At 38.3% G+C, this 72,089-nt stretch overlaps 3 protein-coding genes across 3 annotated transcripts; all 3 read right to left on the reverse strand.

Moving 5' to 3' along the window:
* Window positions 1-32,344: 32,344 nt before the first annotated feature.
* Window positions 32,345-33,321, reverse strand: LOC141591166 (transcription repressor OFP15-like). Its single transcript, XM_074411563.1, has one exon. The coding sequence runs from the start codon at window positions 33,203-33,205 to the stop codon at window positions 32,483-32,485; it is 723 nt and encodes a 240-aa protein (XP_074267664.1). The 5' UTR covers window positions 33,206-33,321; the 3' UTR covers window positions 32,345-32,482.
* Window positions 33,322-33,934: 613 nt separating this feature from the next.
* On the reverse strand, window positions 33,935-34,666 carry LOC141590317 (secreted RxLR effector protein 161-like). The gene has a single exon (XM_074410915.1). The coding sequence runs from the start codon at window positions 34,664-34,666 to the stop codon at window positions 33,935-33,937; it is 732 nt and encodes a 243-aa protein (XP_074267016.1).
* A 6,777-nt stretch (window positions 34,667-41,443) lies between these two features.
* Window positions 41,444-43,308, reverse strand: LOC141590318 (uncharacterized). Its single transcript, XM_074410916.1, has 3 exons — window positions 42,736-43,308; window positions 42,443-42,640; window positions 41,444-42,220 (listed from the first exon to the last, which is right to left on the reverse strand). The coding sequence occupies exons 1-3, from the start codon at window positions 43,306-43,308 to the stop codon at window positions 41,444-41,446; spliced, it is 1,548 nt and encodes a 515-aa protein (XP_074267017.1).
* Between the last annotated feature and the right edge of the window lie 28,781 nt (window positions 43,309-72,089).

Below are 72,089 nucleotides of genomic sequence, written 5' to 3' on the forward strand. Positions count from 1 at the left end.
CTTTCAGTAACCTTCAGATAACCCCTTTTCGGTAAATTCCAGAAGTTCTTTTCAATTACGTCCTCATGTTCAGTCCTTCAGAGAGTTATCCTTCTACCTTTCCTTTTTGAGATACTCTTCAGAGTTAGCCTTCAAAAGTGTTAAGAAGTTTCTTCAGAATCCCTGTAACCCCTAACGCCTTCAGACACCAAGTTATCTTCAGAACCAAGAGTTTTACCGAAGCGCCTTCAATCTCGTTTCACCCAGGGGTGTCTCAGGTATAGTTTATTCTTATGGTTGGCGAGCCTCCTTACGTAGTCTAATAGACTTTAAATGACCCTCCCCGATAGTCGACAGACTCTAAAATGTTCCCGACGACAGGTCTTTGGTTCAGACCCCTTGAGCTGCCTCGCGTCGCCATAGTCGTCAGGTTATAATCTTCGATTGACCTGATGGCTATACTTTAACTTTCTCCTTGTCCAAGCCTCAGTCAAAGTGGGGGCTCTGTAGATACCTCATTTCTACACCTCCCGCCAACCACCCAGTGATGATTGGGCCGCATATTTGATACGCGGAATGATTTATGATAGTCCATAAGTTCATCGATAAGTGATAGCTTAAACACTCAATTCAACCCCTGGGTCATCATATACGCACCGATACGGTCGTTTTGACAGTAATTAGAGTTCATTTGGAGTCCGGGTAAAAAACTGCTTCATTTTCTAAAAATCGTTTAATTGCTGAGTCAGAATATTCCGGAATGTTCTAGAATTATCTGGATATTTATTCCTAATTAAAATTAATATTTTAAGTAAATATCTACCGTAATATTATGTTTTATGGAATACGGAAGTGTATATCTACCGAAATTCCATAATAAAACGCGGAAATCTTTCTTGCTGAGAAGGAAACCTATGGGAAAATGACGCAGCAAGTGCTGCGCCTCTTCCAACGATCGCAGTGGCTGCTGCACCTCTTCTGCAGTCCTCTTTTTACACTTTTCAGAATATTTCCGTGATTTGTTTCTAAATCCGTGTCATTCCTAAACTCTTCCATATGGTTAGTATAAATAGAGGCCTTCGGCCTCCATATTTGGCACGCGAGTGTTCCGCCCCTTCTCTCTCTCTTTGCATTCTTGACTACGCTATTGCTTTTGATGCCTACATGCTTGATCAATCAACCACGTAAGCTCAGATCATTCTAGATCCCAGTCACGTTGCATAGACCGACCAATTTGACCAACTCCACCTTTAATCAACCTAATCAATTTACTAAATCCTATAACGAAGGCACTTTCCACGCATATTCGAGTCGGGCAATCACTAAACGATAACTTTAGTCAATCTCGTTTCATCAAACATGTAAGTCTGAGGGTGTAAATCCTATTTTATTATTGTACCTTTTATTTTGTATCAATTATTGTAGATATATATCAAGAGCACGTTCGAAAACCGATTTAAAATCTATCTTTAAAACCGTTTTTACGAAACAGCAGAGGTCAGACGTCGAGAAGAAATGCTGCTTTGCTGCGCCTCTTCTAGAGGTTGCTTGCTGCTCCTGCTCTTCTTCTTCTTCTTCCTCGACATCCTGTAAATTTCTTCTTTTCTTATTCTTTCCTTTTCTCTCGTTCGTTTAGTTATTTCAGTACATAAATCACATTTTAATAACTCTTTTTTTATTTACAATGTTTAATTCATCCTTAATCCCGAGTAATTCAATACTTGCGGGTTTTCGCCGTTTTAATTCAAATCAATTCTTCGGGGTTTTGACTTGTTCATGTCGAGGTTCTGGAATCCTAATTTGATACATAAGTTTTATTTCGGATTTTATTTGTCCAGCTTCATGTTTTCGCCTTTTATGTTTTCGACACGAGTTCATCGTATAATCATAATCATGTAAACCGCTGTAATTTCTCGTTTTTATTCGTTTTATGGCTTGTCCAGATGCATATAATTGGTTAAAGCACTTCAATTCGAGTCTAATATCGATAATTCATCCTATATCTACCAACGAACGATAACAATGTTGCGGTTCTGACTTCACAGCCAGAACCCAGCTCTAGAACAGACGCATGAAGTGTTGCGGCTCTTCCAGAAGATGCAGCAGATGTTGCGCCTGTTCTGGGTTGGTTTCTGTCTCTGAAATCTTTCTCGCTTTGACGTAGCTCCTAATTACGATTCAAATCAACTATTAGTCATATTACCACCTATAATCTGACATATTCTCATATTTTAATTCATATTTTCATTTTCCTTTTATTTTCTTCTTCGAAATCCCGTCTTTGAGCGTGCTTTTGACGTAGATCAAATGAACCTTGTAATTCGTTTATCGTCATTATTATTATGTATGATTTAATTTTATGGCATTCACATGTATTGAATCTAACATCTATTTAGACCAAATTATTTGCTAAAACACATGTTAACCGACATAGTCTAATTTCACATGCTAGGATTAATCTACGTTTGTTGCATTGCATGCATTACATCGACGACATGTCAAATATGAACAATTTCCCTAATCATTAGTAGAGGCCGCTATCGAGGCGGGCGGGATTAGGTGTTCTGATGTAGCTCTTAATTGCGCATATTTAGTCCCCTAATTGAACCTAATTTTGTATACTAATATAGCATTTTATGGCCATTTCATCCGTCAAATCCTTTCTATTTTGCTGTCCTAGTGCATTTTATATGTTTTATAGGAAAAAAGATAATGAGGCGGAATTCCCATCTCTCGTGCATATTCGGAAGCTTGTTGACGATCTTGGATGGACTTGTATGGAGAGGAGGCAAGAATGATGGCCAAGGATGTAGGAATAAAGGTTATATGAAGGATCATAGGCTTAAAAGCAAGAAAAAGAGAAACTGCAGCTCAACCTGCTCGAGTCAAGCTCAAGTAGAGCGAGTTACAGCTCAACCCGCTCGGGTCGTTCTCAACCCGCTCGAGTTGAAGCTCAGGACACGCGTTTTTTACTCGGGACGAGCGGATTATTATGCAGCAAGCTTTTCTTTGTAAGCCAGGACGCGCGTGTCCCTGGGGAGTTGCTACTCCATCAGCGTGTGTCCCTCGGGACTTAAAACACACCAATCCTCTCTTAAGGACTTAATCGTCATTTGAGGCCCTTTGTAACCCTAATTTTTGTACATAATTTTTAGTATAAATACCCCATTGTATTACCTAGCTAATTATAAATTCTCTCCTAGATAAAAACCTCTCTTAGATTAGATTAGGAGTAGATTAGAATAGATTATCCTTTAATCATTCCACAAAATTACACATTAATCTTTCCTTAATTATTATTCAAGTTTATTATTGGGTAATTGAAGGTTATTGGGTTATTATTGGAGAATTGACAACTCTTCATCAATCAATCAAGTTTTCTTCTATTATTCTTTCCTTTTCAATTGTTCATCTTAAGTTTGGTATAATCTCTTTACTCTTTACTCCTTATGGTTTATTTTCTCACTCTTTAATCATGTTTATACTTGTTGTGTTGATTGACACCATTGATAACATGTCTTCCATGATAATGAGTAAGTAGTTACTTAACTAGGACTAGTGTGGGATTAGGAGAGTTAATCATGGGATAGATTTATGCTTAATAAGTTCATATGAATGCTTGCTTATTGTTCGTCAACTTGTGCATATATCATGTTAGATGAAACGCTTGGTTGACAACCTAGCATGTTTCTCTTATCCTTTCAACAAGTCTTGTAAGATATAAACTAACTCAAGCCTTGTTAGACCTTGCATATTGTTAAATAGGGAAAACCCAAGTCGACTTGTAGGTGTTGTAAAGTCTTAACCTACTTGGCTCTGAGACGTAAGTTTCCCTAGGAATTGGTTTATCATGCATGTATTTTAATAGGAAGAATTAAGTCGACTTCTAGGTGTTGTAAAGTCACAAATGACTCGGCTCCGGGACCTAAATCTTCTTATAAATTATATGACATGAACTAACTTAATTCCAACAACAATAAATTGCTTGCATCTATATAACTCATTTATGCTATCTAACCATGATTCCCTTATGATCCCATGACATCCTAGTATCTTTTATTATTTGTTTACATCTTTATTTGCTTTATTGCTCGTTTTACTTTATTGCTTTCATTAGTTTAGAATCAATCAATTCCAATCAATTGTGACAACACTTAGCACAACTACGATTAGATTGAACAATAAAAATACCCCCGTCCTTTGGGCTTGACCCCGACTTGCTTGCTATGCTAGTAGTTGGGTATAAATGTGTTTGATAGCGGACAACAACACACTCATCATGTTCGAATTAAAGAGCTTCCTAATACGTACCCCACCCCTTACTCCAGTTATCTCTTGACATCCGTGTCCATTGGCATCTCGAGAATCATTCTAGACATAGAATGCTAAGGGTAACGAGTTCTTAGTGTTTATATCATTACTTCGTGTCTTGACGTGGCATGAGTATTCGAACGGTTTCCAATTTCTCCACAATAAATTGGTGACGACTCCACAAATGCAGGCTTATTCAACCTTTCACCGGTTTCAATGCCTCACCAATCGGTAACAGCCCATGACATGCTTTGGCAAACCAAGGTTCCGTGGGAGAAGTGCAGCCGTCTCAAAACCAGACGAACGCACGGGTGCGCGCGGCGTAGGTGGCCCATATCCATAGGATCCGGTTGGCTTCCGGATCCGGTACGTCTGGGCGTGTCCCGATACTTGTTTGTAGTTGTTGGTATGTCTGGGCGTGTCCCGGTACTAGTGTAGTTGTCGGTATGTCTGGGCGTGTCCCGGCACCGTGGTGGTATTCATTTGATAGTATGTCATCCATATCATAGTCATGTTCTATATTCACACACACGAGTTGTGTCACACTTTATTTATTAAAACTGACGTTTGTGTGTCCGTGTAATTGTTACCTATTTTCGATGTAGCCTGTGTCGATCCATATGATATTTCCGATCATATGGGGAGCAGGTTAAATACAGGTTGTTTGGATAGCACACGGGAGACGGGTCGAGCTTGATGAGTCACGAGACGAGTATAGTTGGCTAGAAGAGTACGGTTGTCATGAGTTGTACTTTTATTCATTTCTTTACGTCTATTTAATTCATTAAACATTAAATTAATAAAATGTTTTTTGGTTGAAGTTTTGAAACACTATCTCAGGAAACCGAGATAGTAATGCTTCAATTATCTTGGCCGGATAATTGGGGTGTTATAATTAGGGGATATCTTTTATCATCTTTTACATCCTTCATATATTCTTAAGCACACAATTCTCTTAGTTTTCATATTAGTTCACGTTTTGTTAGCATTTCCTTTGTTATAAACAAGTTACTTCAAACATTTGTTCTTCATAATTCAAGCTTTCTATACAACTTATTTCGGCTTGTTATTTGAGTTATTTTTATTCAAGTTCCATGTTCTCTTGTTGCGGTAATTTCATTTCTTGTTCATTTCGTTAATTTGTTCATCATTATCGTTATTTAGTAGTTTTTATTATTGTTATAAGCATTGTCATTCTAGTTTGCTTTTACATTTAATTATCTAGTAATGTCACCATAGTTTATTTCTAGCATTTTCATTTACATTTATTATCATTATCAATTTCATTATTTTATATGTTATCATTATTTAGTTTATTCATAATTCATAATATTTTATTTCGTTATATTTCCATTATAATCATGTTTATTAATTCATACATCTTTAGTTTAATTTCTAATATGAATGAGTAGTTTCATATGTCTAGGGATTAGGGAAGCCATACATAATTAGTATTTGTAAATGTTAAATTAGGATGATATAATATTGTTTGATAAGTTTCTATCACATGCTTGTTTTGTTTGCTAATCTTTGGTAATTGATCACTATCTTAGATTAATTTGTTAATTAACTTTTATAAGTCGAGAGGCACAAAAATGAATTAGACTAAGCATGTTATAGTAGACCGACCTAGTCATAGCGAGAGCTCGTTAGGACCCGTTCTATGGTTGACAATAAGGCCGAGAGGTGGTTGTCATAAGACCTAAACAAATTGACAATTTTATCTATCTCTAGTTTAACATGAACATTTACATATTTGCATGTGTGACCCGATTCTCCTAAACTCTTTTATCATATATAATTTACATCACTTTATTTACAAGTGATACAATGAAACCAACCAACCAACTGAATCGACCTAGATAGAATTTTACTCATAGCATTTCATAACGCAATTCCCATCTCCTTGTGTTCGACCCCTACTTTACTACATTAATTTGTTAGCCAAGTTTAGGGTATTTTTGTTAGGTGTGCGATAGCCAATCAAGTACTCTTGTGAAGACTCTAGTTGATGTTGTGTTATTGGAATCTTCTTGATATATAAGTATCGTTGGGAATTCTTGTGTTTAAGTTTGAGAATTATATCATTCATTGTTGAGCGCTAAATTATTATAAGTAATTTAACGCTGTTTATTAGATTACGCATCTACAACCGTGGCTTGAATCCTTGCATTAAAGGGTAAATCACAAAATGTAGGAGGGTAGTTACGACCTCCAAGGTACTAATCTTGTTTTCACACAAACAGATATCGATATAAATACAATATATTATTTGAATTCTTACAAGTCAAATGCTACCCTTATTTACATATAGACCTATTTTTTTGGAGGGAATATAGACCTGATTTTTATGTTTCTGCAGAGAGCGTGTACTTAAGTATAACTAATTTTTATCTCTAATATTTCTAAACTCGCTATCAAATGTTTTTTCTCATCAGATTGTTGTTAATTGACTTAAAGCACCCCAAAGTACCTCATGAATTCACGATAAAAAGAAGTTATTACTTGTGTATCAGAACATCTTGAATGGTAATCCAAAGGGACTTGCTTGCAAATAAAAAAGATTTTAAGCTATTTGCTTGACCATTGGAGCACTACACATGAACTAGCTTAAATTGAGCTAGTTGCTGCATGGAGCTAGTAGCTCAAATAGACCCACCAGAAGAATGTAACCAATACAAAAATATTGGTCATATTAATAAAGTGTTAATTTTATGTTCGAAATTTGGAAATTGAATAAATAGATAGAGAAGTGTGTCAAGTGGGTCTAACTAAGCTACTAGTAAATTAACTTAACCATTGAAGTAAATTGTATCTTGAAATTATTGCAGCTTAAAAAATTGATGTGGCAAAGGTAAGCTAGTAGCAACTAGCTTAGTATTGCAGATGCTTTTACAATAACTGTATTGATTAATTCAAAGATAAGACAAATATAGCAAGTACTTGGTTGGCAAAATAAAGTAGCTTTGATCACATTCTAGCAAAAAACAATTATTACAAAAACAAAACCATCAATTTATAGAGTCCAACTTTTCTCCGGTTCTCACAAGGAATTGGAGGGTCCAGTGCCTATTTAATCTTCAGCCCCATGAATGATGAAAAAAGTAAGGGTTAAGATGACTTCTTCCTGTTATTTGCTCAATTCTGTATATTACCCATCTTCCTCCATTTTTTTCCCCATTTTAATTTCTTAAGCTTTTATTTTCATTGCCAACCATCATTCTATAATCTATCATTATAATCTTTCTCTTATCACCAAAAAAATAAATCATAATCATCACTTATCATACCACGTCACTACGAATCAGGTTCTAATTTTTTAATCTCTCTTTTCATTGTTACTTCACTTTCATCATAATAGTACCCTCGATTTTATTTTGGCTAGTATGCCCTTGTTATGTATTAAGACACTTTCAACTATTATTTTTATATTATATATTCGCTTCTTCCGGAAAAAAAATAGCAAAATTGCTTCTCCTGTTGCTCAAAGTGAGGAAGAGTGGCCAAGAAGAATAAATGTTGTGTAATTTGCCTTCGGGCTAATGTGTCATTAAGGGATCCTTTCTTTGATGATTTTTTGTGTATCATGATAGTGAAGAACAAGGGTGGAAAATACATTTCCAACTGACAAAGAGAGGTGACAACGAGGTTTTGCAAAGACTCCGCGTTAGCAAGATAAATGACTTTCTCGCAAATAGACTGGAAGAAGACACAAAATCTAGTTAAAGCATGTCGTACCTTGTCGGGCAAAATAGACCAAATAGCCACAGGTAATAACTGTTGCATCAAAGTGTGATACTCATGTGCCTTTAACCCGATGAGTTTTAGGTTATGTATCGACATAAGGCTTCTGATATTCAACGAATAACCCTGTGGCATCTTAATTCCATTCAAGCATTCACAGAACTGTTTTTTCTCATACCGTGAAAGGGTAAAAGCTTCTGGAGGCAAAAATGTACGATTACCTCTCTTCTCTGGTGCCAACTCTGGCCTAATATCCATCACTGTCATATCTTGTAATACTCCATATTTAATAATTATATAATAATATTTTATTATATTTAGCGAGTTGTGTTGAGACGGAATAATATAATAATATAATAATAATAATAATAATAAGATATATGTATTATACTACTCCCACCTATATATACCCCTTATACCTTATCCACTCAAACTTATCCATTTGCAATCTCATAAAATCCACAAAAGACAAGGGAGAAGAGAGAGAGAGGAAAAAGGAGATTCTGTCACCTCGCCTCAGGATCGTAAGGTAAACCGTCTTATACAAGCCTTTATATTATTATTTTTATACCGTTGACTCACCCGCGACTTGGACCCGCTGTGTGACCACCATGACTGACCAGGCAACCACCGTTGACCACCATAGGGGCGTTTGACCGAGAGATTTTAAGGGTTTTTGTGGGTGGGTGAACCGGTTTAGGGCATGACATTTACCCCTTGTTTGTGGGCTGACTTGGACCGATGGTGGGTTAGTTTAGTCGAGGGTTGAGGGGCGAGTCTTGTGGTGGTCAGGGGTAGTGGAAATGGTGGTTGTAGGTGGCAGGAATGGGAAGAGAAAGGGGGATGTCGAGTGGTTGTTGTTTGTTGTTGTTGTTGCTTGTTATTGTTGTTGTGGTCCGGTGTGAGTAAGAGAGGGCTCGGAACTGGTGGTGGCGAGGGAGTCGACCACCGTGGTGGTGGTGGCCCATGGTTGTGCCGTATGTGGTGTTGTTGTTGTTTGTTGGGGTTGTTGTTAGTGGTGCTGTTACTTGTGCCGGTGTGGGGTACGGCTGCCGTAGGTGGGCGGCTAGGGGTGACCTGGGCAAGCCGGACCCACCTTGGATGGGTGGTGGCCCACGGTGGGGAGGTGTGGTGGTGGTGGTCGAGGTTGAGTCGGGTTTTGGGATATGAGTATAAGACGGGTTTAATGTAGTCGTATGCGTATTTGATTAAATATATTAGTATATTTATACGTATTTGTATAAATATATTAGTATATTTATATGTCTTTGTATACGCATTAGATTAGTATATTTATACGTATTTGTATGATTAGATGAGTATATTTATATGTATTTTGTATCGGAAATTTCCCATGGTACCCTCGAACTTTGGCAGATTACACATGGTACCCCTCATTTTAAGTTTCTACATATGGTACCCCTGTATTTACGTTTTTCTTTCCTTTAATACCCTTGGCAGGCTTCCGTCATAACACCGTTAGTATTATTGACTTAGGATGCCCTTTTTTTTATTATTTTTTTGTTATTAAATACACCAATCCTTATGTTATCTAACAAATAAATAAACCTCAACCATAATCTCACTCATCTCCCTACCAGTCTACCACCACATCGGCCATCACCATAAGACTCCGACAGAGATCGTGCGCGCATCCTTATATTCCGCCCAGCACCATATCAGCCACCATTATCATCTTACTTTTCTCCCACCATAATAATCCCTCCACCTCCCCCAAAAGACACCATTAAATTCGACCACCTCAACACAAATCCGGCCACTGCTTCCCTTTCTCGTCAAGTCACTCTAGCGTATTGTCGCCGTCCACCTCAGACCGCATATCCCTTCTCCGAGTTAGTTATTTATGCTCTAAAAAATATGATTTTAATTTTAGATCTACAAAATATGCAGTACAATTTTGAAGAAGTAATCGTGATAATGGCTTAGACAGATGATTGTCTTTGTCGGCCAAATTTGAGTCTAGTGGCGGTCGGGGAAGTATGAACAACGATGCTGACATGGTGTTTGTCGATGGTTGGGAATGGTGACAGAAGGGCTCAAATGGTATGTTTGGTTGGGTATCTCAAATGGGTTGATGTGGATGTGGTTGTGATAAGAATTTTGAGTGGTAGGGGTGAATTGGGGTTGACTTGTGCGTGGCTAGTTTGAGGTGTTCGGTGGCACGCGTGGTGGTCGTCGGAGTCTGGTAGTGATGGTGTGGTGGTAGTGAAGGATGAGTGAGTTTAGGATTGATGTGTATTTATTTGTTTGATAAAATAAGGATTAAAGTATTATATAACAAAAAAATAACAAAAAAAAGCATCACAAGTCAATAATACTAACGGTGTTATGACGGAAGGCTGCCAAGGGTATTATGGGAAAGAAAAACGTAAATACAAGGGTACCATATGTAGAAACATAAAATGAGGGGTACCATGTGTAATCTGCCAAAGTTCGTGGGTACCATGGGAAATTTCCGTATTTGTATTATTATCGTATTTTAGGAAATGGGTTTTGTGAGACGGTTTTACGAGACGGGCCTAGCTTGTGTGACGGATAGCTTATGCGGATATGTTGTGAGGTAGGTTTATCCTTCTCAGTTTCATTGTCGTATTTATTTACAAAATGAGTCTTTTATCATTCATTTTCATTGAGTGAGTCGATAATTGGCATGTTATATGGCATATCGTATTTGTTGTGTTCTCTTGTATGTCGGAGGATATGGTGGTTTGACTGGTTACTTGTTTTGGAGACGTAAGACGGTTGGGAGACCGTCTTGCGCTGAAGTCGCCTCTTGGAGCTTCCCACTCCAAGAGGGATGTGCACATTAATTGTTAGGTTTATTTACCTATTATTAGACCCCTCTAATAGTGAACTAATTAACTTCTTAATTATTTGTTCTTTAGATCTAGTGCATGCATAACAAAATAAGAGATTTATGAGGAAAAACAATGTTCCTTACATTGTATGATGGTTCGAAATATGGGGCACAAGTAAGGTCACCTTCCTTCACTTGTTCTTGAGCTTAATGTGTTGGATGATCCTCCAAAATCCCAAAGTAGAGATCCTCCTTAGATTGCACCCAAGATTTAACCCTTATCACTACTAAATGATATTTGCTAGATATTAATTTAGTAGTCTACCTTAAAATTGATTACTAAAACTCATATATTACACTAATATTATTAGTAATCTCATTGAACAATTTGAATCAAAATTTCTCAAGTTTTGATACAAAGAAAAATATGAACAAGAGAGAGGTTTTTCTTTTGCATGTGAGATTTATTGGAGAAACTGAGAAGAACAAAAAATTTCCTCTTCCAAGGCATCACACATCCAAAATGCCTATTGTAGAGCATTTTATGGTCTTGCCTTGTCTCACATGCAATAGTCTAATTATATGTAGGTAGTAGGCTTTTAGAAAAGTATTGTCATAAGTTGTTGGAGTATCTTTCCAACAACTAAATGACAAAACCAAAAATTCCACCATCTTCACATGTTGGACGGTACTCATGTACCTATATGGGTCCATTTTTGTCTTATAATATTTGTCCCACAAATGCTTATAAGTCTTAGGATTAATTATCTTACATAATTAAGTATTAATTTGTTCATACAACAATTATGTGACAAATTAATAAACATATATTCACTCAACTTATTGAGTAATATTTTACCATTATATCAACATATAATGGGTCCCCATAATAGCTAGTTAGTTAAATTTACAACCTCTTGTAAATGTAAATAACTAATTACCTCTACCTCGAAACAATTATAAAACCTCAACATAATTTAGTGAATTAACATATTAATTCACTAAATCGAATCTTATTTAATCACATTACAATAAGATACATATTTTCTCTCATAAATATAAATTGTTCTCATTTAAGGAGTTAATTAACTTGTATCGACATACAACTAATTAACTTTACTGATAAGGGCATCATCCTTTAGGTGTGACCTTAAGGGATCAACTGACCACCACCGTCCTACGACAGTAACGTCAAAATCTAGCAAGCCAATCGTTACCGATTAATGTTGATCAGTTGACTATATTAAATGAATCATCCCTTATCTATTCTTAACATGAGATTTAATTGTGATATTAAATCATGTGATCGCACTATTGTTGAGGACACATATTCCAACAATCTCCCACTTGTCTGAGACAAGTGTGCGTCACCAATTCTCTTGTCCTATTACAATCTCCCACTCAATGCAAGGTGTCTCGCAGGTCGTACTTGCACTTGATCATATCTTGAGTGGTTTCCTCGATCTGGAGAGTAACTGTCTGACCGGAACTATCTACCGTAGATACCTTCCGAGCGTGGCCACGCATTTCCAATTCACTACTCCTCGAGTAGCCTTGAGATTTCAAACAACCCTGACAAGGGGTTGATAATTCCTATCGCACTATTCCCTTTCTTTAGCCACAGTTCATCATAACCCAAAATATACCCATTTGACCTCATTTACGACAGTCGTAGAGCATAAATCAAAGCCAATCAGAAATTTGTGCCAACTTGGGTGAATAGTCTCTAGTCAAAAGAATTGGCTCACAAGAATACTATAGCAGCTCTTGCCACGACCAGGCTTTATGAATTACCAGAACTCTATAAGCGGTCACTTCCCGACAGAGTGTCCTATACAGTCTGCCTATGTGATCGACTAGTCATCCCATATGACTCTATGGCACTTGAACTTGCCATCAATCACATCACACTCTAGTCACTTCGAGACGTCGCCTCATATAAGTAACCAGGGGCGAATACCATGTCAATCCAATTCACTTTAATGGGGTTCAATTTGTGTCTACAACCCATTTGGATATAACAAGGTAACGGGTGAGTTTAATAAAACTCAAACGATAAATGCGATTATCATATATGAATAGTCAATACACTATTACTACTTCATATCTTATAATCTTTAGTGTACCTTTTACACTAGTCGAAATGCAATAAAAGCTTGGCAAGTGGATATACCCTATATCCATATATTCCAACTTTATCAATTGCTATTTCCTTCTATTCAATGTTATTTCTAATAACTTGAATTTATTACTAAGTATATGTCTAGTCTTCTCACTAGACTTGGGCTCTTTAACTTGAAAGATGCTCCCACTGTTATCTCATAACTTGTAATAAAGTCATTTGTAGATGGATTCACTCTTAATCCTTATCTTGACCAGCTTATCACAATTTACTTAGATTCTTTTTGTAGAATTTGCAATGGACGAAACTAAAATACTTCTCTAGTTTCTTACTCCTTAGTCAATAAAATTAGCCTAGGATTTCGACAAATCCTTTTCAGTTTGGAAACTAAAGTTTGTGCAACCCTTCAACACATAACTTAGTACATCATCCAGACATATGAACAAATCCTCAATTGTTCTTTAAGGCTTTCACAAGACCATCTTATGAATTAACTTGTTATTGACTTATTATTCTCCTAGCATATACTTCATCACGACGTGTGCGTCTGTTGGCATACATGATCATTCTAATGGTGGAAACATTAGCAAATGATTTCATGTGATCAACAACTTAATAGGTTCGGCGAATGACTATGACTCCATCATAGTAATTCCACTTCCATCAACATGAACAGCCTATTCAACCTTGTTGATGTACAACAGATACGAAAGATCTTATCCTCATAAGACTCTCAACTCTATGCCAATATTCTCTCTCATAGATTCAGAAATCTAGAATATATATCACACCTTTTCCTAGTCTCCCAATCACTCTTTCACAGAAGAGAGCATTGGTACATTATTCTCAATAAGTAATATGTTATCAACATATAAGACATGGGAAAATGATTCTGACTCCCACTTAACTTCATGTGTAATCATGATTTTTCAATCATGTGAATGAAACCATTCACTATTATCACATGAACGAAAAGTATAATCATTTAATGCTTGCTTAAGACCATTCTAGGATCACTTAAGAAAGCTACGCATAATATGTTAGGATTCTTATATCTTTATCTAAGGTTTTGTGTTCCAAACACATCCTTCTCTAAATTCCCATTTTAGAAAAGTGAATTTTAATTATCATTTGCCATTCTTCATTGAAATGCGGCAATTCCTAACATAATTTATCTTAATCAACATCTTCATGTCAATCTTATGCATTTGAGTACTCTAAAGCTCTATTTACCTTTAAAGAGACCCTCACTTTAAAGTAAATCTACTCTTGAGTAACAATTTTTGGATTGTAATACTATGGCTCGTTTGTAACAAGGTCGATTTGGGACAAGGTCATAATACTATCACTTTCACAAAGCAATATTTTAACCAATAAGACATGTGCGATAAACTCCCATTGAACTATGCTCCCAATCTATCTTTATAGATTATAGTTTAACTATACTCCCACTCTATAGTTCCATTACTTTCACAAAGTAACACTATAAGACATGTTTGTAACGATCCAATCTACTCCCACTCTATCTCTCAGAAATACATCTATCTTCTTGAGAGATAGCTTTGTGAGATACAAACATATATAAGGTGGAGTATTAGGAGTTTATCTAGACTATGCATTAGCTTTCAAAAGGCCATCCCTATCATGGCAGTTTGATTCATGTAATATACCAGTCTGATCCATGTCATTTGTTAAATAGACTCTCTATTTCAGGTATTTCCTGATTGACCATCCGCTTAGAATTACTTGTCCGTTTTGGATTGCAAATTCCCAAAATTGAGTTCAACAACTCAAACCGACTCATATTACTTTGATCTTATGGGTTGTGATACTAGGTCATAATCCATATTTAATAAAAAAAATTCATTACTTAGATCTTTGCCACTACGATCGGATCGTAATGCTTTATTACTTTGTTCAATTGGTTCTCTACGTCATTTAGAAATTTCTCAAATTTTTCAAATGCTTCACTTTATATTAGATTAAGTAAATATACCCATATCTACTTAAATCATCGGTAAAAGTGACGAAGTAGTCATAAATTCCCTTTGCGGTGATGCTCATTAGAACACATACATCGGCATGTATTAGTCCCAATAAATTACTTGCTCATGTCCCTTTAGCACTAAAGAGAGTACAAATCATATTGCAAAGGAGACAAGATTCGCATATTCCATATGATTGAAAATCAAATGGTCTAATAATTCTAGTCGACACTAGTTTTCAATGCGTTTCTTATTTTTGTGACCTAATCGAAAAAGCCAAATGTACAAATCATTTGGATTACTTTGTTTGAGTCTTTTGGATCGTATTATGAAGATATCTTTGCTTGAGTTGGAAGTGTCTAAAACTTGTATATCATAAAGATAAGTGACATGGCTCACAGCCATGTCTATTTTTAACAAAATACAATAATTGTCTTTGATGCAAAATATAAATCCTTTCATATCTCACATAGAAATGGAAATAATGTTTTAGACAAAATGGGTACATAATCACCATTATGTAGATGCAACTTAAAACTATTAGCAAAAACAAGTACATAAGTCCCTCTTGAAGTGGTGGCTACCCTAGCTCCATTTCCTTGTCGGAGATATATATCACTCTTGTTTAGCTTTTCCACATTTCCAAGTCCCACTTGGAGTAATAAGTCCAACTTTGATATCTCCCAAATACTTGGGGCAATTTCGCTTCCAATGGCCCATTACATTACAATAATGACATTCCTCATATGATTGGGCACCCTTCTTGGTCTTGGTTTTGGTAGTCCCACTATCCATTTCCAATTATTTATCAGGTTTGGGTTTCTCACCCATCTTTGCCTTCCCTTTAATAATACCAATACTCCTTTCATTTGCAAGGACACTCTTGCTAGAACTCCCACTGAATTTAATATTTCTCCTTGTTTCTTCAAACAAGGATGCCTTGGGTTTAGCGAGATTTTCTTCACAAGATTTTCTTACCAAGGTGGTGGGCATTAATATTGCAGTGGGAGGTGTGAAAGTGGTAAAGAAGCAAAAATTTCCATCCTGACCAATGCCAATGCGTAATTCTCTAATTGTATCACTGTCATACTCGGAGCATTTTTCATCGAATGATTGGAGCCATGAATCAATGGTGATTGGTGTAGGAGTATTAGATGAATTCATTGCGTATAATTAACTACAAAAACGGAAATGAAGGAAATAATTAACATCTATCGTTTTAATAATACTTGTAAACAAGTATTGCATTTATATAGTGACCTCTACCCAACTATTATAAATGATTCCGAGATCCAAATTCATATTAATACGGGTACGGTGAGCCGAGTCATCCCTTATTAATATAACTCGGTGGATTAACCTCTTAATCGATTTTACTTTTAGAACTCTCGGTCGATAAAAAATTACTTTAATATTTATCTTTAGCCCGGAACACATGCGACTATGGTCACGAATACTTCCGTTGAGCTCAATCCAAATTTCGATGTAATAACATTTTATTACCCACGTACCCAACGTAACAAGTTTAGCACCCCGGTGAGCCGAGCCTCCTTCCTTATGAAATTGGGACTCATGGTTTCTACTATTTGGTAAGGTAATTCTCAATTATTATAAGCGAGAGGTCATGTCAATTTATTATCTATCACGTTTTAAGTGAACTAAAGCGGTGAACTACGATAATTATAATTGACACGGTCGATGACTCAATATGATATGCATGTGTTGTTATGGCGATTTGGCAATGCATGCAACATATTAAAAGAAATGCAAAGCAATAATAAAATTCCTAGTATGGCCTTCCTAAAATAGAAAATCAAATAATCTATTACATATTCGGAAACCAAATCCTTTGGTCCCTTGAATCTTCAAGTGGCACGCCTCCCAAGAACACCGTCTTTGTCGGAACGCCTTTCCGAATGGCACCGTCTTGAAGAAGCTCCATAATTACAAATAATAATAAAAATACAAAACTATTCCTATTATACATATGTAATATGAAAAACTAGTAAAAATAAAAGTGATACGAGATCACATTAAATTACAACCGAATCAATATTCCCTATCATTACGGGTAATATCGATTAAAACTAAGGCCATACTAAGATAAAATTACATAATTCAAAATTATATAAATAAAAGACATTCAACAATTGAAATATGAAGCATTATAATATGTATATCATGCCAAATATGTGCCAAATCGCCCTATTTAACTTATATCGTATATATAACCCGGTTTTATGGAAATGCGTGATAATAACTTCTTAAAATCACAAATCAATGCTTAAAATCAATTTAAGCTCAAGTTAATTATTCTAACACTCTTAGGACTCAAACATTAGTCATCACTCAATTTTTGACAATAATTCAACTTGATTTAATTTTATGCTCATTTTTTACCTTAAAATCATAACATTTATGAAATAAATCCAAATTAAATTACAATAAGTTCAAATTTCAAATGTTAAATTTTTGAACATTTTGGAATAATTCCATGACTCTCATAATGTCAAAAATCATGGTTAAAATTTTTGAATTAATTTTGAGAAAATATAGTTGTAATTTATCGGTTTTATCCCATAAAACATCTAAAGTATCCAAAAATTAATCTAATAAATTTTAAAACTTTAGATCTGATAAGTGGGATATTTATTCAACCTAAAATAATTTTCTCATGCCATGCAATTCGTTTTAGCTATATATGCTAAAATAGTCCCTATTTATGCTATTTTTACACTAAAAATTCATAAATCATGCTAAATGAAATCATTTTATCTCAAAATTTACATACACTCTTTAAATAATGCATGTGACAACATATTAAAGTTTCATGGCCCAATTTGTAATTTAACTATTTTTAACCATTTTACCTCTTTTAATCCATTTTTATCTCATAAAACTCATAAATCATGCAATATTAATCCAATTAATACGAGATTTTACACAAAACTTGTAAAATATGCATGTGAGGTCATATAAAATTTTCAAGGTCAGAGAGTAAGTTTAACCATTTTTAGTCATTTTAACCTCCATTTATGCCATTTTTACACTATAAATTCATAAGTTATGAAATAGTAATCACAATAAAATGTTGTTTTACATGAAATACATAAAATATTTATGTGAGGTCATACTAAAATACCATGGCCAGTAGTGAAGGTTAACTTATTTTAGTGAATAAAAGTCATTTTACTCATAAAAATGTAATAAAATCACTCAAAATCATTAAAATGAGCTATAAATTTCCATAAATCATACAAATGACCTAAAAACATTTTAGAACCAGAATATATAACATACAAAAAATTTTGTGGCTTTATCTTCATAAAACTCAAATTAGACTCCTCTAATAGTAAACTCAAATTTACCTATTATTAGACCCCTCTAATAGTAAACTAATTAACTTCTTAATTATTTGTTCTTTAGATCTAGTGCATGCATAACAAAATAAGAGATTTATGAGGAAAAACAATGTTCCTTACATTGTATGATGGTTCGAAATATGGGGCACAAGTAAGGTCACCTTCCTTCACTTGTTCTTGAGCTTAATGTGTTGGATGATCCTCCAAAATCTCAAAGTAGAGATCCTCCTTAGATTGCACCCAAGATTTAACCCTTATCACTACTAAATGATATTTGATAGATATTAATTTAGTAGTCTACCTTAAAATTGATTACTAAAACTCATATATTACACTAATATTATTAGTAATCTCATTGAACAATTTGAATGAAAATTTCTGAAGTTTTGATACAAAGAAAAATATGAACAAGAGAGGTTTTTCTTTTGCATGTGAGATTTATTGGAGAAAATGAGAAGAACAAAAAATTTCCTCTTCTAAGGCATCACACGTCCAAAATGCCTATTGTAGAGCATTTTATGGTCTTGCCTTGTCTCACATGCAATAGTCTAATTATATGTAGGTAGTAGGCTTTTAGAAAAGTATTGTAATAAGTTGTTGGAGTATCTTTCCAACAACTAAAAGACAAAACCAAAAATTACACCATCTTCACATGTTGGACAGTACTCATGTACCTATATGGGTCCATTTTTGTCTTATAATATTTGTCCCACAAATGCTTATAAGTCTTAGGATTAATTATCTTACATAATTAAGTATTAATTTGATCATACAACAATTATGTGACAAATTAATAAACATATATTCACTCAACTTATTGAGTAATATTTTACCATTATATCAACATATAATGGGTCCCACAATAGCTAGTTAGTTAAATTTACAACCTCTTGTAAATGTAAATAACTAATTACCTCTACCTCGGAACAATTATAAAACCTCAACATAATTTAATGAATTAACATATTAATTCACTAAATCGAATCTTATTTAATCACATTACAATAAGATACATATTTTCTCTCATGAATATAAATTGTTCTCATTTAAGGAGTTAATTAACTTGTATCGACATACAACTAATTAACTTTACTGATAAGGGCATCATCCTTTAGGTGTGACCTTAAGGGATCAACTGACCACCACTGTCCTACGACAGTAACATCAAACTCCAGAAAGCCAATCGTTACCGATTAATGTTGATCAGTTGACTATATTAAATGAATCATCCCTTACTTATTCTTAACATGAGATTTAATTGTTATATTAAATCATGTGATCGCACTATTGTTGAGGACACATATTCCAACATTAATAGCTTGAGTTACGGAGGGACTCGTGTGGTTGAGACACGACGTCTGCCAGGGGATCCGGTTGGCTTCCGGACCCGGTACGTCCGAGCATGTCCCGGTACCTGTTTGTGATTGTTGGTATGTCTGGGCGTGTCCCGGTACCAATGTGGTTATCGGTATGTCTGGGCGTATCCCAGTACCAGTGTGGTTGTCAGTATGTCTGGGCGTGTCCCGGTACCGTGGTGGTGGTTGTTGATGGTGGTTCATTCATAGTCATGTTGTATGTTCACACACTCGAGTCGTGCCACACTTTATTTATTTAATGAAACTGACGTTTGTGTGTCTATGTAATTGTCACCTTTTTCTTGTAGGGTGGCCTGTGTCGATCCATATGATATCCTTTGGTCATATGGAGAGCAGGTTATGTAGGGTTATATCCGTATAAGACCCTTAAAATTTAGGACTATAACGTAAATTTAACATGCAATTTATGGTCATTAACGAAATACAATAGAAAACGATAAAGATTAAGAATCAACCTCGGGTCCTTTGATGTGCGGCGTAAAGAACAGAAATCAAAGTAGATTTCCTCCTAATCGTTGCACCCAAGACCGTCTGAGACTATGCCCTTGTGCTAGAAATGCTCTCTAATTGACTTGCAATATTGAGAGAGCTATTGTGAGGTTATTCGATGTGAGATCTAGAAATTTCAGAGAAAAATACTCTGAAACCCTAATAATTTTTGTCAAAATGAATGATTAGGTTAGGAAGGAGGAGAAGCTCTCCTTTTGTTCCTTTCATTCGGCCAAACCGAGAGCTTACATGGGGAAGTGGGCTTCCACTTCCTTTTAATTTTACCTCGTGGTCCGGCTCGAAAAATGCTAAATGTATATGACACGGTTTTATTATAAATCGTCATCGGTTATCGGCTATTAAAATATCAACTAATAACACGGATTAGCTGAAATATTAATACATGTCCGACAAAGACAATATTGTATAATTAATTCAATATACATTAATTAAATATAATCGTTTATATTTAATTTACGAATTAACTGTTTAATTCGCCTTAGCCCATTTTATTTAATCCGTATTAAATAAAATATCTCAACATCGCATTTTGACTAATTATTAGTCAAATAACTCGGACTAACTGCTTAGTCAATTTTCTGGCATCAACATGACTGTATTTTCATACCGTCACATCTCTCAAACGTATCCTATAGGTGTGACTTTTAGGGACCAGTTGATCACCGCCATCTGTATGACAATAACGTCAAACTTATCTAGCAAGCCAACCGTTATTGATAAACGTGGACCAACTGATTATAATACAAAAGTATACCCTTTGATCCTTTTAGAGATTTATAAGTCCTTGCACTAACGTAAAGGACACCAGCCCCAAAAAAAAGCTCCCACTTGTCCGTACAAGTGCATGTGCAATGACGTTATCCGCACTAACTGGAGGACACAGCCTCAACAAACTCCCACTTGTCCGTACAAGTGTATGTGCGATAACCGATTCTCATATTCATTTAAAATTTCTCCCACTCAATGTAAAACAATTTGCAGATCCGGATCCGCAAAGGTCGTATTTTACAATCGATCTGTATCAAGAGTGGTTTCCCCGACTAGAGAGTAACTTAACTGATAAAACGAATTCGTATTCGAGCATGGCCATGCATTTCGATTCTGACTCCTCGAATGGCCCCGAGAAATATCGAGTACCCGATAAAGGCTGAATATTTCCTTCAACTCGACTCCTTCCGATCTAAGCACGACATGACATGACCCGAAAAAATCTACTTGGCCCCCTGTTACGGATGACCGTGAGAAAGAAACCAAAGTCACCCAAAATCTGCCTTAGTCTCAAGAGACAGTCGATAGTCAAAAGAATCGACTCTTAGGATCACCATGGAGGTCCTATCCACGACCGGGCACCGAATGTTGTAAAACATTTAGGACTCCACGTCGATGTCACAATTGTGTCCTACGAAATATCCGTATAAATCGCCTCTGTGATTGGTCAGTCAACCTTTTGACTTATGGCTCGTTGAACCCACCATCAACCAACGTCACAAAATAATTACCTTGAGTTATCAGCTCACGTGGGCAATTAAGGACCAAAAAAAAAAAAACATAATGTTTGTTCAGTTCACTTTGTGGTGTTCAAAATTGTCGTACAAATCCACATGAAAAACAAAATATATAAATATCAAAACGATGATGTCGTATAGAGTACATAAGAGAATGAATCTAATCCATAAAAGAGTACTACAACTCAGGAACACGTTTAATTCCCATGGAATTAACATGCTCTTCATGCTTATCTTGTCGTAATGGTTTAGTGAGAGGATCTGCTATGTTATCTTCTGTAGCAATCTTTTCTATCACTACTTCCTTTTGCTCCACGTAATCTCGGATTAGATGAGCTTTCCGTTGTACATGTCTAGACTTGTTGCTAGACTTTGGCTCCTTAGCTTGGAAGATGGCACCTCTATTGTCGCAATAGATGGTGATCGGGTCATTCGAACTAGGCACTACAGATAGTCCTTGTAAGAATTGACGCATCCATATCGCTTCCTTTGCGCTTCGACGCGGCATAGTACTCGGACTCGATCGTAGAATCTCTTTAACACTTTGTTTGGAACTCTTCCACTGAATGCGGCGCCATTAAGAGTAAAAACGAATCCAGGTCGAGATTTCGAGTCATCTCGATCCGTTTGGAAGCTAGCATCTGCGTAACCGGTTGCGCATAGCTTTTGATCGCCTCCATAAGTCAATGCCCAATCTTTAGTCCTCCGTAGGTACTTAAGAATGTTCTTGACAGCCATCCAATGTGATTCACCTGGATGCTGTTGGAATCGACTTGTCATACTCAATGCATATGCCACGTCCGGACGTGTGCATATCATGGCATACATGATTGATCCTATAGCCGAGGCATAAGGAATCCGTGTCATGCGCTCTTTCTCTTCCGGTGTCTCTGGTGCCTGAGACTTGCTCAAGTGCACCCCTGGAGCCATAGGAAGAAACCCCTTTTTGGAGTTAGTCATGCTGAATCTCTCTAGGATCTTCTCTATGTAAGACTCCGTACTGAGAGATAACATCCGTCGTGATCGATCTCGATAGATACGGATGCCTAGAATTCTTTGTGCCTCACCCAGATCTTTCATCTGGAAATGGTTTTTCAACCATACTTTCACCGAAGTTAAGAGAGGTATGTCATTCCCAATCAGGAGTATGTCATCGACATACAATATTAGGAAGACAATCTTGCTCCCACTCGACTTGATATAAAGACATGGTTCCTCGACCGATCGAGTAAATCCATTGTCTTTAATCACTTGGTCGAAGCGATGATTCCAACTCCGAGATGCTTGCTTAAGTCCATAAATGGAACGCTTAAGCTTGCATACTTTCTTAGGATGTTCAGGATCGATGAAACCTTCGGGTTGTACCATGTACAACTCTTCCTCCAAAAAACCGTTTAAGAAGGCGGTTTTCACATCCATCTTCCAAATTTCATAGTCATGAAAAGCGGCAATCGCTAAGATAATCCGAATGGAACGCAGCATGACTACGGGTGCAAAAATTTCATCGTAGTGCAAGCCTGGCACTTGGGTGAAACCTTTAGCAACTAGTCGTGCTTTATAGATATCTTGTTGACCTTCCACAGAATGCTTTATCTTGTAAAGCCATTTGCATTGAAGTGGACGAACCTTAGCAGGTAAGTCAACAAGATCCCATACGTTGTTCTCATACATGGAGTCCATCTCGGATTGCATGGCCTCAAGCCATAACTTTGAGTCGGAACTGGTCATGGCACCTTTATAGGTTGCGGGTTCACTACTCGTTAAGAGTAGAATGTCATCTATGTCATGTTCCTCGACCATACCAATGTATCGGTCCGGAGGAATAGAGACTCTTCCCGACCTCCTAGGTTCCTCAAGAATATTTACCGCAGCCGGGATTGAAGGAATTGGTTTCTCCACTGGTTGCTCGGTATTTGGTTACAAACCTCCGATGACTCGAAGGTTCTATCACTCTTTGCATTCTCGAGAAATTCCTTCTCTAAGAATGTCGCACTAGCCGCAACAAAAACACGTTGTTCGGTTGGCGAATAAAAGTAATGACCAAGCGTTCCTTTAGGATAACCTATAAAGTATGTCTTGACCGATCGCGGGCCGAGCTTATCCTCGTGTCTCCACTTGACATAAGCCTCGCAGCCCCAAACCCGTATAAAGGACAAGTTAGGGACCGTTCCCTTCCATAGTTCATATGGAGTCTTGTCAACAGCTTTAGACGGACTTCGGTTAAGTATTAGAGCAGCTGACAAAAGAGCATAACCCCATAATGAGTCAGGCAACTCGGTGTGACTCATCATGGATCGAACCATATCAAGTAGAGTTTGATTTCTCCGTTCGGACACACCATTCAACTGAGGTGTTCCAGGTGGAGTTAACTGTAAGGCAATCCCACAGTCTTTAAGGTGTTGATCAAACTCGTGAGAAAGATACTCACCACCACGATCTGAACGTAGTGTTTTAATATTTCTACCTAGTAGGTTCTGTACCCTATTCTGGTATTCTTTGAATTTCTCAAAGGATTCACTTTTATGCTTCATTAAGTAGACATGATTCACACGTGCCAAATGATTGAAAATCAAAGGCCGAGATAGCTACATTCTTGATGAGCTGTTTTACGCGTTTCTCATTAATGTGTCCCATACGGCAGTGCCATAAGTACGTTTGATCTTTGTCACCAACCTTTAACTTTTTATTCATTACGTGTAATATTTCGGTGGTCTGATCTAAAACATAAATTCCGTTCATGGAGACTGCCTTGCCATAAATCATATCGTGTAATGAGAAAATGCAAGAATTATTCTCTATTACAAATGAAAAACCAAGTTTGTCAAGTGCAGAAACTGAAATAATGTTTTTAGAAAGACTGGGTACATAATAGCAGTTATATAAAAATAACTCAAATCCGCTAGGAAGCTGGATCACATATGTTCCCCTTGAGACGGCAGCCACTCGTGCTCCATTCCCAACACGCAGGTCCACCTCACCCTTTACGAGGGGTTCGATGTTTCGGAGCCCCTGCACATGATTACACAGATGAGAACCACAACCAGTATCTAGTACCTAAGTTCCGTAACTTGCGTGGTTAATCTCAATCATATGAATAAAAGTAGAAGAGGAAGAAAACATACCAACAGGTTTAACGCGACCTGCTTTTATGTCCTCATGATAAACAGGACATGTGCGCCTCCAATGCCCAGTCTTGTGGCAATGATGGCATTCCATGTTTTCGGTTTTGCTCTTTGTCGCGCCTGATGAGTTACTTGCCTCACCAGGCCCACTCTTACCTGATCCCGACTTCTTGAACTTTGGTTTACCTACCGCTAGGTCTGCCTGAGCTTTGCCCTTACCCTTGCCCTTGTTTGACACAACGAGAACATCCTGTTTCAAGCTCCCACTGAACTTCATGTCCTTCTCGGTCTGTACGAGAAGGGAGTGTAGTTCATGGGGACTTTTCTTCAAATCATTCATATAGTAATTCGCTCTAAAGAGCGCAAAACCATCGTGGAGTGAATGAAGCATGCGATCAATCACGATGTTCTCGCTGATTTTACAATCAAGCGTCTCCAGTCTCTCGACATTCTCAATCATGCTGAGAATGTGTGGGCTAACCGGTTGGCCCTTTTCGAGTCTCGCATCAAAGAAGCGAGTGGTATGCTCATAGGTCACGATTCTCGGTGCTTTCGAGAATTCCTTGGTGAGCGTGGTGAAAATCTTGTTTGCACCTTGGGCTATGAAGCGTTTCTGCAAATTGGATTCCATTGCAAAAATGAGGACGTTTTTAATCGCACCCGCTTCCATGACGAAATCGTTATACTTGGCGATCTCGTTAGCTCCAGCCGTGGGGCCTGGGTTTGCCGGGATGGGCTCTGTCAAAAATTTGAGCTTCCCATCAGCAGCGGCAGCATTCCGTAATGCCGCCTCCCAGTCCGCGAAGTTTGATCCATCATTCTTCAGTCGAGTAGACTGATTCATCTGATTCATGAAGATCCGAAGCCAGGACTCACGGTCCAATGTGGCACTTGGCATCGGGTCGTTAGTAGGACCAGCCATTTCGTTATTAGCAGTTTAAATGTTCGTGTTCTACACTGAAAAAGAAAGAAAAACAAAAACGAAATAAGCAATTCATCGAGGTGATTTAAGTCTATTTAAAAATTCATTTTAACGTGTAGACTCTCGCACTTGCATAATTGATCTCCCTCAAGAATGATACAAGTGATCCCAAGACTCAATTTCTGTAAATTGATAAGCCAACTGTTTAGCTAATTCTTCCGTAAGAACTCTTGGTCGATAGATTTTCGTAAATCCTATCCATAGTCCACCATAATCACAGGATCGTACGAGTGACCATAGTGTTGAGATAAAATAGGTCAATCGGTTTCAACTTACCCGACGTAGAAGGGATCATATTATGCCTACCGACAAAGAAGGGACTCATTGGAGTTTGACCTATAAAGACCATTCTCAATTTTGGTTTATACGAGGAAAATCCCATCAACTTAGTTTGAATTCATTTTAAGTGAACGAATAACTAGCATTACGTGAATGAATTAACTTAGGTGATGGCTTAAAATCGTGTGACATATGAATGTCATAGAAAACTAACACGTGACCTCTATATGAGTCAGTTTTCATGCAATTATTAGGTGGTTTGGTTTTAGGCGGAATATGATGCATATTATCGTTACGAAAAATAAATAAAAGAATGCAATACGTAAATAAAATTCCTAGTATGGCCTATCCTAATAAAAAGAACATAAAACAACTTTGGAATCCACCGTTGGACCCGAGAAGCTTGTCTTGATGTTCCATCTTGATCCATGTAGCGGGAGTGAGCATCCGTTTCTCCATCTTTAGTCTTCTCAAAATTACAATTTAAAATATACAAATATAAACCTATTTACATTATAAATAAAACTGTAATTACAAGTGAAAAATCCAAAACGGAGATACGAGATCTCAAAATACAACCAAGACCGTGTTCCATCATTACGGTAACACGTTCTACTAAGGCCACACTAAGTTACAACCGATTGTAAAATAAATACGTAATTAAAAGCATTCAAGGCATTCAACAATAACGATAAATAAAATGCATCAACTAAAACAAATTTATTCGTGACATAATTCCGTAATTATGTTAAATTTATCCAAACCACCTTTTAACGATTAAAATTATGTGATAAAACCGCTTCTATCTGTTTAATTTCAATCTATTACAATCCGTTACTTTAAATACGCTTTAAAATAACTATATGGTACGTGAGTGAACCGTTTCACTATCAAGCGAGTGTACAACATCCGTATGATGTACATTTTATGGCCAAAAGAGAATTTAGAAACAAAAAGAGTAAAATTCAAAGCTGCCAAAACAAAATCCCTCGATCCAGGGACAAAAGTTCTCGATCGAGGAATAAAAGGGCTCGATCGACTGAACTGCTAGTCGATCGAGAGGAATTGCCAAACAGTGGGTACTCGATCGACAGAACTTGTGGTCGATCGAGGACTTATATTAGCAAAACTGTTCGATCGAGTACGAGGACTTCTCGATCGAGCAGTGGGGTTTTAAAAAGTGGTCGATCGAGTAAAGCAAGTACTCGATCGATCAAAAACAACACTGAAGAGCTCTCGATCGAGTAGAAATAAGTTCGATCAAGGGCAAAAACATGCTGAAACATAAAACCCTCGTGAAAACAGTTTGACAAAGCAAAACAATTGCAATTTTTGATCTAAAACGCGGAAAATCAAATCAACAATTGTCAAAATTTATCATATTGCTATAATCTCCGTATAAAATAACAATATGCAAAAGAACAAAACGAAAAATCAAGCAAAAACAGCCGTGTGATACATGTGACGGCACGGTTTTCAAGACAAAAACAACAACAACTGCAACCGTGTAAACTGGACACGGTTCCCAAGACAAAAAAAAACGCAAAACAGCCGTGTGCAAAAAAAAAAAATTTGCCGAGAGGCTGCCGCACGGTTTTTAAGAAGAAAAATTATCGATTCAAAATCGTTTGATGAAAATCACTAATAAAAATTTACGTGGCCTCGCTCTGATACCACTTGTAGGGTTATATCCGTATAAGACCCTTAAAATTTAGGACTATAACGTAAATTTAACATGCAATTTATGGTCATTAACGAAATACAATAGAAAACGATAAAGATTAAGAATCAACCTCGGGTCCTTTGATGTGCGGCGTAAAGAACAGAAATCAAAGTAGATTTCCTCCTAATCGTTGCACCCAAGACCGTCTGAGACTATGCCCTTGTGCTAGAAATGCTCTCTAATTGACTTGCAATATTGAGAGAGCTATTGTGAGGTTATTCGATGTGAGATCTAGAAATTTCAGAGAAAAATACTCTGAAACCCTAATAATTTTTGTCAAAATGAATGATTAGGTTAGGAAGGAGGAGAAGCTCTCCTTTTGTTCCTTTCATTCGGCCAAACCGAGAGCTTACATGGGGAAGTGGGCTTCCACTTCCTTTTAATTTTACCTCGTGGTCCGGCTCGAAAAATGCTAAATGTATATGACACGGTTTTATTATAAATCGTCATCGGTTATCGGCTATTAAAATATCAACTAATAACACGGATTAGCTGAAATATTAATACATGTCCGACAAAGACAATATTGTATAATTAATTCAATATACATTAATTAAATATAATCGTTTATATTTAATTTACGAATTAACTGTTTAATTCGCCTTAGCCCATTTTATTTAATCCGTATTAAATAAAATATCTCAACATCGCATTTTGACTAATTACTAGTCAAATAACTCGGACTAACTGCTTAGTCAATTTTCTGGCATCAACATGACTGTATTTTCATACCGTCACATCTCTCAAACGTATCCTATAGGTGTGACTTTTAGGGACCAGTTGATCACCGCCATCTGTATGACAATAACGTCAAACTTATCTAGCAAGCCAACCGTTATTGATAAACGTGGACCAACTGATTATAATACAAAAGTATACCCTTTGATCCTTTTAGAGATTTATAAGTCCTTGCACTAACTGTAAAGGACACCAGCCCCAACAGGTTAAGTACAGGTTGTTTGGATAGTACGCGGGAGACGGGACGAGCTTGATGAATCACGAGACGAGTCTAGTTGGCTAGAGGAGTATAGATATCATGAGTTGTACTTTTATTCATTTGTTTACGTTTATGTAATTCACTAAACCATAAATTAATAAAATGTTCTTTGATTGGAGTTTTGAAAATCTACCTCGGGAAACCGAGATGGTAACGCTCCAATAATGTTGGCCGAATAGTTGGGGTGTTACATATCTTCCTTAGCTACTTTGTTATCTTTTGTTCTGCCGGGAACATTCAAGAGGGTGTTGGTGATATTATCACAGACATGTTTCTAAATGTGCATGAAATCGAGGCAATGCTTGACCTCCAGGTCAGGCCAATATGGAAGTTTATCAAAGTATATCGATCTTTTCTTATACCCACGGGTAGACAATTTAGAGCCCTTCTTCCCATATATTATCTCAATTTCCTTAACTTTTTCATAAACTTCATGCCCATTCAAAATCTTAGGACTCGGACGAGGCTCGGCGTACCCATTAAACGCCTTCTGAAGCTTACGATAGGGATGATCACGACGTAACCCCCTACGATTTCCCATGTACACGTACTTGCGAGAATGGTTCAAGTATTCTGATACAATATCCTCTCCATACAATGGGCAAGCATCTTTCCCATGCACAGTATGTCCACAAAGGTCGCCATAAGTGTGATAGTCAGATATTTTACACAACAGCATGACTCTCAAATTGAAAGTTTCATTCTTATATCCATCGAATACTTCTATCCACAATCCCACAAAATTCGCAAATCATCTAGAAGAGGTTCCAAATAGACATCTATATTATTTCCAGGTTGTTTAGGGCCGGAAATTAACGACGACAACATCAAATACTTTCTTTTCATGCACACATGTGGAGGTAAGTTATAAATAGCCAACACTACTGGCCAAGTACTATTTTGACTACTCATATTTCCATGTGGGTTCATTCCATCAGTGGACAGCGCTAGACGTAAGTTTCTAGGTTCATTGCCGAACCTGAGATACTTAGCGTCAATCTCTTTCCATTGTATACAATCTGCCGGGTGTCTTAGCTTTCCATCATTTATTCTTCCAGTTTTATGCCAAGTCATCATACTTGCATCTTCCACATTCGAATAAATCCTTGTGAATCTTGTTATTATTGGAAAATACCACAACACCTTAACCGGAATCCCTTCCTTATCCTTATAATGCCACTCAAAACAAACCGGACAGTTAATTAAGTTTTGATATACTTTTCGGTACAATAGGCAGTCATTTGGACATGCATTTTCTCATATTTCATACTCACTCCTCTAATCAGTTTCTTAGCCTCATATGTTCTAACAGGAAGAACATTACCAGCTGGAAGCAAGTCGTTTATCAAGGCTAATAAACTGGTGAAACACGTGTCGCTCACCCCATTTGCCCCTTTGATATTATACAACTTCACCACAACCGACATTTTAGTGTACTTAGAACCGGGGTACAGAGGCACTTCACACTCTTGCAACTTCTCATACAGGTCATTTTTGGTCTTAAATTTCTTACCCAAAATCATTTTTTTGCCCAAAAGTTTTAATCATCACTTTTACCCAAAACTGATTAAAGCTAAAACAAATTACCCAATTTTACCCAAAATAATTTACCCAATTAAAGCTGGAGATGAAATAAGCTAGAAATTTAAGGCTGCTCCGATGTTCTAAACTACTGTTTTGGTGGTTGTTTTGTGACGAGAGAGGTGAAAATAAGTGATGGTTAACAGTGGCTTCTTGGAAAAAGGTGACGGTTCGGAACAAGGTGACGGTATCGAAGTATTGACGGTTGGTAGTGACAATTTGTGTTGGATTACAATTGATGATCTTGAGAAGTTAGGAGGAGAAAATGTCTCGAAATGTCTGTGTACTCCTTTTTTATTTTTGGGTACCTTGTATTTTTTTCAAATTCTACATGGTAACCCTACTTTTCAGGGAACACACGTGGTAACCCTCAACTCTGTTAATACGCATTGCCGTGACCCTTAACTTTTTTTCCGTCAATTTTGTCCGTTAAGTATGTGGCGTGGCCAATTGAATTTTGAGATTTTTTACAACGTAACCCTTTTATTTTTTTAAATCCTACAAAATAACCCTATTTATTTTTTTTTACAAGGGAAACACTCTTATACTTCCTTAGTTCATAAACTTATCATTCTTAGTACATTTTTCACTCGATTACTCCAAAAAAAGTCAACTCTTAATATCATCATCTCTTTAAGGTATCATTACCATAAATTGCCAAAAACCGGGTTCAATAATTAACAAAGAATTCCACTATTAAGTCTAATGTTTACAAATGAGTAGCCACTCCTTAATTTTATTTTTACCCAACTTTATTGTGTCAATTTATTGTGTTAATTTGTCGAATAATTGAAGTAAGTAATTATTGTGTTTACAACATTTTCAATTTTGTCGTATTTGATGAGGTTTTGAAAACAAAAGTTTATTAATTAGATTAACCCTATGAATCAAATTTGGGATTGATTATTATAATGCTTGGAATATAGTACTTTTACTTGGTATTTAGAATATCTTATTGGGAACTTTTTGATATAGAACAAAGTTCTTATTGAATTTTTCTTTAAGAACTCGGTTAATTAAAGGATAATTAGGGTGGATCTAACAATTTGGGAGTAATCGAGCAAAATTGTGAAAAAAAAAATTGATTAAGGGCTTATATTTTTATGCACATGTGATATGTAGAAAAAATAGGGTTAACTTGTAGAATTTTTAAAAATATAAGGTTACCTTGTAGAAAATCTGAAAATTCAATTTGCCACGTCACATACTTAACGGACAAAATTGACAGGAAAAAGTTAAGGGTCACGGCAATGCGTATTAACAGAGTTGAGGGTTACCATGTGTGTTCTCTAAAAAGTAGGGTTATCATGTACAATTTGAAAAAATATAGGGTTACCATATAGAAAAACTCTTATTTTTTTATAAAATGATAATCTAATGGAATAATTTGGACCTTTGGATTTTCAAGGCCAAAGCAATCATGACCCTACAAAATAACTGGACCCTCTAGTACTTTGAGGGTACCGGAGAGGATCCAAGTCCCAATTTATGGGAAATGGATCTTCTCCATTTCATTTCTCTCTATTTCCTCTCACAATCTCCTTAAATAATAATTTCCTCTTTCACCTTCATTTTCCTTTATTTTTATGCATAAATTTAGAACCATTAGATATTGTCAATATGCGATCCGGGCCATTAATAGGTACTTGCCTCTCCATTTCTTTTGAGGAAATGGAGAAGGGATGGGTCCCAATTTTTGATAGTATTTCATTACTTCTTAACAAAAATTTTTCCAATTTAAACATTTCATCAGTCATAATCTTCGTTTTCAAGTTCATGTCTTTGCATGTGCACTTTCATTCACAATTACTTCTCACTGACTTCCAAGAGGCCGTGTAATTAGATTCAAGATAATTTACAAACGTCAATTCTCATTTAAGACCGTCTTAATTTAAAACGTCTCTTATAACCGGATTAAATTTAGGTGAAAATGAAACAAGGTTATATGAGACTTCTTAATTTATGACGGTTTCTGCAATCTAGGAACACTACATACATTAAAGCAAGATTAGCTAGTTAGCATTTACTACTCGGTAAATAATGAAATAGTAACAAATTAATCTCCTACAATCCACTTAATTAGAGATTAAACTAGATAGTTAACGTTGACTCTATCATCATCATCTTTACCATCATCATCATCATCATCATGATCATCATGATCTAATAATGAAGAAAGACAAGGAGTAGTCAAAGAAGAGGAAGGTAAGGAAAGTGGTGAAGAAGGAGATGAATTTAAATTAGTAGATGAAAGACAAGTTGTTGTTGATGATGATGATGATGATTTTGATGAAGAAGTAATAGAAAGATTAAGCAATAAATCAATAAAAGCAGCCATAATATAAGCATGATTAAGTTTATGATTAATCTTCAAGTAACACCCTAAAAGCTCTTCCAACCCTTGCCAATCTTTCAACCCATGTGCCTCAACCATTTCCTCCATGGACCTTCTAAAATCTTCACATGGGTTACTTGAATCCATACTCAATGCCTCACTTTCCTTGTACACTACTCCTACTTCACTACCCGGTCGGTCGGCTTGTTTGCTTGACACTAATAAGGAGCAACTCGACTCAGGCTCGAAGAACAGCCTCTCGGACCTCAACCCACGTATGACAGACTCAATCGGGTCGTCCGACATGGCTGAGAAACTTGTAGAAGATGAAACAGTGGCGGATATCATGTCATGTTTAGAGTAATAATTATTAGTAGTTGTAAAAGAAAGGGTGTTTAAATTGGCATCACAAGAAGGAAAAGGCCATTGTGGTGAGGAGTGTGATGAAGAGTCTAAGCTCTTCATGTCTTTCATTTAATGAGGAAGGGGTGAATATTTGAAAGAGGTGGGTAATGTGTGAAGAGTAATAAAGGAGGGGTGGTCAAGTTAGATTTAGATTTGGTAAACAAGTGTGAGAGTGTGTGTTGGTGTTGGTGTTGGTGTTGGTGTTGGTGTTGGCGTTGGGGTTGCTTGGTTTTCATTAAGTGACATTAATGAGTGAAACAGAAAGAGGGAAGATCTTCGTTAATGGAGTGGGCAAATTCAAAAGTATTCTACAATTAAATGTACCAACATCTGCCGGTCGGTGGGGTTCTTAATTCTCGTTTACAATTCAAAAAAAAATATCATTAATTAAACACAAATTTTCCTTTTCATTATAAACGAGAGATATTCGTTTATAGTTATAAACGGTTAAATATCTCTCCACTTTAAGCATAAGACAAGCAACAAGTTCCATGGTGGAGCCCAAAAACCTATTTTTTACTTTTGACGGATATATCCGTCTATAATGAGACTAATTGTTAATTAAAACGTCACACACTATTTACATAGCGACCACAATACAATAATAGATATGAAGGAATGTATATGCCGCCATTGATGTAAGAAATGGAAGCTTTAAAGAGAGAATTTAGAGAGAGACAACAATGTAAATAAACTGTGGTTTTGTTTTATTAAAATGAATCAAGTGGTACATACACAGTATAAATATATCTATTATATACAAGTTTGACTTGTAGACTTTGACTATTAGATGAGTTGTTAACCAACTCCAACATCTCCCCTCAAGTTGGAGGGTGGTGACACTAGTCCCAACTTGTCACTAAGAACATGGTGTTGAGGACCAGAAAGGGACTTTGTCAGTAGGTCAGCAGGTTGAGATAGTGAAGGAATGTAAGACAAGGTGATTAAACCTCCAACAAGTTGTTCCGTGACAAAGTGGCAATCAAGGTCAATGTGCTTAGTCCGCTCGTGAAATACAGGGTTCCTAGCAATGTGAATTGCAACTTGGCTATCACAATGAACAGGTACAGGAAGCACATCACGTACATCAAGTTCTGCCAAAAGGCGAGTAAGCCAAGCAAGTTCGGCAGTAAGTCTGCGAAGAGACATGTATTCTGCCTCAGCAGAAGACAAGGATACCGTATGTTGCTTCTTAGACTTCCATGATATCAAGCTTCCACCAAGGAGAATGACATACCCACTAACAGACCGTCTAGTATTAGGGCAGGCAGCCCAATCTGCATCACAATAACTTTGAAGAGTGAAAGAAGCAGTGTTATTGAGAAGAATGTCTTGAGAGGGAGTAGTAGATAGGTATTTAAGAACATGAAGACCAGCCTTCCAATGAGGATATCTGGGATCAGACATGTACTGACTTAATTGCTGAACGGCAAAGCAAATGTCAGGCCTGGTATGAGACAAAAAATTTAACTTTCCTACCAGTTTCCTGTACAAAGTAGCATCAGGAAGAGAATCTCCTTGACCAGCCATTAGCTTATTAGAAGGATCTAAGGGACTAACAGCTGACCTTATGCTTTTGCAATCAAATTCCTTCAAAAGATCAACAATGAATTTATGTTGTGTGACAAAGAAGACCAAAGAACAAAAGATGAGTAAATTCCAAACCCAAAAAGTAATGTAGGTTGCCTAAGTCCTTGATCTTAAAGCTATCATCCGAAATAATTTCGAGAAGTAATTTCAAAGAAGATCGTCTCCAGTTATTAAAATATAATCCATATACACAGCAATATAAACCCTGGAACTAGTGGTGATCTTGGTGAAGAGAGAATAGTCATTGAGAGATTGAGAATAACCTCTGGACTTTAAAGCAATGCTAAGCTTTGCATACCACTGCCGAGAGGCCTGTTTTAAACCGTAGAGTGATTTTTGCAATTTGCAAACAAGTTTGGAATCTGAGATAGTCAAACCAGGATGAGGCTTCATATAAACATCCTCATCTAAATCCCCGTGTAAGAAAGCATTATTTACATCCAATTGAAACATGGACCAACCTTTCTTAACAACAACTCCAACAAGACTCCTAATGGTTGTCATTTTGACTACAGGAGAAAAGATCTCATGATAGTCTATACCTTCTCGTTGAGTGTAACCTTTCACCACCAAACGAGCCTTATACCTCTCAATAGTACCATCAGACTTGTGCTTCACTTTAAACACCCATTTACAACTGATTGATTTCTGACCAGGGGGAAGAGGGACTAAACTCCAAGTATTATTAGCCTCTAAAGCTGAAAACTCAGCAGCAATGGCCTGCTGCCACTCAGGATAAATAATGGCTTGCTCATAACTCAAGGGGTCTTGAATAGGGAGCAGTGAACAAACATCCAAACAAGAGTGTGCAGGCACAGTGCAGCAAGCAAAGGATGGTGATAAAGAAGAAGAAAAAGAACAAAGATAAGTGAGGGTATGAGAACAGAAGGAAGAGACTTGGTTAGAACAATGATAGTCAGAAAGATATGAAGGTGGTTTAGATATTCTAGTGGACTGTCTCAAGGGAGCAGGATGAGAAGGAGAAAGAGTGGTTGTTGGAGTAGAAGGTGAAGAAACAAAAGAGGAAGATGGGGGATCCGGTTCAGGGATAGGCAGAGGAAGAAAAGGATGTACAGTTTCTTTTATGTAAGGAAAAACATGTTCATGGAAGATAACATCTCTAGAGATAAAGACAGAATAATTGTCAAGGTTGAGCAACTTGTAGGCCTTTTTAGCAAAGGGATAACCAAGGAAGAGAAAAGGAATAGCTCTAGGAGAAAATTTGTCTCTTCCAGGTTTAGGTGAAGTGGCATAACACAAACAACCAAATTATCTCATGTGAGAAATGTCAGGTTTCTTGCCAAAAAGAAGTTCAAAAGGAGATTTATTTTGAAGAATTTTGGTAGGTAATCTGTCTATTATGTATGTGGCAGTTAAGACACGCTCCCCCCCCCCCCCCCCCCCCAATACTTCTTAGGCAATTTGGATTGGAAAATTAGAGCCCTGGCTGTCTTCAAGAGGTGTTTGTGTTTCCTTTCCACAACACCATTTTGTTGTGGTGTGTGAAAGCAAGAGGTTTGATGAACAATGCCATGATCAAGAAAAAATTGAGCATTAGAAGGACTGGAGCCCAATTCCAAGGCATTGTCAGATCTAATGGTAAGAATTTTGGCATTAAACTGAGTAGACACCATGGCAATGAAATTTTTAATAAGAGAAAAAGCATCACCCTTAGAGCAGATAAGGTGTGTCCAGGTAGTTCTACTGAAGTCATCAATAATGGTTAAAAAATATTTGTATCCATTGTATGTTTGGATATGGTAAGGCCCCCAAACATCAATGTGAATTAATTGAAAAGCAGTTTTGGATTGTATGCTGCTATGAGGAAAAATAAGCCTGTGTTGTCTCGCTTTGGCACAAACAGAACAACTACTAAGAACGTGTTCATTAACAGAAGAAATTTTATAGAATTCAAATTGTTTGAGTTTATACAATGGTAAGTGGCCTAATCTACTATGCCAAACATGAACAGGAATGCTAGACAAAACAGAATTAACATTGGAAATAGGAAAAGAAGCAGAATACTGAGGTCTGGATTGAAGCAAGTAGAGATCTTTGTGATTTCTACCAAGAATCACTGGCATCTTCATTGAAGAGCCTTGCAAACAACAAAGATCGGGAGTGAAACTAATGACAGATTGTAACTGTTTAGCTAATTTGGCAACAGATAGAAGATTGTAATGAAAAGAAGGTACATAAAGAACATTATCAAGAGATATTTTAGAAGAAATGGGAACTGTGCCAACAGTGTTAATGAAGACAGTTTGACCATTAGGAAGGGAAATAGAGTAGGGCTTAGGAATGGTGTGAATGGATGAAAACAAACTCTTATTTGAACACATATGATCAGTAGCTCCACTATCTAGAATCCAAAAATTATTGCAAGTAAAAGATTGTTTAGACTAAGTGGTGTTACCAGCAAAGTTAGCATGAGACATGAGCTGAGAATCTGGATGAGCAAGAGAATTATTCCATAAATCCATCAGCTGAGTCATAGTAGCATGGGGCTTGAACCAGCACCTTCAGTGGCATGTGCAGTCTCAAAAGCACCTAAAATACTCCCCGGATCAGATGATTGTGCTTGATTAGCGAATTTCTTGTTCTTTTTCTCAAGCTTGGGACAATTACTGATGAAATGCCCAGTTTGTTTGCCGTAATTGCAGAATTTAGGTTTAGAACTGTCTGCTGCTGCTGGAGCCTGAGACACAGGAGGATTGTACCTTCCCAATGATGGATTGATGCCAGAAGGAGAGCCTTTATTGTAGCTGGTGTGTTGTTTTTGGTATTGGAAAGGCCTGGAATTATTATGAGCATAGAAAGAAGCAGAATCAAGCTGAATTTGTGAAGAGGATCGTATCTCCCTTTGTTTTTCCTCCTGCAGAAGACTGTTATAGACAACACCAATGGAAGGAAGAGGCTGTAACATGAGAAGAGTACCTCTAATGACAATATAACTATCCTTTAATCCCATCAGAAACTTGACAACTCGCTGATCTTGCTAAAATTTGACTAATTTAGCGGAATTACCACAAGTGCAGGTGCAAGAACATCGAGGACTTATTCCCATAGCATCAAGTTCATCCCACAACAACTTAAGTTTAGTGAAATATGCACTAATACTGTCGTTTCCTTGAGAAATATCATTTAATTGCTGATGAATGCTAAACAAGTGAGCTCCATTTGTCTAACAAAAGCGTTCTTCTAATTGTGACCAAGCATCTTTAGCAAAAGTACTATAAAGAACATAAGAAGATACCTCATCAGATAAAGCAGACAAAATCCACGAAAGAACCATCGCGTCACATCTTTTCCAAAGACCAGCAGTAGCGTCAGTCGAAGCAGGTTGAGGTGTACTACCATCGATGAAACCGAGTTTATTCTTAGCACAGAGAGCGATCAACATCGATCGTCTCTAGCCGCTGAAGCCTTTGCCATCGAACGGTTGAGAAACGATCTTTATACTAGGAGAATCAGAAGTATGAAGGTAAAGCGGATTATCAGGTGTGATTTCAACCGGCGCCATTGATGTTTCGAATTAAACTTCAAGAAATTAGGTAAAGTTGACGAAATTTGGGGAAAATCAATAGGATTAGGTAAATCGCTGAAAAATTAAGGAAAACGTTGAAAATAGGTAAGAATTTGGTAAAAGAACGAATTTTTGGGGAAAAAATTAATGACGACATTAGGTTAAATCGCCGAAAATCAACAAAGATGAGTAATATGACGAACTGATTGACAATCGAAAAGAAATGATGAAGAATCAATGGCGATCAGAAGCAGATTCCTGCTCTGATACCATGAAGGAATGTATATGCCGCCATTGATGTAAGAAATGGAAGCTTTAAAGAGAGAATTTAGAGAGAGACAACATTGTAAATAAACTGTGGTTTTGTTTTATTAAAATGAATCAAGTGGTACATACACAGTATAAATATATCTATTATATACAAGTTTGACTTGTAGACTTTAACTATTAGATGAGTTGTTAACCAACTCCAACAAGATACTCCCTCCAATTCACCATTAACTTCCCCTTTCCTTTTTGCACAAGAAATAAGAAATTGAATTTGGACCATACAAAACACATTACCCCACATGTTATTGAATTTGGACCACACAAATCAACCCAAAAAAAAAAAATAGAGAAGAAACACTGAATAATCCGTTTATAGAAAAGGGAAGAAAATAGTGGATTGGAGGGAGTATATTACAAATTCGGTAATCATACAAAATAACCATTACGATAGGCAAAATTAACCATAAGATTATTACTTTTCTTTATCTTGTGATCAGAAATCGACAACTTTTTATTTTCCAAGCGAAACATACATGGCGTGTTGTAGTCATGTTAGTATAACAATTAGTATTGGTGCCCCGCTTCGCCCGGGCTACCTCTACTTAACATTAATTTTTTTTTTCATTAAATAAAATTACTTAAAGTTGCATAACCCATAAATTTATCATTAATATATTTTTCTATGACATATCCTAAAATTACGATGAAATAAATTTTGAGACAAATTCACTACTCCCGCTATTAATATTTTACTATTATTAATGAAACAATAGTAATAACATTTCACTACTTGCCCGTAATCATTGTTACTTTCACTACTGCCGCCGTAATTATTGTTGCTGTCACTACTGCCGCATTAATATTGATAATTTCACTACTTCCGCCGTAGTTATTGTTACTTTCACTAATCTCGCTGATAATATTTTTACTTTTACTATTCAAATGAGTGATTACTATCATATAACTATATCCAATGTTACTACAATTCTTTTATTTACTGACGAAATTATTTTTACTACTTAGGCATGCAATTTTAAGAGGATTATATATTTATATAAATATATTACATATATGCATTAAATCAAATTGAAAGAATTATGCTATATTATATATTATGGATCTAACCTGAATTATTTATAACCTACTTATTATATTTTTGTATGTTAAATAATTGACATCTCTATACATCTAATAAACTATAAAGTTTAATAAAATTGCATAGATTTTAAATTTAATATATAAGTTTATGATGATAATAATTAATACCATAAGTGTGCATGTTTATACTAATTAATTATTTTATTTTAAGGAAATTGAGCACCTTCTAGTCTTCTATAAATATTTAGGAAAATTACCAAGCATCTTCTTTCTTTTAGTCTCCTTGAAATTGACCATCTTAATTAATTATTTTATTTTAAGGAAATTGACCATCTTAATTAATTATTTTATTTTAAGGAAATTGACCATGTTTTAGTCTCTTACAAATGTTTAGGAAAATTACCAAGCTTCTATATAATTTAATTTTAACCCAAACTATATAATATTTGCATTGAGATCCCTTAATCGGGTCCATCACACGGTGCTATTGATTTAAAACTATATAGTATAATTAATTTGTATAACTCTCTTTAATTACATTGAAGTCCCTTGGTTTCTAGATTTAATATATAGTATTGATAGAAGATGTACGGAACACATCGACTCCCGCAATCCATTTTCTTCATCTTGACACCAACCAAGTAATCAATGATAAGTTAGAACTTCTGCGGCCGTTTTACCTCGTAAAGAATAGGATCCTTTGGAGTTTATTTGAGTCCTTGCAAGAGTATAAATATGTGAGACACTAGTACTCTTTTTTTTTTTTTACAGCTGTAAAGAAAGGTATCCTAACTAGTCATTGTTCTATAAGTAAGGCAATAAGCATACACATTAAACGACCTAGGAATAAAACTAAACGATAAACAATGAAAGTAAGAGCAAAGAGAGAGGATATCGCCAAGGATTCCTGTCGCCAGATGATGTGCCCGTTCGATCCCTGCAAAATGACAAATAAGCGAAAGACAGTCCGAAGAAACTTCCAAATGCCAGAATCCAGAACTCTTTGCCCAAAGAAGAACCTCCTTTACACCAATGGCCTCAGCCTGTATCGCAGACTCAGCAACAATTGCCTTACTAAACTCATAGAGCCTGCTCCCAGTTCCTGTTAGCGCAACCAATCCAATACCCGCTACACGCGTAGATTTCCATCCTGCATCAACCATAACTTGAATACGCTCACATGAGTTTGGCACACCAATCATATGAATAGGATTACTATCTCGAATCCACCCAAGTCCATCCTCGACCAAATCCTGTTCGTTCATAACAGTCAGATCATGTGCCTTCCTTGCCTTTTCAATTGCCTGATCAGCAGTCCTAACCACTTACGTCCACATGTTGAAAAACATTATGGAATGAAAAGACTCCCCCTTAAAAGTCACCCTATTTCTCGTACACCACAAACACCACAGCGTAACAAGGAAGCGCACCAAACGAGATTCAACATCAACCATCTTGTCAAGATAATGAAGCCAGTTGATATTCCATTTTGCTAACCCAATTGGTGGACAAACAGCCGTCCGAATACCAAGCCCAAAACACATCCATATTCTCCTAGCAACCTCACAGTCCCGAAATAGATGTTCCATTGTTTCCATAACCATTCCATCATGATTATAGAGTTTGCAACTATGATCAAGATCCATATTTCTTTTGGCAAAGTTAATGCGTACCGAGAGTGTGTCTGTAAGAATTCTCCACACTAGAAATTTCCACACAGCAAGACCCGGTAATTGCCACAGTCTATTCTTGCAGAAATCCCGACCCTCCTTATTTAATCGGGTCTTATCCTTTAGAGTTCCTTTTCGTTCCATATATCCTCGCTATAGCACACCATAACCGCTTTTAACACTATACTCGCCCTTATTAGTATGTGTCCAGTACACTTCATCCATATTCCGCGATCTGCAGATAGGCAAAGCGAGGATGCCATTAGCACTTTCTTCAGAGAAGAGTTGCCTAACAAAATCTTCATGCCAGGAAAGCTCCTCCGCTGTACCAACAGAGTTTCGTAGAGCCCTTATCGCAATATTACTGAGACCAAAAAACACCAAAGAAAACAAATCATTCCTGGGTTCCGGATACTCGCCATTGACCCATCTTGTAATCCAGACATTCATACTAGAACTAAGACCCGGTTTCCATGCCATATGTTGTTGAACAAATTCCAAACCATAAAGAATACTCCTAGCACCCCAGGATAAGTTGTTACCATTTCTTGCCCCCACATTGAGTGACCAATTGTCTATATCAATAAAATTTCTCCGGAAGACACGGCAAAACAAAGAAGCATTCCCACTTACCATTTTCCAAGCATGTTTTGCCAGCATTGCATGATTCAGGCACTCAATATTACAAATTCTAAGCCCACCTTCGCTCTTTGGAAGACTAAGGAATTTTTTACTACAGCAGTGTATAGTTTTCACTTCTTTACATCCCGCCCACCAAAATTGTGACAGAAGAGCATTAAGCTTCCTTGTCACACTTACCGGTATTTTAAATACCGATAGAAAGTAATTGGAGAGGTTCGATAGTACGGAAGAAATTAAGGTTAACCTTCCAGCTGGAGGCAGAAAAATTCCATTCCATGAAGAAATGCACTTCATGACAATATCAATAAGGTCTTTAAACAGTTCCCTTTTTTATCCTTGTAAGTCCGTGGGTAGTCCAAGGTATTTTCCCAATCCCTTATTTCCTTTGATTCTAAGACTTTTAAGGTTTCGTCGAGCTTTAGCCAACCTCGTATTTGGACTAAACAGGATGCCCGATTTCTCCTCATTAATCACTTGACCCGAGGCCAGACAATAACGATCCATAATTACCGTCAACTTACTTGCGGAGTCATCCTGATCTTGGAGAAAGAAAACCGCATCATCCGTAAAGAACAAGTGAGAGAGATTCTCCTCCCCCTGGCATAGACTAATACCTTTCACGACACCCATATTCTGAATCGCACCATGGTACATGACAAGGCCTCTATACATAAAACAAACAGAAAAGGTGAAAGTGGGTCTCCTTGCCTGAGACCACATCGTGGATGAAAAAGATCCCGGGGTGCATCATTGAAAAGGACCTGATAAGAAACACTAGTAACACAATTCATGATTAATGTTACCAACTTATCTGGGAACCCCAATTTTTCCAGCACAGCCATAAGGAAACCCCACTTCACTCTATCATACGCCTTGCTCATATCGGCCTTAAACGCAAATCTACCATTCTTTCCTTTCTTATGAGAGTTGATTTTATGAATAGCTTCATTAGCCAAAAGAATATTATCAGAGATATGCCTTCCTCGAATGAACGCGTTCTGAAAATCACCCACTAAATATGGCATCACTTTGGTAAGGCGATTTGAAATACACTTTGACACAATATGCATAAACACATTACAGAGACTAAAAGGACGGTAGTCTCCCATCTTTTCCGGATTATCTGACTTTGGTACGAGAGTAATAAACGTTCTATTGAGTTCTGTTAGCACCACTCCCGAGTTAAGAACTGAAAGAATAGCTTTGGTAACATCTTTCTTGATAAAGTACCAACATTTCTGGTAGAAGATACCCGGAACTCCATCCGGGCTCGGAGATTTAAATGCTCCCATCTGAAAGACTGCCCTTCGTACTTCTTTAGCAGTAAAAGGACGACCTAACCCATCCGCATCATCATTCGCAACTTTCTTTGTCATATCTTGTAAAAGTTACTCAGTAACCCTTAGTTCTTCCTCACTAGTAGCAGTAGAACTCGTAGAAAAAAAGCTCAACAAAAGTATCGTGAAACATATGACCCACTCTCTACATATTAAAGTCATGTGCACCCTCAATAGCCGTTGTATTCTTGCTTAACTTGTCATCCCCAAATTCCACTTGATTAAAATCACCCACGATTAAGTAAGGATGCGATAAAGAGTTAATGCAACACTCTAAATCCTCCAGAACTGAGTTTCGCCTTTGAGTACATGGGTCACTATAGAAGAGAACAAGATACCACAACCGATCAAAATATTTTTCCACTAGTAGAATGATGAAGTTATTACATGAGAAAACATGGCTTATCTTAGCCTCATTTCGCCATCCTACCCATAAACCACCCGAACATCCCATGGCGTCTACGCCTACATAATTCATAAAACCAAAAGATCTAAATAACGGGAATACACTACTACCGCTACACTTTTTCTCAATAAGAAAGCAAAACTCGTACATCTTATTACTAAATAACGCTCTCAGTTTTGGAATCGTAGGGGCGAGCGTATTATTAAGACCCCTACAATTCCAGGTATGGCCAATCATGGGTCACTAGGAGGTTGAACTGGCCCAACCTCCGCAAAGCCTTCCTCCTTGTTAAAAGCCGAGGAATCAGTGGACTCCTCAATTTCAATATCCTCCACATGCACGACGAATCCAGTAGGAACACTCCCCCCTTCTCCTTCAGTGATACCATCCCCCATACACCTCCTTTTAGCCAACTGTTTCAGATAAGTCTTCGCCTTAAAGATAGATGCCACAGCTTCCACTGGAACCAACCCTTCATCAATCTCAGAGCAACATTTCCTTTTACGTGTAGCAGATATGACATCCCCATATTCTTCAATAAAGTTTGAGAGGTGATAGCAGTCCGCAAGACCCATAAAGTTATCAGAAGTACTTGCAATCTTCCTATTTTCATCCATAATAGCAATTAACTTGGCTGATATTCCATATTGAAGGACGTGAAATAACTCAGGTCCCTTACCCTTCTTCTTAGCATCTTCCTTGGTTAGACCAGGAGCATCCCCTAACACTGCCTTCCCAGGTTCCCTCCCCAACAGAGCCTCATCTTCTAATCGTTGCACAGTAAAGAAAGCCTCCTGAATCTCCTGACCCTTACGAATGATAGCCACTGGAAGAGTTGTCAGAGAGGTATGTGGCATCAAGACAGAGTTGTTAACTAACTGATTGCTAGCTAGGTTAATACCACCCACGTTTAAACATAGCTCAGTGTTGACCTCCTCAGAATCCACAAACGTTGAAATCAAATTGATGGCCGAGTATTCCCTAACATCATAACTGTCATCAGAGTTTGAGCCCCAACCATTAGGATTAAAGTCCCAGTCTGTTGATAAAGAGCTCGTGATATCAGAGTTATCAGGATTCCCTTCCTCGGAATCTGAGCTGATGACTATAACATTAGACGCCTCATTCATCTCAGCTTCAGCCACCAGTCCCACATCCACTTCAGCATTTCTCCCATCTTCATCAACCTGCTCAACCCCTACTTCAGCAGCATCCCCAACTTCTGCATCCCCATTTCCCCCTTGATTAACCATATGCACCACACCATCCCCATAATGATAAACAATAGGAATACCCTCTGGTGGAGGGTCAAATGTTTGGTTATACCCACGATAGTCATCTTCCATCCTTGCCCATTCTCTATCTCCTTCAACCCTATTCAAAATAGCTTCTTGGACTCTGACATCCCTATCTAGAACCCCTCTTGAAGACCCATTGCCAGTAAACACTACATAAGGGTCAATCTACATCTGAATCAGGTATCCTTGGGCCCCCTGGATTCCCTCATCTGGTCCATCAAATTCTTCCTCAGCACTGTGGAAGTACTCTTGATCATTGTTGTCATTTTCACCCAGCCACCCCCCAGAAGCTCCTCTATGGTTTATCCCTACATCCTGCCCACCTATCTCCCTACTATCCCCATCAGCATTAAGTCCCTCATTCAACCCAGCATCCACACCTTCTTCCCTTACATTGTTCCTTGCTCTTACACTAGAAGCTTTATTAGGACCACCCTTTCCTTGCTCCTGGAGTAAAACATCTAGGACTCGATTTTTGGACAAAGAAGGCTTTAAACCAGAATTTAAATTGGACGGAATTAGACTCAACAAATGGACTGATTTGAACACAAACAAATGCTAACTAATTAATTTAAGGATTAAGAAGATAAAAGACTTAAACTTGCATAATTAAAGACACTAAACAGTATGCTTGGGACGTGAAAAACATCTCAAATGAGCCGAGTAATGTGACTGAAAACAGTGAAAGTAGGATTGTAATTTAAATGCTTATTAAGTAAACATTCAATTAAAAATTTCCACAAGGGCTTAAAGTAACGAAAATAGAAACCTTGGGACTGTTTTGACACGAAACAAGAACAAGTAACCGGGATATGACTTAAACTAAATCACGAAGCAGGTTTAAGCCTCGGAATTAAACTCAAGATCACGAAGCAAGAGCTAATTCCGCCTCAAACACTAAGTAATGAAGGGTTTTCCGCACTAAGAAAGAAGAAAATTGGTTGAAAACTTCAGTTTCAAACTCATTCTTTAATTCACTCAAATCTGATTTTTTACATGAGATGAGAGCTCCTTAAATAGCGTCTTTGTTGCAATCCTAGCCCTACATCTAATGTAGCATCTAAGGGCTCAAAAGAATCTCCTAATACTGCAAATTAAATAGCTCATATGGCCTTACAAAGCTGAAAATAAAAAGTTACAAGAGAAATGACATAAAGAAGATTGTTGGTAATTGTACAAGCTTCCTTTGGCATGCTTTACTTATTTATCTTATAAGGACTTATTGGGCAGCTGGTGGGGCTCGTCCATAAGGAGTATAAGACCCAAACTTGCAGCAAAAGGTCCCTTGGAGCTTGCCTAGACAAAAGAAGAAAGCTTGAAAGCGACGGTTGTACCTTTCTCTCAAACCGTGTCCATTGGGGACCATCCGGCTGATTGCTCTTGTTGCATCTGATTTAGTCCTCTTCAAGACATAAGATCTTAGACAAAAAGGCTCTAAACTCATCATAGAAGAGTCTTAGGCCAGAAAATGGCATGTGTTCTTAGACGGAATTGGAGTTGGACCTCGATTTGGTGAAGGACCAAAACCGTGAAAATTGGAGCTCGGGGTACTTGTCAATTTCACTTTAATCCCTCCCTCTTCAAAAGGACTTGCCCTCAAGGCCTTGAAATCATCATCCTCAATTTCCTCATAGCTTGGACTCAAGTCCCCAACATCAAACGTGCCATGGATGCTCCAAAGATCAACCTTGTACTTGTTGAACCCAATTTGCTTGATGACTTTGAAAGGACCCTCTTCACTTGATATGGACTTGTTTTTCACTTTCTTAAGGACTCTTTGCTTGCTGATTTGAATCCACACAAGGTCCCTGGGCTTGAATATGCGAGCTTGCTTAGGAACCATAGACATTTCCTTGTATTTCATGGCCTTAGCATGGATGGGAGGTTCTCTTTCAACTCGTTTATTGACTCCCTTCCACTCCTTATCAATTGGCTCGAAACATTGCATTTGGGCAGCCCCATTGCCGTGGCCTTTGCTACTAGACTTGCACTTAAATTTAAATGAGCTAGTTAAACTTGGATTAGAGAATGTAGTAGGCCCATATTGCTAGCCTTCAAAGAAACCCTCGGTTTGATCTTTCCATTTGAGTAATGCTTGGACCCTTGGCTCCTTGAACTCATCTTTGGCATGGACAATATGGACAGTCCCTACGCCGTCCTCCCCTTGACTCACCTTGTCATCATTGATCAATAATACCTTCTTGGGTGGTTCAAACATAGACTTGGGTGGTAGGGGTGCTAGCACAACTTTCTTTGAACCAAGCTTGAAAGTATAGGTGTTATCTTGACCATTGTGCTTTGAATCTCTATCAAACTCCCATGGCCTGCCAAGTAGAAGATGGCAAGCATCCATAGGTAGAACATCACAAATAACCTCATCAACATAGCTCTTGCCAATGGAGAAGGATACTAGGCATTGCTTATCCACCTTAATTTCAGCCCCTTTGTTGAGCCACCTCAACTTGTAAAGATTAGGATGATCTTGTGTAGGCAAAGAGAGCTTCTCAATGAGAGTATTAGAAGCCACATTGGTACAACTCCCACCATCAATGATAAGGTTGCAAACTCTTCCCCCAATTGTGCATCTAGACCTAAAGAGTTGTTGTCTTTGGTCTATTTCCATGTTTTGGGTACTCAATGCTCTCCAAGTGACTAAACTCATTCCCGAATCCGGTTCCACAACCAAGGCAGCCTCCTCTTGCTCCGTTTCTTCCTTACCATCATCACAAACAAGGATCTCATCCTCACCCTAATGAACTACCTCAAATGTGCTAAGGGCTCTCTTGGTTGGACACTCTTTAGCATAGTGACCGAATCCTTGACATTAGTAACATTTTTTCAGAGATGTGGTGTTTTTGGGTGGAACTATGGGTGCCTTGCCTTTGTCAAGAGTAGGTGTTTTGTTTTGAGGGGTTGGTTCATCAACCTTGGTCTCGGTTTGGTCTTGGTGAGGGTTGTTTTGGATGGTTGTTTTGTGGTAGTAGTCTTCCCCTTCCCCAATTTCTCAAACCTCAATGATAAATCCACGGCCTCCTCAAAAGACAACACTTGATGCATTCTTACTCGACTAGCAATCTTAAAATCCAAACCCTCAATAAACCTAGTAATCATTTGTTCGGGTTTCTCATTTAATTCACATTGCAAGGTTAATTGCTCAAAGTCTCTAAGGTAAGACTCAATGGGTTGTTGGTCTTGTTTAAGTTGAGTAAGCCTAATAAACATGTCTTGAGTGTAGTCTCTAGGTACAAACTTATCCTTAAGATTCTTTTTCAACTTAGACCATGACTTAATAGCCTCTTTACCATCTCTTCTTCTCTGATTTTTCAAGTTTTCATACCAAACAGAAGCATAGCCTTTGAGTTTCAAGATTGCAACTTTGAAAGATTTGCTATCCGAATAATCTTTAAACTCAAAAACTCTTTCAACGGTTCTAAGCCAATCTAACAAATCCTCGGGCTTTAGACTACCATAAAAATAAGGGATTTTTACCTTTACATCCTTGTTGTGCTCTTTTTGAAAAGCCTCGGCCACGGAGTCCTCCGAATCTGAAAATGGCTCCTCTTCTTGGATACCTCGGCCTCCTCCTCCACCCATGTAAGCACGGCCTCTACCCCTATCCCGTGGTGGTGGTCCTCTTCCTCTTGGTGGTGTTGGGATGTTAGCCATCATGGCATTAAAGGAATCCAACATCAAGTCACATTTTTCAGAAATTTGAGTTACTTGTATTTCAATTCCGGTAAGCCTCTCTTCACTCATGGTTGTTTTTTGTGTTTTTGAAGGTGGTTAAAGTATATAATGAACTCAAAACCTAAGACTAACACAAGATGGAATTGTGTTATAACCTTGCTCTGATTACCACTTTGGAGTAAAACATCTAGGACTCGATTTTTGGACAAATAAGGCTTTAAAACAGAATTGAAATTGGACGGAATTAGACTCAACAAATGGACTGATTTGAACACAAACAAATACTAACTAATTGATTTAAGGATTAAGAAGATAAAAGACTTAAACTTGCATAATTTAAGACACAAAACAGTGTGCTTGGGACGTGACAAACATCTCAAATGAGCCGATTAATGTGACTAAAAACACTGAAAGTAGGATTGTAATTTAAATGCTTATGAAGTAAACATTTAATTAATAATTTCTACAAGGACTTAAAGCAACGAAAATAGAAACCTTGGGACTGTTTTGACACGAAACAAGAACAAGTAACCGGGATATGACATAAACTAGATCACGAAGCAGGTTTAAGCCTTGGAATTAAACTCAAGATCATGAAGCAAGAGCTAATTCCGCCTCAAACACTAAGTAATGAGGGGTTTTCCGCACTAAGCAAGAAGAAAATTGGTTGAAAACTTCAGTTTCAAACTCATTCTTTAATTCACTCAAATCTGATTTTTTACATGAGATGAGAGCTCCTTAAATAGAGTCTTTGTTACAATCCTAGCCCTACATCTAAAGTAGCATCTAAGGGCTCAAAATAATCTCCTAATACTCCAAATAAAATAGCTCATATGGCCTTACAAAGCTGAAAATAAAAAAGCTACAAGATAAATGACATAAAGAGGATTGTTGGTAATTGTACAAGCTTCCTTTGGCATGCTTTACTTATTTATCTTATAAGGACTTCTTGGGCAGCTGGTGGGGCTCGTCCATAAGGAGTATAAGACCCAAACTTGCAGCAAAAGGTCCCTTGGAGCTTGCCTAGACAAAAGAAGAAAGCTTGAAAGCGATGGTTGTACCTTTCTCTCAAACCGTGTCCATTGGGGACCATCCGGCTGATTGCTCTTGTTGCATCTGATTTAGTCCTCTTCAAGACATAAGATCCTAGACAAAAAGGCTCTAAACTCATCATAGAAGAGTTTTAGGCCAGAAAATGGCATGTGTTCTTAGATGGAATTTGAGTTGGACCTCGATTTTAGTGAAGGACCAAAACCGTGAAAATGGAGCTCGGGGTACTTGTCAATTTCACTTCAGCTCCCCATTCTGATCCTCCATCACAACGTCCCTATCCCGTTCCACCCCAGCATTAGGACCCCTCACATTAATACTTATACCCCAAGCATTACCAAGATGAACAGCACCAGGACCCGCATGGAAAATAACTGGCCCGGTAAACGGTTGAGCCGTCACAGCAAAACGCATTCCAGGTAAGACACGTCCCCCTGGAGTAATACCCAAATCAAACATCACAAGCCTCTCCCTTTCATTCCTCCTATTACCTTCAGTGGCCAGTCTTCTATTCCCCAGATGTAATCTAGAGGACAAATACTTTGTGGTACATGGAGTAGCTCTCAAATCCAAGTTAAACATAGTGTGGTTTCCCGTCGCCTGAAAAATCACAAATCCCCTCTCCCCAGCACGATCAATCATCCCATTAATCCCAGACATAATAGTCATAATTGTAACACCCTCGTATACTAAGGAGCCTTAACAAGACCTTCCCTAGAATATAAGGGCGTTACCATCTCGGTTGCCCGAGGACAGTAATAATCAAATGTCGATAAAAGAACGTTTAAGTTACATTATAAGTGATTTACAACAACAGAAGATATGAAAAGGTACAACTCAACACCACTATCTACTATGTGAACTACTTCTGTCGTGACTCGTGATAGACTCGTCCCTCCAATCACCCAGCTATCATCCAAACGACAACCTGCTAAGACTGACTGCTCACCATAGTGGATCACGGCAGACACAACAAAAACAAACAACAAAACAAAACCACACAAGGTCAGTAACTGAAGTAACAGACATACAAAACAGGCACAACACAAGTACAACATCACACACAGACCACACCTCCTCCATCCACCATTTCTGACTGCCTGAAGGTCCAGTCCTGCTAGTGGGGGACCGCAGTCGTTCCCACCTAAGCCCCGCTCATCTATCTGAGCGATACAACCACCTATTACTACCACTACAAACCTAACTGAAAACAATGATGACGATGATGATGACGATAATATACCTATACGCAGTAATCCGGCATCAAGACCGCTACCCGACTCAAGCATCCCATCCCCATGGTGTAAGCATCCTCAAGGACCTCAAGGAAAGGGGTTATGGTGAAGGAGAAAGGAGGTGACAGCATCTAGGTTTAGGAAAAAGAAGTGGGGAAATGATTAGGGATTTCACGATATACGATTTATAACTCCCCGCTGTAAACCCGTTACTCAATCGAGTAACCAACTTACTCGATCGAGTGAGCTCTACTCGATCGAGCTACCAAACTACTCGATCGAGTAGCCTCAGCTAGATCGAGTAACATACAAACTAAAGCCCACTACGTCACAAGTCATCACTCGTAAAGCTTCCAAAAGTCAAGATCGATGTCTAAGGTCAGTCAACGACGGTCAACGGGTCCCTAAAAGGACGGGTATTACAGTCTTCCCCCCTTAAAAATAACTTTGTCCCCGAAGTTCGACTCATCCTCCTCTACGACGCAAGGTCAAAGAACCGAGATAATCACCACTGTTTATCCGACACAGGTCAACACGATCGTTTTAGAGAGACCATCCCGCTATAAATGTTCATCGAACATCATCATCATCTACCTTAGCATATATTACACAACACAACCTTCTATCAAATCACCAACTTCCTATTAAACCACCAAACACACATTGCACACAAGAACCACCAACTCGACTATTGCTTGCACACATCTCCTGTTGTTACTCATACGTGAACCACTACAACTACCAGACTATTCCTCTAACGACTACTTGCCCACAACTATCATTCACAGAACACTCAAAACGACAGTTCTATAACAGATATACAACAATATCTCATTCTTTCCACTCTATCACTTCAACCACACAACACAATTCTACTCATAGCAACTCTACTACTGCTACCAACATCCAATTCTCATGACAACATAATGAACAATTAATTGAAAATAAAGTCTGACAACGTGCTATTCTATTCGACAATTATAAACTGCTACTCAACTACTCAATTACACGATAATCCCTACAAAATTATTCAAGCAACCATTTAAAATATTACCAAATATCACATAAATACTATAAAATTTCTGTAATTCCATCATTTTCCTTTGCGACATTACTCTTCCCCTCTTAAAAGGAACTTCGTCCCTGAAGTTCACCAACAGCACAATTTTACTATCACACAAGCCGTTATATTATCACTCCACATTGACAGTACCAACAAAACATATGCACATTTGTCTCATGTTAGCCACGATACTTTCTTGACATTACGTAAATGTGACTCATATCATATACATGTGAAACTATTAGCAAGGTGAACAACACAACTGAACGTTTCATCATCAATTATCAGACATGTCATGAATTATTCCCTCATATGACCATGCCAAATATGCAACAAGAATTATAATCGTTGTACATTATGTTATCTGAAGCAATTTGATTTAGCATATGAACTTATATAAATAGCACCAAAAATTGTATAAATCGCACGACTATGCGCAACAATATAACTACCGTTGAGACGGAACGATGATATAAGACACCCACAATAGGAAATACTATAACAATAACTATCGACATGATGATGCAAACAAGTGTTTAAACAAGGTACGGCTCTTACAGGGTTACTCGATCGAGTTCATGAGGCACTCGATCGAGCTGGACTTACTCGATCGAGTTCATCAGTTACTCGATCGAGTAGACTGAGATCAGAATACCCCCCAGATGTCACCCCTGCAGTTACTCGATCGAGTAGCCATAGGTCAAAAATCCTCTAAGACGCCACCTCATGTCCAAAGTAATATATATACGCGAGTCGGGAACGCTTCCCCGACACCAACATCCTGCATAAACAGTCTGAAAAGTATCTAAAATACGGCCTTATGGCCGAAATACAAACCAAAGTCTAATAAAAGTACCAAACAAAACAGGTACGATCAACTACAAGTCCATGAAACGATATAGAAACAAAAGGAGTATCATGACTCCATATCCTGCTCATCCATCACCTCGTCTCCACCATCACCTCCAGACGTGCCTGCTCCAGCTTCATCCTGGCCTGCGACTCCACCAACGGCAGCATCGGCTCCCACCCGCCATGGTGCCAAGCAACCATAGGGGTAACTCATAGGCTCTCCCCAGGTAGACCGCTCCACGCCGAAGGAATGAAAGACTCCGTTGTCATCCCCAACGCCTCTCCACCACACCGGCTGGGCTGCCTCTGTCCCGATGCCCTGAAGATATGCCATCTCATGGAGGTTCCGGAGTGTCAAGGTAGCCGACACCCTCTCCATGAGCTCGCTCACTCTCATCTCAGGGCCGAAGAAGGAAGGGTAGCTGGAAAACTGGGGCTGTGAAGGCACAGGCTGCTCTGGTTGGGTCTCAGCCATCCTCTCTCTCACCCGTCGTGGTCCCCTCCCCACTCTAGGCTGCCTATCCTCGGGTCTCGACTGATCCCTCTTCGTCGGCTCAAGCATCACCTCCAAGATAGCCGGGTCAATGAGGTAGAGCTGCCTATCAGGAACCTCCTCCTCATCATCAGAATCGGCAGCCACAACGGCCGTCGGTAAAGGCTCGGTCATAGGAAGGTGCTCAGGAGCAGGTATCCTCATCCAACTCATCCCCCAAACTCTCCACGCTAACCCATAACCCTCCAAAGTCCTCAACCACTTCGTGTCGAGAAAGTACTCACAGTCCAAGGTAGGCACCGTTGGGGTCAAAGGTGTATAGGCCAAGGAGGCCTCAAAAGTGGTCAAACGCTCCGCCAAACATGTGGCAATGGCACCACATCTCAGGAAACGAGTGTCAGAAGAGGCCATCAAGGCTAAGCTAGCACACACTATATCTGGGGCACTGAAGGTGACTCTCGGAGCTCGGGTGGGGTTAAGGTACGCCGCAAGCAACATCACCTCGTGTGAGTTAAGCTTACTGACATCTCTCCGCTCATAAAGTAAACAGGTCAAAGCACGAAGAAAGATCTTCAGGGTGACATGTTGAACATCATTAATCAACATGTTGCTAGAGGTGGGGGCGGGTTTGCCGGTAAAGCAAGGCATAATGATACTAGCTCCACACTCGGTCGGGATGTTTCTAAGAGCTCCCGTCACAGGTTTAGCAAGGCCGAGGTTGGTGGCAAACATGTCCATGGTCAAAAGGAAATTGGTGTTCAAGAGGCGGAACTCGACGGTCTGTTCCACAGCATCATACTTGAAAGAACTCATGAACTCTAGAGTAAGAAAAGCATAGGAGTGTTTCCGAAGACGGTACAACCCGGTCATGCCCAAGGTCTCAAAAATGTGTCTCACGTCAGTCTCAACTCCTAGGTCGGTCAAGAGAGTAGTATCGATGCAACGGGTAGGTCTCAGGTGACGTCTCTGTAAAGCAACGAAAGCATCTCTTTGCGTAAAGTCCGCAAAGACAACAGAAGGGTACTCAGGCACCACTGGGACCGTAGGTCCCCCACTCCCCTCACCTACCTCAGGCACAGAAGGCCTCCCCCTCTTACTCTGTCTGGTACCAACAGTTGGCCTCGGCATCTGTTTTCAACACATATCTTAGATACACAAACAACAATTTCTTAAAAACATATAAACTTTCAGATATATAGACATGGAAAAAGAACTTCTATGTACACACTTTCACCAAACAATCCAAAATTTCAAGTATCCAACTTCCAAATTCTCATCAGACGGTCTCACAGCTACAAGGTTTTGAAGGATTTAACCTTAATTAACACATCAACTTGACGCTATAAGGCATTAAACTTTCAAAATAAACAAGCAAGTTTCAGCAAGGATGTGGGACGAATTTCAGTTTGGGGCACTTTTAAGACGGAGTTTTAAGGCAAAACTTTGGGCAAAATTCATCAAAATCAACACTAAACATGATACCCATAACATGCATTACTCAATTTTTCCCTTTTCATATGCAAAAGACAATCAAAAATCAATTTAAACCTCCAAACCCTAGAAAATTCGGTGCATATAAACCCCTAATTTGATTCGATTTTTGTATTTCTATCATTAATACTTAACCAATTAAAACAATTAGATCATGTTACAACAATTACAAGCAAGATTTCACACATATAAATTGAATTTTTCAGCAAATACCAACTATTTTACATGTTTTTAATCAATTAAAACATAGATAAGGATGAATATTCTTACCTTGAATGATTAGCAAGTAGAGAGGACGAATTAAGCAAGGAAAACACCAAGATTCAAGCACCAAAACACAAGGATTGAGAGCAAATAGAAAGATATAGAGGATGTTAGGGTTTATGAATGAAGAAGAATAAGAAAGAGAATTGAGAAGAAGGGATATAAATCCCGCATAAATCCGGATACCGTTCACTTACTCGATCGACTAAGTAAGTTACTCGATCGAGTGGCCTCTACTCAATCGAGTTGGAGCTACTCGATCGAGTTTTCGCTGATATTTCCAGCTTTTTCGATCTTATAACTCCTCAACTAGATCGAATGAGGTCTACTTAATGGAGTAGATACTCGTGCTCGGTCGGGCAAGATTAAGATAAGGTCAATAGTTACGAGTTTGGTTAACGGTTCCCGCAAAACAACCACTCGTGTCGATTCCAAAATGAATTTGGAAGTTGTTACAAATTATTATATTCATTCACAACACACTATTACAACTCAAATGTAACTCGACGTTTTCATCCAAACATGATACATATTATTTCATTCTATAATATTTACGATGCAAAACGGTTTACCACACTATTAGCTTATTCACGCATGCATAATACACATTATTTCACTTCTAATCATGCATTTGCAACTTCAATAATCCAACTTATACTAATATTACTCTAAGCATTCATCTAACATTAAACCATCATTTGTCATCCGAGTTTGTTAACAATTCAATCATGTCACAACAAATTATCAACTAAATTATTCAACTTAACTATGCCATATTATAAAAGTACTCCACAATTCATCCTTCATACTTTCCAGTCACTACTTGACAAACATTATAACTAATTCAAAACTTACTACTTACTATCATCACCACATGCAAGACTCACAATTCCTTTATAACTAATACGCATAGAAAGAGTTAGAACGCATCATAACCACCACATTACTCAACATTATCAGGTACTAATAACACTTCCCTACTTCTACTACATCCACCCACACTTCTACTCAACCATAACCATACGCAGTTCATCATCACAATTACACAAGTTAAACATTACTAGAAACTCCTTCACAGATATTCCTAACTGAACCATCATACACTCTAAGCACATAATTCCCGACTCAATATTCCCTTAACCGGTGACTGGCTCAAGCATAATGGGGCCATGATTTTGAAATGAGGGCGCCTACTCACCCAAAATCAAGCATCGGCTGGGGCTCCCAATATACATACACCAGATTCATTTTATTAGACTCACTACGTTCGTTAGGCTCATTTGTTACTGGTTCCAAAATCGTCGTTCTGATACCACTTTGTAACACCCCCATATACCAAGGAGCCTTAATAAGACATTCGCTAGAATATAAGGGCATTACCATCTCGGTTGCCCGAGGACAGTAATAATCAAATGTCGATAAAAGAACGTTTAAGTTATATTATAAGTGATTTACAACAACAGACGATATGAAAAGGTACAACTCAACACCACTATCTACTATGTGAACTACTTCTGTCGTGACTCGTGATAAACTCGTCCCTCCAAGCACCCAGCTATGATCCAAACGACAACCTGCTAAGACTGACTGCTCACCATAGTGGATCACGGCAGACACAACAGAAACAAACAATAAAACAAAACCACACAAGGTCAGTAACTGAAGTAACAGACATACAAAACAGACACAACACAAGTACAACATCACACACACACCACACCTCCTCCATCCACCATTTCTGACTGCCTAAAGGTCCAGTCCTGCTAGTGGGGTACCGCAGCCATTCCCACCTAAGCCCCGCTCATCTATCCGAGCGATAAACCCATGTTCCTTAATGTGCACATCCCCTCCCGTGGCGGGTTCCACGGAGGGCGAACTATGGGCGTGAAGCCACTCCCACAAGTTACTCCACTCAGCCGAGGGCGCACCTCGAGAACCATAGACAAACAATCACAATCAGCTATACAAAAACGAACACAAACTACTATACCAACACAGCATTAACAACTACCACAACCAATTAGCAATACTGACTCTACACCAACCAAACAACATCAACAGCCACTCTAGAAAATCAACAGTACTGAGTAGGCGAACCTACTTTTAGCAAACCGCAGCGATTCCGCGTCCGATCACAAGATATCAACCAACCATGAAAATCACCTATACAATCAATACAACCACCTATTACTACCACTACAAACCTAACTGAAAACAATGATGACGATGATGATGACGATAACATACCTATACGCAGTAATCCGGCATCAAGACCGCTACCCGACTCAAGCATCCCATCCCCATGGTGTAAGCATCCTCAAGGACCTCAAGGAAAGGGGTTATGGTGAAGGAGAAAGGAGGTGACAGCATCTAGGTTTAGGAAAAAGAAGTGGGGAAATGATTAGGGATTTCACGATATACGATTTATAACTCCCCGCTGTAAACCCGTTACTCGATCGAGTGAGCTCTACTCGATCGAGCTACCAAACTACTCGATCGAGTAGCCTCATCTAGATCAAGTAACATACAAACTATAGCCCACTACGTCACAAGTCATCACTCGTAAAGCTTCCTAAGGTCAAGATCGGTGTCTAAGGTCAGTCAACGATGGTCAACGGGTCCCTAAAAGGACGGGTATTACAATAATACTCTCTCTACACTGAGCTCCTTTATGCCCCACCTTCCCACATTTAATACAATATTTGAAAATTTCCTCATACTTAAATTGGACCCATAATAAATATCCCCCCTCAATTGCCAGGAAAAAACCAGGCATCAAAGGTTCATTCAACTTTAGACACACACGTAGTCTTAGGTAGTCATTCTTAGGTAGCACTTCAAAGGGTTCCACATAGTAGTGATGACTTAGTTGCTTACCTGCAACGTGTGCCACATGCAAGTTTAGACATTCAAATGGTGGACCACAGACACGAACCCATAATTCAGCGAAAGGAATCCTGGTGGTCCTTGGAACCGTATCAGGATACCATCTCGCCAGCACCATTAGAGCCCCATCAATGGTCACAGTTGACCTTGCAAGCAGCCCCTCCAGATCCCCAACATCCTCACAATGGAAGACGTAAATCTCCCCCATCCTGAAGACAGTAATTCTACCATTTGTACTCCACTTTCTCCTGATTAAGTTGTTAATCAGATCATCTTCAAAGAGTCGATAGTCCACCAAAAAACCCAGCTCAGCGGCCCAAAAACTCCCTTGACCTAGGGAACCTCCATAGGTTTGCATGCAAAGGGTTCGATGGATTAAACTCGGCGTTTGGATGAGGTTGATGGAAGTTTTGGTGGTTGTAAAAGTTATCATGAACATCAGCCCCTTCTCCCGCCCCATGGTGATGACCATCAGCCCCATCCCCCACACCTCCATTATCAAACCGACCAAACTGTCTTTTAAACTCCATTTTTTAGGAGAGAAAATCAAGAGAAACAAAAGGTTGTTTTTTATATGAATATCATACTTTTTAAGTAAATATTATTGTGAATAACTTGCTGGTTTGAACTTGGCCATTCTGAATCGCTTTTATAGGCAAAACCCACAAGCTGTAATCATCTAACAACACATAGAGGATTGTAAACGTTTCAATGTCCCTGTAAGAAATACGAAGGGATTGGTTAAAAAAACCTCGAGCCTTAAAAAACTGCAGAAGTCCAATTAACTGCTCTGCAATAAAATGATTAGTGATATTAATGCAAGAATTAGACGATAAAGAATTGGAATATTGTTGGTTTATCAAAAGCAGAAGTCTAGGGTTTGCAAACGCCCAATTAATTTGTTGGAGAATTTGCAGGTTTAGATTTGATTAAGATAGTTGATAGTGTTTTGGAAAATATTTTGGATAAACAGTAGGCTTAGGAATAGCACGTGCTCTCTTAGAAAAGAGAGAAAAGCCCACTCTAGAAATTAGAGAGAGAAAGTTTACAAAAACCAGAAAGTGAGACACTAGTACTTAATAGACTAAGATCTTAAAAATTGGTTATACTTTATCTTTTTTACTATTAATCATTACATGTTCTCTTTTAAGTCCCTTAACTAAATCTGCGTGCATTTTATTTTGGAAAATAAACTGCTTAGAATTACACTTATTTGAAGGGTTTCTTTGTTTCATCTTCATCTATTTTTATCATTTACTCCCTCCACACACCTATTTTCACCCCATTTATTTTTGGGAGGTCAAAGTTTCCGAACTTTGACCGTAAATAAGTTGGTAAATAAAAATTATTGGATTATAAAACAAAAACATTCACACTTATTTTCATGACATCTTTCACGAATAAAAAATTCAAGAAAAGAAGTAACATATAAACGTTGAAAATTACAGTTAAAGTGTCATTTTGGAGACCGCAATAAAGTAAATGGGGTGAAAATAGGTGTACGGAGGGAGTAATAAAATATTGGTTGGAAGACAAAACTCATAAATTCATTTCATTCTCATAATGGAGTTATTAAAGGTAGTCTTTTTTTTTAAATTGCAGCATTTATTATTCATATAAATATGAGTCTCGTCCAATAAAGTGGTATTATTTGACACCAAAGAGACACGAATAAGATAGAGATTCGACAATTTTATGAACAGTGAAATTAACTATTTATGTGATGATATTATTGGGGATTTTCAAATTGCTTTTGTTTCGGGACGGCTTATTACTGAGAATACACTTCTTGCTCATGAAGCTATTCATTCTATTAACTCTCATAGAAGTGGTGCACATGGTATATTTGCTTTTAAGGCTGATATGAGTAAGGCCTATGATAGGGTTACTTAGGCTTTCCTTTTGGCTACTCTTCGAGGTTTTGGGTTCCCTGAGAAGTTGGTGCTTCTTATTATAGGTTGTGTTACCACTGTTTCTTATGAGGTTTTGGTTAAAGGAACGCCGCTTCAGAACTTTAAGCCCAGATGTGGACTTCGTCAGGGAGATCCATTTTCACCATTCTTGTTCATCCTTTGTATGGAGGTGTTGTCTTGTATTGTCAGGAATGCTCAATTGTCTAGCTCTTTGGAGGGTATTAAGTTGTGTAGGGACGCCCCTCCTTTAACTCATCTGTTTTTTTGCTGATGACTCTATCTTTTTCCTTCAGGTTAAGAATAATGCATGTTCTTAACTACGATATATTCTGAAACGGTTTTGTCTTGCTTTGGGGCAAGTTGTGAATGAGGATAAATCAGGCATTATTTTCAGTCCTAGCACTAGACTGGTAGATTCTAGGAGATGCCTTAGAATGTTAAAAATCAAGAAAAATAAAGGAATTAGAAAGTATTTGGGGATCGACTGATTTCCAAGGCTCTAAGAAGGAGATTTTTAGAGATCTTGTTGACAAGGTGTCTAGGCGTGTTTCATCCTGGAATGGTATCTTCCTCTCTCCGGCAGGTCATTTAACTTTAACTTCCTCTGTCCTATCAAATATCTCTAATTTATTCCTATCGGTTTTAAGATACCGGTAAGTGTGGCTAATAGAATTAACACTATTTTGACACATTTTTGGTGGGCTGGATATAAATTAAAGGAAGGGATTCATTTGTGTAATAAGGCTGTTCTTAGCCTCCCAAATGATTGTAAGGGTCTTGGTATTAGAAATATTGGATGCTTGAACCATGCGCTCTTTACTAAACTTGGGTGGAGATTACTTTCGAGTGATAATTCGTTGTTTAGGCCGGTTTTTAAAAGAAAAATCTTTAGAGAGGTGGTTTGGTGCGATGATTCTTGGGTGTACAAGGGCTCTAACTAGTCTTGGGGGTGTAGGAGCATCATTGACGGTTTGTACCTGCTACGGCAAAACTTTGGTTGAAGCCTGGCATTCATTCTAATCTTAATGTGTGGACTAATGACTGGGTTGACGGGTGTAGATTGGATGCCAATCCACTACTCGTCGATGCTAACAATTATGCGTTTATCAATTTACGGGTGCGAGACCTTATTTCGACTGCGGGGTCTTGGAATGTGGCTTTAGTTAAAGAGGTTACTTATGAGGTGTGATGGCCGTGAATCCTTGCCATCCCTATTTTGGAGTCTCTGTATGAGGATTCCATCTTTTGAAAGAATACGACTACCGGAGATTACACGGTAAAAAGTGGGTATGGGGTGACTTTTGAGGCTTACTTTAAGAAAATATGTACTAATACTGATCTTTCGAGAGTTAAGGTCTTTAGTAATGGTTTTTTTAGGAAAATACTATGGAAAATTCCAGGACCACGGGTTTGGAAGCTCTTGCTTTAAAGAATTCTTACTAACTCTCTTTTTGTTGGATCAGAATTCTTAAGAAAGAATATTGATGTAAAGCCGTTTTGTTCTTTCTGTGGTTAGGATGGGAGTTGTATTGAAACTACTACACATTTTTTCAGGTACTGTAGTTTGGTTTCAAGGATTTGGGCGAGCTCTTTTCTTAGTATCAATACATCACTTTATGCGTCCATTGGTCTTGAGGATTGGATTGTAAATTGTTTGAATTATCTGTGTTTGCAGGATGACTGATTCTAAACTAATCTCTTTTGTTTCGGTCATCTGGTGTATCTGGGTCTGGAGAAATTTAATCATCTTTAAAGGGTTGGACTTTTCTGTTAATGGTTTCTACAATATGTACTCCTCGGTTGTTGCTTCTACTATTCAGGCGTTTGATTTGGTTAACGAGAAGGAATCTGATTCCCTTACTAGGTCTCTTGCTTTGGAGGGGATCCTATTAAGCGACTTAAGAATGGTCATCCTTTTTTCCTGATTGGCAATGGGAGGGGTTGTTGCCCTATCCACATCAAGATTGATGCTTTTTGGTTGACTACTCTTGCGGCTTCTATGGGTTGGATCGTCTATGATAATATTGGGAGTGTTATGTTTCACGGTGTATCCAGATTCCATGTGGAATCTGTTACACAAGCTGAAGGACGAAGCCTTCATAAAGTGATTGCTTGGGCGCAGACACAAGGTTTTCTACATGTAGAAAATTCAACGGATTGTCTACAACTTTTGATGCAAGTTGCAGGTCTAGCTAAGAAGCACCATTTCCTAACTAAAGTGATTAGCGATATTGAAATGTTTTTGCCTTTTTTTCATTGTCTAAGTTGTAATTTTATTCCTAGAACTCTTAATAAATGTGTTCGTGGTCTAGCTAAAAGGGACATGAGAATGTAATTATTTGGTTTTACTAATGCCAAAAAACAAAAAACAAAAAAAACTATTTATTGATCCTTACTTAGCACAATAAACAAAAGTATAATCATAAGTCGAATCCTAGAAAATAACGAAATTTCTAATGATTCTAAATATGAAATTAAAACAACTAAGAACAATAACTAAAAAATAAGTAAAGGGGTTTTCAAATGATTTGGTTGCGAATCTTTCGTGTTTTAATGATTTTAGAAATTTAATTAAATTAAATAACCTTTCTCTCTCTAAAAACTAGAGAGAGTTATCTCCGAAACAAAACCCCAAAACCAAAAGAAAACCTAATCTCACTGCAACTCTGTAGCTGCTTCCTACCCATCTTACGTCCTGGTTCTGACGACCTTCGCTGGAGATGCGGCTGTAAATTGGCCCATCTCCGGCGATCCGATACCCCGTCATCTTTTAATCCGTTTCCAATCTGTCCGTTTGTCATTCGAGGACGGGGATCCTTTTCCCTCTGGCCTCTGGTGTAATACACGCCCCGTTAGGGATCCGTTAACTAGTTGTAGACTGACCTTGGACACATGTTAGACCCTTAGAACCTTTCGCACGAGCGACCTTGCGTCATAGTAGCTGTTGGGAAGTGGGAAACTCGATCTGGTGTAGGCTACTCGATCGAGTAGATGCCACTCAATCGAGTAAGTCCCATACTCGATTGAGTAAGTCTCATACTCGATCGAGTACGGCGAGTTCAGCATAAGTATATAACTCGTGAGTCGTAAACCCAAATCAGTTTTCATTTCTTTTCTCTCTAAACCTAATCGACGACATACTTTCTCTTCCACCAACCTTCGACCTTTTGTGATCCTTTAAACTTGGAGACACCATGCGGATGGAGACTTGAGTCGGGTAGCGGTCTTGTTGGCGGAATGCCGAGAATAGGTAAGTCATCATCATCATCCTTAGGTTCCTTTATGGGTATGGTTGTTAGTGATAGGGTTTTCCCTACTGTTTGTGATAGGTGTTTATGGAGGTTGTCCGTCTTCGTATGGATGTACGCGGTGTTGCTGCTAATTGCTAAAGGTAGATTTTTCTACTCAGTACTGTGGATTGGTTGTCATGTGTGGTGTATAATATTGTTGATTGTGTGATAGAAATGTTGTGTTTGTGTACGGGGTGCCTCCCTGCCTGAGTAGAGTCATCATCGGGAATGGCTTCACGCCCTTGATTTGCCCCTTATGATTCCCGTCCCATGGGGGGTGTGCACATTAATGGACATGGGTTATTCGCTCGATGAAGATGAGCGGGGCTTAGGTGGGAAAGGCTGCGGTCCCATACTGGCGGTGTGGAATATCTGTTGCGATGGATATTCTGGCAGGACTTTACCTTCGGGTTAGTCATATAATTGATCGATGATTGGAGTTGGAGATGGATGTGTATATGTTGTACCTTGTGTTGTGTGTTTTTTGCAGCTACTGATATTGTGTGGTTTGTTTGTCTTCCTTTCTTGTTATGTGTCTGTCATGATCCATTATGTTGAGCAGTCCATCTTAGCAGGTGTTGATATGTGGAGCTTATCTAGGTGCGTTGGAGGGAGGAGTCCTTCACCGATTCTTGGCATGGATAGCATCACTGTAGTAGTTATCTGTCAGTTGTATCTTTTCTTTTGGTTGAGTTAAACTTGTAATTAAACTTTAAATAGTTCTCTTATTGACGTTATGATATATACTATCTCTTGGGCAACCGAGATGGTAATGCCTGTATCTGATAGGGAAGGTGTTGTTAAGGCTCCTTGGTAGATGGGGGTGTTACAAAGTGGTATCAGAGCGACGATTTTGGAACCTGTAACCAATAAACATAATGAACGTAGTGAGTCCAATAAAATGAACTTGGTGTATGTGTGTTGGGAGCCCCTTAAATTGCTTGATTTTGGGTGAGAAGGCGTCCTCATTCCAAAATCCTGGCCCCAATGTGCTTAAGCCAGCCACTTCGAATGGGGTTATTGAGTCGCAAATTGTGTGTGCATGTGGGTATAATATATATATATATATATATATATATATATATATATATATATATATATATATATATATATATATATATGTTTAGAGGTGATGTCTTATGTGTGGAGGATAACATATGTGTGATGTGTAATTGTTCTCGTATTTGTGTGGGAGTATGTGTATGAAAAAGTGGGATGTAAGGCAAGTATACATAAGGTTATGTGGTGACATGTAAGTGATAATTGGTTTACGGGTTTGTAATGTTTGATAAAATTGTATGAGCATGTTGTGTGGTAGAATTTGATATATATATATATATATATATATATATATATATATATATATATATATATATATATATATATATATATATATATATATATATGTATGAGTAGAATACCGTTATTGATATGAGTGAATATATGGATTAAAATACGTGATAGTAGACTCGTATGTTGTATGGAACGAGATAGAGTAAAGTTATAATGTTCTAGTCGCGATAATTGTGTTATATGAAAAGTAGTGGTAATTGATAGTATTATTATGGGATAACTAGTGACGAGTTCTAAGTCCGCCTTAGGCTCTGAACGAATTGTTATTTTACAGGAAACTTATCAGATCCGTAATCATTTGTTGTTTGTTTTGACTTACTCGACCGAGCAGGTAGGTGACTCGATCGAGTTGACTGGAATACAGAATCAATGTCAGTTCTGCCAATGTCAAAACTCGACCGAGTAACCCAAACTCAATCTAGTAGAGGCTAATCAATCGAGTACCGCAGTTACTCGATCGAGTATGCTGCTACAGTACACAAGTTTCGTAAAAATTTCGAGCCTTATATCTTCATCTTTCCCAATCTTTTACTTCTTATTCTTCTTTCTAAACCTAAATTCTCTCATAGACCTTCTTGCCTTACAAAAACTTGCTGTAATTTGTGTTTGATTTCTTCCAAATCGTTTAAGTTCATCCGTCTAATCCATTTGCAAACTAATTCAAGGTAAATTCCTACTCTTTTCTTTGATTTTAAAGCAATTTGAAGCATGTATTGGTGTTGAATTTTCTGAAAATTTCGTTTTTTATACCCTAATTTTTGTATTGTAATTGTTAGATTTTGATAGAAACTACCTTGAATGATTGTTATCGATGTTAGCAATTACAAATTAAGCCCAATTGGTGACTATAATCAACCCGGATTTTTCTAGGGTTTGCCCCAAATTTTCGATTTTGTTCATCAAATTCATCTTAAAGTGTTGAACAAGGCTAAAGGATGTTAGTAGTACCATATTTGGTGCTTGATTTTGGTCATCTTCATCAAAAATTTCGTCTTAAAACTCCGTCTTAAAAGTGTGCAAAACTGAAATTGTGTCCCAATTTTATTACAATAAATGATTTAGGGAGCTTGACCTTGGTAGGAGTGCAGCCCGGTTACTTCTATAACTTGCTTAAAACTTCATGTTTTGAGATTTTAGACCATCTTTTATGGATGGCAAAGGGTAAGGGAATTGATAAAATTCATGTTTTGCTCTCAATTTAACATATTTTTTGCTAGAAAATTCGTCTTAAGCATCATCTTTTTCGTATGACTATTAAAAATTTCTATTTTAAATTTATAAAACCCGATGTTTGACTAAACTATGTTGAAACAGATGCTAAGAACCGCTACGACACGACAAATCAAGAGGACACGCGCTGCCGAGGTTGAGGTGGGGGAAGGAAGCCAAGGACCCGTTGTTCCGTCGGTACCTGAGTATCCAACGGTAATCTTCGCTGACTGTAAACAGAGAGATGCTTTTGTGCACTTGTTGAGTCGCACCTTAAGATCCACAAGGTGCATAGATACGAGTGTCTTGGAGGAGTTGAAAATAGAAGTAGATGTCCGACACATCTTTGAGGTGTTCGGTTTGGAGGGGTTGTACCACTTGAGGAAGCATTTGTATGCGTTTTTTACCCTAGAGTTTATTAGTTCTTTCACTTATGATGTGGCTGAGAAGATGGTGGATTTTTGGTTGATGAACACTAGTTTTTATCTGACCCTGGACCAGTTTGCCGATGGATATGAGCGGGTTTAGGTGATAAAGGCTGCGGCCCCCCACTGGCGGTGTGGAATATCTGTTGCGATGGATATTCTGGCATGACTTTACCTTCGGGTTAGTCAGATGATTGATGGATGATTGGAGTTGGAAATGGATGTGTATATGTTGTATCTTTTGTTGTGTGGTTTTTTTTTGTCTTCCTTTCTTGTTATGTGTCTGCCGTGATCCATTATGATGAGCAGTCACTCTTAGCAGGTGTTGATATGTGGAGCTTATCTGGGTGCGTTGGAGGGATGAGTCCTTCACCGAGTCTTGGCATGGATAGCATCACCGTAGTAGTTGTCTATCAGTTATATCTTTTCTTTTGGTTGAGTTAAACTTGTAATTAAACTTTATATAGTTCTTTTATTGACGTTATGGTATATACTATCCCTCGGGCAACCAAGATGGTAATGTCCGTATCTTCTAGGGAAGGTCTTGTTAAGGCTCCTTGGTAGATGTGGGTGTTACATCTGGTTTTAACGCGCACCCATGCTTTCTCCATTTTCCCCGAATCCTTGTCAGCGCTTGTTCTCTGATCAGCCGTCGGAGTCGCCTTCCCTCACAATCTACCGATTTGGTCTTCTAATATGTTATCTTTTGGGTCCTTACCAAGTAGGTGTATCCCTTCTCTTCGCACCTCACCCACATCGTTTGGTAAGTCCTTTTTGTTATCTTATGTCGTCGATTTCCAAATGGGTTGTCTTGTGTTGTTGGTGTTTTAAGGGTGTCCTTTCTCCTGGATGGGTTTTCATGTTACCGATTCGGTGTTCCCCCTTCCTGTACACCTTCCCCCACCAATATGTCAATGCATATCTCCTTTGGAAGGTCTTGTTCTGCATGTTCTTCTCTTTTGTCTGTTGGTAGTTTTCAGGGTCTTATCGGTCGGGCCTGGGATTGGGTTTTGTTTTTCGGTTTATCAATTTGCAATTGGTTTTTATGGTGTTTGGTTTTTGGGTTCGGAAGCTGGTATTTGCGAAGCTGGCTGTCTTTGAGTTGCCTTTGGGTCGTAGATATTGGTTTGATGGGTTGTCTTGTCTCTTGCTGTTTCGGGCTTTTGTTCTTGTTTGGGTTAATCTGTGTGGTGGTGATGGATTGGGTCATGTTAACTTGGATTGGTATGTAGCATAGGTGATCTGCTGTCGTGGTTCTCCAACAAAGTAAAAAAGAAAATTATTTTAGTTTTCTTTCTTTGTTGCTTTTTCAAATAACCGTCTCCTTCGAGAGTCTTCACTTTAAGTTTATTAGTTTTAGCTCTATTGTGTTTAGTTGGCTTTTGTCATCTTCTTCACTTGTATGTTGGAATAATGTCTTTTATAAGGCCTGTATGCTTTCTAAGCATCCGGTTTGGTTTAGATTCACAAGAGGACGGTGCTTTGTGATAATTTTGGACAGGAGATTGGCTGAGGGGAGTCTCTTGTGCCACATCTTCTAGTTGTTGGTTTTCTTGGTTCATTGGCTATGTGATTGTGGAGTTATTTCACCAAGGTATAGAAGTTTCTTCTCCATCAGAGGCAAGCTATTTTAGTTTGCTTTCCACCTTTCTTTTATAAGCCCTTGTGGCGTAAGTACACCTGGTTTTAGTCACTTTGCAACTCATATACACCAATGAGATTTGAGAGATATCTTATGTGTGGTAGATGTGGTTAAAGACGCTCGTGTCCAATTTTCCGTACTCCACCACATTGGTTCTAAATCCCCGACGTGGTTACCTTTTTAAAGTGTTATAAAAGAAGCAAGAAAGACAAATAAAACAATAAAGAAAGCCGCACGGATTTATGTGGTTCACTAATAGTGTGCTAACTACGTGCACGGGCAGAAGGAAGAGAGTTTTATTAATGTGTGAGGAGTTTTCAAATTACAGATTCAAACGGTATGATAAGCATGACTGCTAAGGAAGTAGGGAGAGGTTTAGAGAGTTTATATAATACTCTCTAAGACCTAATACAGAATGACCGAATAAGACCCAAGATAGATCCTAGCCCAATAAAGATGACACCATTTAGGTTTCGGGGGCGTTGCCCCCGCATAGTCGTTCAAAGTGGCGACTAACAGATTCAAGGCACAAACTTAACAAATCTCCACCTTAACTTGAATTCTCTCACAAACAGACAGATATGCCAGATGCACCCCCATAGATGTCATATGTACAAGAAAAGTCTTCTCCCTTCCCTCTCAGATATTGCCCACGAAGGGGAAATTTTAGACTCTGGATATTTAGAAAGTCCAAGCAGTGTTGGAACTTGCTATGCGGAACTAGCTTGGTAAACATGTCAGCTGGGTTATCAGCAGTACCCACTTTGTTCATCTTAATCCTCTTCTCACATCTATAAGCTTAATCCTCTCATGATGGACTTGATCTTTAGCCAAGCATATTCCACTAAGACTGTCATAGTGTAAACCCCTGCGTTAAAGCGAAAAATATAACTAGTAAATTGCAGCGGAAATCATGGATTTTTAAAACTTTGTAAAGTTTAACACGCGGGTTCACTAAACATAACTAAACGAGTGTGGACATGGGCCACGTCTCGGTCTGTGGATTTGGGCCACCCACCGGTCCGTAGTCACAGGCCACCTGCACGCCAGGCCAATCTGTGGACATGCAGCGGTCTTTTTGAAAGCCACGCTCGGCGGCGTAAAAATGCCTTCGACCGGATCGTTTTAGATCGGTCGGTTTCGTCTCGGTAAGGGTCTCGAAACGATTAGAGATGTTCGGAGTCGCCACCAAGAATTTGTGGGATGCCTGGAACCCGTTCGAATTCCACTTTATACCTCGGTCAAATCGAAGCACAAAGCAGCATTTGACATAGGTACTAAAGATAAGGAAATCGTCCCTCTTTAGCATCCTATATCTAGAATGACTATCGTACGCCCTGGATAAGGTCGTCCACTATCCAAAGTTTCTGAGTAAGAGGTGAAGGTACGTATTGGGAAGCCCTTTAATCAGACACCCAATCCCGCCCGCGTTTAGCGGCCTCTACTGATCGATCTTGGTTGGTTGAATGCAAAAGTTAATAAAACGGTTTAAATGCATGAATGCGCATCCAATAATTTAAACCTAACATGTGAGAGCTTTCTAAGTCGGTTGATTTAATCCAAGTATCAAGTATAAGATGTTGAGTTGGATTAATGATTGATTTGCATGCAAGACGGAAATTAAACATCCATTTACCGTATTAGGTTTAGGGTGCATAACATGATCCATTTGTCTTAGTAAGGCATTTTGCAAATATGGTTTGAATAGTCATCTGATCCGTCTTATATCCGGGTTAACCGGAGTCGGGATCGTCCTAGACTAGTGCTGGAAGGGAATAGACCCTGTACTGGACGACTATATGAGGCGCGAGCCAGCCGACGGTGTAAGGAGCCTCCCTCTGGTTTTGAAAATGAGAAATGGGGAGCCTGTTTAGGCGCAGGTTAGCCCACGCTTTATGTGCCGTGTTCTGACCTTTTAGAAAACGTTATAAAATGTGTTGAAAGATGGGTATTTGGACCCGGTTTGATTTGAAGGGGTCGTTTAGACCGCATTTGTTGATTTGAAGAACTCGACTCGAATAACCATCATTATTTTGATAGTATTCGGTGTCGGATTCGATTTGACAAATTTTACATGAATAGTTTTGAAAATGATTATGGACTAATTGTTTTAAGTCCATTTGAATGTTATTAGTCGATACTCATCATCGTACCCGGGTTAAAATCCGGCATGGTATGTAGAACCAAGGATGACTTTGTGTTGGTGACTAATATGTTTGTTTGAAAATGTAAAGAAATGAAATAAAAGGCTTTAAAATACCTTCTAAATGTCATTAACCAATTATTATCACCGAAACACGGATTTAACCGTCATGGTATGAAGAACCAAGGGTGAAAGATGCTTTATGGTTAAAACATGTGAAATAAAATAACAATGGTTGGAAAATACTTGAAATGGTGAAAACCGATTACAAATATGAAAAATGGATTAAGGGAAATGACGAGAACAAACACGGTTGATTTCTGGTCTGAATACCCCATTTAGGCGCGAGCTAGTTGGCGACCTAAGGGGCTTATGCCTCAGACCAAAAATCAGTTTTGGCTCGTTTATTCCATGTTTTGGTTCATGTTATGCATGTTTTAGCATGTTAGAGTCATGAAACAAATGAAAACATAATAAAATAGGATTTTTACACCCTCATACTTACATGTTTGGTTATGGCGAGTGACCGACGTAAGTGTAACAACTCGTTTGATCGGAAAAAACTCGGTTTAAAACCGTTTTGGTAAGTAAAAGAGTGTTTTAAAAGTTTAGTGATGGTGTAGTGGTCGAAGTGGTAGGTCAAGTGATTTAATGCACGATGACGGTACCAAACAATGTGTAAGGCTCGTGTTTACGATCGGTAGGTCGTAAATACGCGTCGGATTGTGACTTAAGAAGTCGAGTCGAGAATTTTAAGGGAGAAAAGAGGGGGCGGACACTCGCGTAAGTCTCAAATGGGTGGAATTTGAGGGGTATTTATAGGAGAATGAGTGGTTGTGTGAGTTTTGAGCGACGTGGCCACCTGGGCTGCTCAAACAGGCGCGAGCCACGTCGCGGGTCTTCGAGCTGTGTTGTCGCTTTCACAACAAACGCAATCATGATTTGTTTTATCCTAGGTTTTGTAGTCACATGTTTGGTACTTGACCATTCATGAATCCGGGAAAACTTAAGGTAGAAGGTTTGAAATGTTTGGTTTTTTGTGGTTGACTCGGTTTGACTCGTTGTTGGAGTCGGGATTTGAATTTTTGAGTCGGTTTTTGGTTCGGTGTCGGTTTTGACTCTAGTTAGTGTCATTGCGACCCCGTCGTCGTGCATTAAACACTCCAGGTATTTTTGAAATGTTTTGAAATTTTTTATTTTCGAAGTTTTCCCGGATTCATGAATGGTCAAGTACCAAACATGTGACTACAAAACCTAGGATAGAACAAATCATGATTGCGTTTGTTGTGAAAGCGACAACACAGCTCGAAGACCCGCGACGTGGCTCGCGCCTCTTTGAGCAGCCCAGGTGGCCACGTCGCTCAAAACTCAACTGATCACCACCGTCGCACGATAGTAATGTCAAACTCTAGTCAGCCAATCATTACCGATATGTGTGGACCAGTTGACGGTAAAAATATTACTTCCCAATTGTATTCTTTATAATGAGACTTAAACATGTGATCATCATGATCAACAGTCATGATCGCATTATTGTCGGAGGACACATATTCCAACACGTTCATCAGAGAGTGAGGGGATGAAGACAGACGGCGGCGACAGATAAAGTTGTACATAAACTGTCGATCAAACGCCACGATTCCAAAACATGTTGTAGTCCGATAATCATCGGGTGTTTGTTGGAGTCTCAGCAGATACTGGGTATCTACAGAACCCCCACTTTGACTGAGTCTTGGACAGGGCGAAAGTCAAAGTAGAGCCCCCAGGTCAATCGAAGATTACAACCTGGAGACCCAAGCGACGTCGAGGCGGCTCGAAAGGATTCGGGCCAAGGACCTGCCGTCGGGAAGGGCGACGCCAAGGCGACTCGAGGGTACGAGTCAAGGACCTGTCATCGGGAACAGTTTAAAGTCTGTCGACTGTCCGTGCGAGTCGTTTAAAGTCCGTTAGACTACGTACAAAGGCTCGCCAACCATAGGAAGGAGTCATACCTGAGGCATCTTCGGATATGTCCTTGCACGTTTGCGGATAAAGGCTCGCCAGCTGTGATAAGGAAATGTACCCGAGGCATCTTCGGGATCTGTCCTTGAGTGGTTGCGGACAAAGGCTCGCCAGCCATT

The sequence above is a fragment of the Silene latifolia genome, chromosome 7 (genome assembly GCF_048544455.1).
Source record: "Silene latifolia isolate original U9 population chromosome 7, ASM4854445v1, whole genome shotgun sequence".
NCBI lineage: Eukaryota > Viridiplantae > Streptophyta > Magnoliopsida > Caryophyllales > Caryophyllaceae > Silene > Silene latifolia.

Excerpts from the sequence above, each read along its gene's own strand:
- LOC141591166 (XM_074411563.1), bottom strand. The coding sequence starts at position 33,205 with ATGAAAGACATGAAGAGCTTAGACTCTTCATCACACTCCTCACCACAA.
- LOC141590318 (XM_074410916.1), bottom strand. The coding sequence starts at position 43,308 with ATGACAAAGAAAGTTGCGAATGATGATGCGGATGGGTTAGGTCGTCCT. Across the intron at positions 42,641-42,735 it reads TGGGGTTCCCAGATAAGTTG|GCAAGGAGACCCACTTTCAC; the intron begins GTAACATTAATC and ends ATGTGGTCTCAG. Across the intron at positions 42,221-42,442 it reads ACTCCGCAAGTAAGTTGACG|TGCATTTCTTCATGGAATGG; the intron begins GTAATTATGGAT and ends ATTGTCATGAAG.
- LOC141590317 (XM_074410915.1), bottom strand. The coding sequence starts at position 34,666 with ATGGCTGGTCAAGGAGATTCTCTTCCTGATGCTACTTTGTACAGGAAA.